Below are 72,089 nucleotides of genomic sequence, written 5' to 3'. Positions count from 1 at the left end.
TCCCATTTCTGTATTCAAATATGGTCTCAGTTATTCTCACTAACCCCTCTGTGAGCCATTTGGCCCATGAACTCTGTGTCAAACTAATTGTAGCAGGCTGATCCGACTTTGGCTCCAGGCATGCAAACGTGGGTGTGCCATGCTGCTTATTTCAAGTTTTGAGTCCTCCTGGTAAGATCTCTGGTGAAAACAGCCACTTTCTCCAGGTGTTCTGCTGTGCTTGCAGTTTCAGTGCATAGGGGGCTATTTTCTCCCCTGTAATTATCAGCATGTCCTTGAGTAATTTTTCTGCCAGCGAAGTGCCACTGGAATATCTGGAGGCCACAAGAAAAATATGTAACAAGGACAAAAAATGGCCATGAGAGCCCTCTCTAGTGCCAGAAATGTTTACACAAAGGCAGGAGCAGACAGAGTTCTGTCACTCGGATGGAGTGCATGATTGCTCCCGTTGATTTATTGTCTTGTGATTTGTATGAAAGGGAACATATTGTGAGTAACCTAAGCAATCAAGCCCACCGATTTCTCCGAAGAGTGCTCCACTTCTGGATCTTCCATGAAAAGTAACCTCAGTGTGCAGGTTCAGCAAAGTCCCAAATGGCCACAAAGGAATCTTGAGGTGCAACAAGTAGTAAGTGCAAAGAACTGAAAAGGGAAAAGACAGACTCTGTTGCAGACATCGGCTGATGAGACAAGCTAGAAACAACATATCAACAGCATGAGCTGATATTAAACAGAAGTAAATGCTGTTGAAAGAAACAGAAGAATGTGTGCATGGAAAGGTAGGGATGTCGGAGAATTTCTCCACGAATCTCCGGGAGGCCGAATGCCAACGCATTCGGCCCCCCGAAATTGGTGGGGAAATTCTCCGACACCCCCTGCCCCCCCGGGATGGGACTTACCTTGTGCAAATGTCCCTCACGGCGGCGGGTCCCGGTGGCGGTTCGGCGGCAGCCGGTCTTCCGACCGGCTGCCGCCGCCGCCATTTCCAAGTAAAGTAAAAAAAAAAAAAGTGATAGGCTAAAGATTTACGTAGCCTATCATGGCTAGATTTTCAAAGTCAGCTGTGATAGGCTACGTAAATCTTTACGTAGATTTGGGGGGGGAAGCGTGTACGCAAATGGCAGCGCTCATGGGCACCGCCATTTGCGTTCCTTATTTGGGCATGGGTAGTCTACGTAAAGATTTACGTAGACGGCGGCGAAAATAAGGGCAATGCAAATTTTGGGTGGAGAACCGGAGCGCCTCTCCCCCCCCCCCCGAAAAAAGCTGCGGGACCAGGTAAGGGACTTTCGTCCATCCCTATGGAAAGGAAGCTTCATCCTCCAATGGATGGTGCCATTGGTGTTGCTCCATTATATTGTTTGCAAGACACATTCTATCTGCAACAACATTAAGACCTGTTCCATGATCTGCAGCATAAGTGATCCTGCCCTAATTTCGCATGAATTCTTTCAGCTGGGAAAGTTTGCCATTGGAGTGATCGCTTCTTCTTCTTTCTTTCTTTTTTAAATCTATTTTTATTTTATTGTTATAAATGAGATAAACACTACCAACAACATAATCAGAATCTTCAGTTTCCAACTTCACGGGGAAAGAAAAAAAGGGAAGGTAGCAAAAGAAGGAAGAGAAAAAGAATGGTAGGGGGGGGGAAGGATTATATTAAACTTCAATAAGAACAAACCAAAAATCCAAATATAGATCCAATTGCAGATTATGCCCTAACCCCGGCGCCAGCTTGTCTGGCAGAAGGGGGGACATTGTGGGCGGGTGGGGAGAGAAGGTGTGGCTCTGTACCATTGGGTATTCCCCAGTGGCACCACCAGGCATGGGAGGGGCCGGCAGAGGCCTCTTAAGCTCTGTGCCCCTCCTAACAGAAGCTCTCTCGCTCTCATGGCTCCCTCCCACCCTCCCTTAAGCAGTGTGGGTTTATTACCAGTTGGAATTTTTGGCTCACAGTTCATTTGGCCTTCTAATGTGAGTCTTTTTGCCTACTTCACACTGCCATTGGGCTGGGGTGCATCATGTAGGTGAATGCGGTCTAATCTCTCATAGGTCACATTCCAGTTGGCAGCTAGGACGGGCAAAAGCAGAAAGAGATTAGGGATGGTGTGCATGCAGAGGCACCTTATGGTGACAGGTGACACCTGAGGCCCCCCGAACGGGTTGTACGGCTCAGCAGGAGGATATGGGTTGCCTGGGAGACCAACCCTCCTCACTCACCCAGGTGTTGTGCAGCAGCAGGAGGGGGTGACAGGGGAAGGTCTACCTCCCCCACAAGGGGCAGTCCAGAGGGATGGCGAGATCGATGCCACCCCTCAGGCTGGGTGTGTTTTCGCCCAAGAAGTGCCAGCTAGTCGCTGGCACAGTGAGCTGCCCGTCCTAGGTACCCCTTTGCAGATGTTTTCAATAAATGTGGACCAATTTTCAACCCAAGCCTTCTTGTTTGACTCTTCTTTGACCCATCTCCGCTTGCTAAAAGCTATACAGCATTCTTCCAAACATTGCAAGTATTATTAAATCTTCAATCTGCTACACCACAAATGGTAAACCTTATCTTTCGATATCATAACCTCAGTCTTATAGCAAAGGTATGGGAGCAAACAATCCATTTCCATTGGCCATATATTACCATTCAGTTAATGCATATTAATAAACATTACAGGTTTAGCCAACAAGAAATAGTAATAATAATAATCCCATAAGGCTATTAATAATAGTAATAATAATAATAATAGGGGGGAAGTTTTTTAAAAAAATAAAAAATAAAAGCAAATCATTTGTATATTTTAAGTAATGTCATATATAAAAATATATTTATATGTGTACACACACATAAATAGGCATTTTATTATGATGTTGTTGTTTATTCAGTCAGTCGCTTCCGACTCTTTGTGACTTCATGGACCAGCCCACGCCAGAGCTTCCTGTCAGCCGTCGCCACCCCCAGCTCCCCCAAGGTCGAGTCCGTCACCTCCAGAATATCATCCATCCATCTTGCCCTTGGTCGGCCCCTCTTCCTTTTGCCTTCCACTGTCCCTAGCATCAGCATCTTCTCCAGGGTATCCTGTCTTCTCATTATGTGGCCAAAGTACTTCAGTTTTGCCTTTCATATCATTCCCTCAAGTGAGCAGTCTGGCTTTATTTCCTGGAGTATGGACTGGTTTGATCTTCTTGCAGTCCAAGGCACTCTCAGAATTTTCCTCCAGTACCACAGTTCAAAAGCATCTATCTTCCTTGGCTCAGCCTTCCTTATGGTCCAGCTCTCACAGCCATAGGTTACTACGGGGAATACCATTGCTTGAACTATGCGGACCTTAGGTGTCAGTGTGATGTCTCTACTCATAACTATTTTATCAAGATTTGTCATTGCTATCCTCTCAAGAAGTAAGTGCCTTCTGATTTCCTGGCTGCAGTCAGCATCTGCAGTAATCTTTGTGCCTAGAAAGACAAAGTCTGTCACTGCCTCCATGTTTTCTCCCTCTATTTGCCAGTTATCAATCAAGCTGGTTGCCATAATCTTGGTTTTTTGAAGTTTAACTGCAACCCAGCTTTTGCACTTTCTTTTCACTTTCATCATGAGGTTCCTCAGCTCCTTCTCGCTTTCAGCCATCCAAGTGGTATCATCTGCATATTGGAGATTGTTAATGTTTCTTCCAGCAATTTTAACTCCAGCCTTGGATTCAAGTCCAGCACGTCACATGATGTGTTCTGTGTACAGGTTGAATAGGTAGGGTGAGAGTATACAACCCTGCTGTACTCCTTTCCCAATCTTAAACCAGTCCGTTGTTCCGTGATCTGTTCTTACCGTTGCTACTTGGTCGTTATACAGATTCCTCAGGAGGCAGACAAGATGACTTGGTATCCCCATCCCACCAAGAACTTGCCACAATTTCTTATGATCCACACAGTCCAAGGCTTTAGAATAGTCAATAAAACAGAAATAGATGTTTTTCTGAAACTCCCTGGCTTTCTCCATTATCCAGCGGATATTGGCAATTTGGTCTCTAGTTCCTCTGCCTTTTCTAAACCCAGCTTGTACATCTGGCAATTCTCGTTCCATGAATTGCTGGAGTCTACCTTGCAAGATCTTGAGCATTACCTTACTGGCATGTGAAATAAGTGCCACTGTTCAATAGTTGGAACATTCTTTGGTGCTTCCCTTTTTTGGTATGGGGATATAAGTTGATCTTTTCCAATCTGTTGGCCATTCTTGTATTTTCCAAATTTGCTGGCATATGGCATGCATCATCTTGACAGCATCATCTTGCAAGATTTTAAACAGTTCAGCTGGGATACCGTCATCTCCTGCTGCCTTGTTATTAGCAATGTGTCTGAAGGCCCATTCAACCTCACTCTTCAGGATGTCTGGCTCTAGCTCACTGACCACACCATCAAATCTATCCCCAATATTATTATCCTTCCTATACAGATCTTCCTATATTCTTGCTACCTTTTCTTGATCTCTTCTGCTTCTGTTAGGTCGTTGCCATCTTTGTTTTTGATCAAACCCATTTTTGCCTGGAATTTACCTCCGATGTTTCTAATTTTCTGGAAGAGGTCTCTTGTCCTTCCTATTCTTTTATCTTCTTCCACTTCCGCACATTGCTTCTTTAAAAATAATTCCTTATCTCTTCTGGCTAACTTCTGGAATTTTGCATTTAATTGGGCATATCTCCCCCCATCACTGTTGCCTTCTGCTTTCCTTCTTTCTTGGGCTGCTTCCAGTGTCTCAGCAGACAGCCATCTTGCCTTCTTGGTTTTCTTTTTCTTTGGGATGTTTTTTGTTGTCGCCTCCTGAACAATGTTGCGAACTTCTGTCCATAGTTCTTCTGGGACCCTATCTACTAAATCTAGTCCCTTAAATCTATTCTTCACCTCCACTGCATATTCATGAGGAATATGAGTGAGCTCATATCGAACTGATCTGTGGGTCTTCCCTATTCTCTTTAGTCTGATTCTAAATTGTGCAATCAGAAGTTTGTGATCTGAACTACTTCTCTAGGGTCCTACAGTCAGCTCCAGGTCTTGTTTTTACCCACTGTACAGATGGCCACCACCTTTGGCTACAAAGGATGTAGTCAATCTGATTTCGGTGTCGACCATCTGCTGAAGTCTATCTATAAAGTTGTCTCTTAGGTTGTTGGAACAGAGTGTTTGTTATGCACAGTGAGTTGTCTTGGTGAAATTCTATCAGCCTATGCCCTGCTTCATTTTGTTCTCCCAGACCATGCTTGTCTGTAATTCCAGGTGTTGTTTGACTAGCCACCTTAGCATTCCAGTCTCCTGGAATGAAAATAACATCTTTGTTTGGCATACTATCCAGTATGTGCTGCGGATCCTCATAGAACTGATCTACTTCTGCTTCTTCAGCATATGTGCTTGGGGCGTATATTTGGATCACTGTGATGTTAAATGGCTTACCCTGAATTCAAATTGAGATCATTCTGTCATTGGTTGGATTGTATCCAAGCACTGCTTTAGCCATTTTATTATGAATTATGAAGGCTACTCCATTTCTTCAGTGGTCCTCTTGTCCACAGTAGTAGATCTGTTGGTCATTTGATGTGAAGTGGTCCATTCCAGTCCATTTCAGTTCACTGACACCCAAAATGTCTATATTTAATCTTGACATCTCCCCAAAGCCACACCCAATTTGTCCTGGCTCATAGATCTAACATTCCAGGTTCCTATGATGTGTTGATCTTTAGAACATCGGATTCGTCGTTCACCACCAATACCATCGGCTGCTAGCCATCCTTTCGGCTTTGAGCTAGCTGCGTCATCACATCTGGGGCTAGTTGAACTTATCCTCTGTTCCTCCCCAGTAGCATTTTGACCATCTTCTGACCTGGGAGACCCATCTTCTGATGGTATACTGACATATCTCTGGTTGTACTTATCCATTTAGTTTTCAGGGCAAGAATACTGAGGTGGGTTGCCGTTTCCCTCCCCCGGGATCGTAATTTAGTCTGACCTCTCTGCCATGACCTTCCCATCTTGGGTGTCCCTTCACGGTTTAGCTCATGATGTCATTGAGGTGCTCAAGCTCCAGCACCAAGATAAGGTAACAATCTCCTTTGCTGAAGAGTGTTTATTATGATATAAGGTTTATAGTGTTTATTATGATATAGTGTTTGTTATGATATAACACAAAAAAAGGAGAAAGAAAACAGAAGTATGCAAACATTTACTCTGGCATACTGCCTAGACATCTTATCAGCTATAGCCCAGACAGCACTTCAAAAGAACAGTAAAGATGGCTCAGTTCCAACTCAGGAGGCTGAGAGAGTTGGTTCCCTTGTTTTAATTTTAATACCAATTAAAAATGATTCTGCAGCATCAGGATCCAAAAATCTTTTCATTTGGCCTTCAAAAAGAATGCAAAATGTAGCCTTATATTTACTATGATATTGCAGGTTAATTTGCTTTGCCAAACTTCTTGCCTTGGCGAATTGCCTTCTTCTGTCAGCGGTTTCTTTATTATAATCACAAAAGAGCATAATCTTGTCATTTGCTGGTCCCCACCAAAGCTCACCTCATTCTCTTACCAGACGCTTAAGGTAATTTTTCTAAGACTCATGAAAATTGAACAATAACAGTCCCAAAAGTCCCTTTAGTGCCACGTATTGAACCAGAAACACAATATGCATGCTCAATATCAAGTAAAAAGTCAGATGGTAAAGCAAATAGCTCATGCAAAAGTTTATCCATAAATTCCACCAAACCTATATGAATAGCCACGCCTTTAATACCAAAGATACATAGATTCGCTCTGTGTGAGACACAGACACTTTCATGGTAGGGATGGCAGAGAATTCCGCCACGGATCTCGGTGAGGCCGAATGCCAGTGCATTTGGCCCCCCGACCTCCGTGGCGGAACGGCGGCAGCTGCGGCGGCGGCGGCAGCAGCTGGTCTTCTGACCAGCTGCTGCTGCCGCCATTTACAGTCTTATAAAACAAAAACAAAAAAACCGACGTCATAGGCTACGTAAAGATTTATGTAGCCTATCATGGCTAGGGATGTACGAATGTCACTTACCTGGTCTCGCAGCTTGCTTTGCGGTGGGGGGGAGGTGCTTCGCTTCTCTCCCCAAAGTTCAGGCTGGGGGGCGGAGGCTTCCCGCCTTGCCTGGCTGAAATTCAGGCTGGGGGGGAGGCTTCCCGCATCGCCCAGCCGAAATTCAGACCGGGGAGAAGCGCCCCGTCTCCCCGGCCGTGAACTTCAAAAGAAAAAAAAAAGCCCGGTGATAGGCTACCTAACGATTTACGTAGCCTATCACGGCTAGATCTGCAAAGTCAGCCGTGATAGGCTACGTTAATCGTCACGTAGCCTATCACGGGTGACTTAAAAAAAAAAGAAAAAAGCGCGTACACAAATGGCGGCCCCCATAGGGAGCCGCCGTTCACGTTCCTTATTTGGTCCCTGTAGTCTACGTAAAGATTTACGTAGACTACAGGAACTAAATAAGGAACGTGAATGGCGGCTCCCTATGGGGGCCGCCATTAGCGTACGCGCTTTTTTTTTTTTAAGTCACCCGTGATAGGCTACGTGACGATTAACGTAGCCTATCACGGCTGACTTTGCAAATCTAGCCATGATAGGCTATGTTAATTGTTACGTAGCCTATCATAGGGGCGTGTTTGTTTTTTTTTACTTTTCTTGTAATGGCGGCGGCGGCAGCTGGTCGAAAGACCGGCTGCTGCCCCCGCCCCTGGCGAAGACCTGCCGAACCGCCGCCAGGACCCGCCGCCGGGAGCGACATTCGTAAAAGGTAAGTCCCATCCCGGGGGGGGGCGGGAGGTGGCGGGGGGGCGAAGAATTTCTCCCCGAACCTTCGGAGGACCAAATGCGTTGGCACTCGCCCCCCTGAAGTTTCAGGGAGAAATTCTCCCCCATCCCTAATCATGGCTGGGTTTAAAAAAAAAAAAAAAACGCGTACGCAAATGGCGACGGCGACGGCCGCCGCCATTTGCGTTCCTTATTTTTGGCCATCTTAGTCTATGTAAATATTTATGTAGGCTGTGATGGTGAAAATAAAGGGGAATGCAAATAGTGTAGCGGGCGCTATTTGCGTCCCTTTTTGATTCGTCGTTTTAGCCTATGTAAATATTTACATAGGCTAAAATGGTGAATCAAAAAGGGACGCAAATAGCGCCCACTACGCTATTTGCATTCCCCTTTATTTTCACCATCACAGTCTACGTAAATATTTACGTAGATTAAGATGGCCAAAAATAAGGAACACAAATGGTGGCGGCCGTAGCTGCCGCCATTTGCGTATGCGGTTTTTTGGGGTTTTTTTTTCCCAGAGCCCTCCACGGCCGGAAATTTTATTTATTTATTTATTTATTTATTGCATTTATACCCCACCTTTTTTCCCTTGCAAGGAACCGAAGGCGGCTTACATTATCCTCCTCCTATCCATTTTATCCTCACAACAACCCTGTGAGGTGGGTTGGGCTGAAAGTCTTTGACTGGCCCAAAGTCACCCAGTGAGCTTCCATGGCCGAGTGGGGACTAGAACCCAGATCTTCCAGCTCCTAGTCCAACACTCTTGCCACTACACCACACTGGCTCTGGACAGCTGTGGACAGCTGTGGGCTGGCGGGCCTGGCCGGCTGCTCCGCAGAGCTGCCGCAGAGCACAGCCGGCCGTGGAGGATTCCGGGGGGGGAGGAACGGATTGCCTCCCCCCCATCAAGGATTCCAGGGGGAGGGACGGAATGCCTCCCCCCTCACCATCAACATAATCCGCAGAAAGGTAAGTGACTTTTGTACGTCCCTATTTCATGGTCTATGTTTTTAACACAGACGCAAATGGTGTATTGGACGCCACTTGCAGCCATAAAGCCCTGAGTTTACCCTGCTTGCAGGCATTTACGGCTCTATTTATGTAAAAACCAGTGCTTTACAGCCACAAGTGGCGTCCACTACACCATTTGCGGCTGTATTAACCCAATGAATACGGTAATTTCAGATGCCATTGCCATATTGCCAGTGTCACGGAGCAGAAGTGCAGCTCCGCGAAATCCCCCAGTTGCAGAGCAGCCCAGGAGGATTCCGCGGGGGAGGTCCGGATCACATCCCCCCCTCCCGTGGACACCGTCGTGGGACAGATGGTGAGTGATCCGCCCACCCCTAATTGGTATTAAAATTAAATTAAGGGAACCAACTCTCTCAGCCCCCGGAGTTGGAACTTAGTCATTTTTACTGTTCTTTTGAAGTGTTGTTTGGGTTTTAGCTGATACGATTTTTAGGCAGTATGCCAAAATAAATGTTTGCATATTTAGTCACGGCTCTGTTTTGCGTATAAGTCTATGGGCCCATGCAATCAGCGGGATGTGCCCATAGACATATATGCAAAATAGAGCCATGAATCTTGCATATAAGCCTGTGGACACATAGACTTATACACAAGATTCATGACTCTATTGGCATATAGGTCTATGGGCACATCCTCCCAATCGCCTTCTTCTTTTTTAAAGACATGGCAATCGGCAGGGACAGGGAGGAGGAGAATAGCTCTGGCTGGCAGGAGGGAAAGTGAGCGCCCCCAAGCCGGTCGTCCACCCCGGAATCTGAGCGGAGCAGAACCGCTCTGGAAGATTCTAGGGGGGTGGAATGGATCGCCTCCCCCCCACACACAGATTCCCAACTGGAACAGACAGTGGGGAATCCGTACACCCCTAGCAGGAGCTCATCTGCTGATCTCTTTCGCAAAACAATAAAGCTGAGTTGTACCCTTTGTGCTGTGTGTTGGCTCCCTTCTTGAGAGGTGAATTGACCAGTCCTCCAGGAAGAATTATTTAGAGCGTCTCGTTTATGCAGCTACAACAGCAAGCATGAAATAGCGTTCATCTGCAACTTTCCCAGCATAGACTAACAGTGCTTGTTCAGAAGGAAAACAATCAGAACTTTCCCAGCACATTTCACAGTAGCATACTATTTCACTGTAGCATACACAATTCACCAAGATGTGAGTCTGTAGTCAAACAAGTGGGTATACAAAATGATACATGGAATTTTATCTGTGTCTGTAACACCAAACTAAGCTAAGGAGGAAGCTGGCGCCTATCGCTCTGAGCAAAGAGAGGCTGGACGCACCTGGTCACCTGCCACCTGCTGCTGCTTCCGTGTTTTGCTGTCTTTGGTGCTGCAATGATGGTGGCACATAGGAAGCGAATTTCCTCCTCTGTAATTAGCAGCATGTCTCCAACTGTCCTCCTCACTAAGCCCCGCGGGTTATCTAGATGCCTCAAGAAGAAGAATGACACTGGAAAACCTTGCATATGACATTACTGATAATTTCAAGTGTTGATAATTTTGAGGAGTGTCTACACCGCAGGGATGTCTTGGGATTTCTAGAAGAGACAAACCATTATGAGTAACCTGAGAAATCCTCAACCAGCATTGCCACTGCTTTTCCAAAGGATTGCTCCGCTTCTGGTTATTGTTTGGTGCATTAGTAGAGGAAAAGGCCTAAATCCCCAAGGGGATAGAGACATGCATGGAACAGTGGCAAAAAAAGAATGAGATCTTTAAAAATGCAGGGACTATTGCAGATGTCATCTTAGATCGATTGATCAGTTGTTCAGTAGGGTCAGCTCCCATTCAAACTAGGGGATTAATAGACTGAGGCTGAGATTAAATGCTCTCGAGGAAATCAGGGAGATGTATGTCTAGATGGGAACATTTGTCCTAAAAATGATGCTGTTCTTGGTATGGTTGCTTTGGTTGCTGTTTTATTCTGTATGCAAGTCAGATTCTGTTCATTCCAGCAAGACTCATTCCAGCAAATACAGAGTATGTGACGGCATCCACTAGTTGGCATAAGTTTTATCAATGAAGATACATTATCATCAGAGAAATTGCTTCTACATTCTCGTTCCTGTACGCTTCTACAACTTTCAGTGAAAAGCTACCTCCAATGTTCATGAGGGAACAGCACCTCCCTAGCATCCTTTTGCTTAGACTTTAATAACTGAGAGGAGTTAATTATCCAATAGAAAAGTTTTCAAAGTGTTCATTCTATAAGAAAAAATGGAATACTGTGTACTGCTCTGGTCACCGAACCTAAAAAGGACAATGTAGAGTTGAAAAAGTGCAGAGCAGAGCAACTAAGGGTGCAACCTATGCATGTTTAGACCAAAAGCTCCCACAATTCCCATCCGTGTTGCTGAGGAATGCTGGGATTTGTTGGGCTTTTCCTGTCTACATATGCATAGGATTGCACCTTAAAATGATTAAGGGGCAGGAGCAACTCCCCTATGAGGAAAGGTTACAACATCTGGGACTGTTTAGCTTAAAGAAAGGCAACCGAGGGGAGACATGATAGAGGTGAGGTGTACAGAATTATGCATGGTGTCAAGAAAATGGATGGGGAGATATTTTTCAGGACAGCACATAGTTAAACCATGGAATTCAGTACCACAAGATATAGCAATGGGCACCAATTTGGATCGAATTAAAATGGGAGTGGACAAAGACATGTAGGATAAGGCTATCCGTCTACTAATCCATTAACAAAGCAAACTAATGATGAGCAAACTGGCTCAAAGTGGGCAAGATGAAACAACTCTCAGGTGGATCCACAGCTGGCTACAGAACTGGACTCAAAGAGTGCTTATCAATGGGACCTTCTCAAACTAGGGAGAGGTAACGAGTGGGGTCCCACAGGGCTCAGTCCTGAGCCCAGTGCTCTTCAACACTTTTATTAATGACTTTGATGAGGAGGTGCAGAGAATGCTGATCAGATTTGCGGATGACACCAAATTGGGTGGGATAGCTAATACCCTGGAAGACAGAAACAATATTCTAAGTGATCCTGATAGGCTGGAGTGCTGGGTGGAAAACAACAGAATGAAATTTAATAGGGATAAATGCCAAGTTCTGCAAGTTCTAGGAAAAAGAAAACAAATGCACAGTTACACGATGGGGGATACTTGGCTCAACAATACTACAAGTGAAAAGGATCCTGGAATTGTTGAAGATCACAAGCTGAATATGAGCCAACAATGTGATGTGGCTGCAAAAAAGTCAAATGCTATTTTGGGCTGCATTAATAGAAGTATAGCTTCCAAATCCCATGAATTACTAGTTCCCCCCTACTCAGCACTGGTTAGGCCTTAACTGGAATACTGTGTCCAGTTCTGGGCAACACACTTTACGAAGGATTAGGAATGTTAGAGAATTCTGCCACGGATCCCAGGGGGGCTGAATTCCAGTGAATTCGGCCCCCTGGAACCTGTGGCGGAACAGAGCCCCCCACCCCTCCACCCCACGAAAGCCCCGCGAAACGGAGCCTACCTGGCTGCAGCTCCGGCTTTGGCTCCGGTGGTGGCAGTGGCAGTGGCAGGGGCAGCGGTGGCGGCTCCAGCCGCTGCCAGGCTGCTGTGGCCACAAATAGTGGCTGTCGAAGTGGCTGCCATTTGCTTCCCTACGCTGGCCCCGTGATAGGCTACGTATATATTTACGTAGCCTATCACTTCTTAGTTAAAAAAAAAAAAGGGCATACGCAAAAGGCGGCGGCTAAGGCGGCCGCCATTTGCATTCCTTATTTTTCGCCGTTTTAGTCTACGTAAATATTTACATAGACTATTACGGCGAAAAAAAGGGGAACACAAATAGCGTAGCAGGCGCTATTTGCGTTCCTTTTTTATTCGCCGTTTTAGCCTACGTAAATATTTATGTTATTGTATGTGTGCATTTTTGTATGTGTATAGTGTATGTGTGCATTTTTCAAAAGTGTACATTTTTTCATGTGGATTTTTCAAATGTACACATGCTGTCTAACACTTCTTTCTTCTTCTTCTGTGAATCACATTGTAAGCTCGCAAGTGTGTGGACTTTGACCACAGATTGCATCTGAATCCGTGTTTGATCCCGAAGTCGCAAACTGGGTAAATCCTGATCAGCAACAAACTGAAACCAATTTCTCATACTTCCCAAATTTGAAGTTCCAGCCTTGCAAGTGCATACTTCAGAATATCATAGAATTAAAGCTTTGGAAAGGACCTTAGAAGACATCAAGTCCAACCCTGTGTTCGATGAAGGATGCAGCTACAACATCTCTAACCCAAGTAAGTAAGCCAGTCATGCCTAGCTCTACTATGCAAGATTAACAGAACATTTAGTTGGGCTCTACAGCATCTCTAACAAAAGGCCATCTAGCATCTGCTTAAAAACCTCTAGTGCAGGAGAGCCCACCACCTCTTGAGTCAATCTGCGCCACTGTCAAATATTTCTGACTGTTAGGAAGTTCTCCTAAAGTTCAACTGAAATCTACTCCCCTACTCCACCCACTGGTTCTAATCTAGAGCAACAGGGACCAAGTCTTCTTAACCTTCAGCATGGCAACCCTTCCAGTATTTCAAGACAGTTGTCATGCAAACCTGGGAGACAAAGGATGTGCAGATGTGTTTATTTAGGTGCTGATCATGAAAGAAAGAGACAAAGAGATGGGGGGGATAAGCTGTCTGGCAGAGGAGAAAATAGTGAATTGTATGTTTGTTTGTTGGAAACTGATTTGAGGGTGATACTACTACTAATTTGGGGGGATTAATTAACTCCCCAAAATTAAGTGATTTGGAGAAATTAATTGGCTTGCCTTCTGTGTAGGGATGTACAAATGTCACTTACCTTTTCGCAGCTTTGCTTCGTGGTGGGGGGGAGGCGCTTACCTTTTCGCAGCTTTGCTTCGTGGTGGGGGGAGGCCCGCCTCGCCCGGCCGAAATTCAGGCCGGAGAGAAGCGCCCCATCTCCCCGGCCGCGAAATAAAAAGTAAAAAAAAAAACCCGTGATAGGCTACGTAATGATTTATGCAGCCTATCATGGCTAGATTTGCAAAGTCAGCCATGAAAGGCTACGTTAATCGTTACGTAGCCTATCACGGGTGACTTTGAAAAAAAAAAAAGCACGTACGCAAATGGCGGCCCCCATGGGGCGCCACCATTTGCGTTCCTTATTTGGTCCCTGTAGTCTGCATAAAGATTTACGTAGACTACAGGGACCAAATAAGGAACACAAATGGTGGTGCCCCATGGGGGCCGCCATTTGCGTACGCGCTTTTTTTTTTTCCAAAGTCACCCGTGTTAGGCTACGTACCGATTAACGTAGCCTATCACGGATGACTTTGGAGATCTAGCCGTGATAGGCTACGTTAATAGTTACGTAGCCTATCACAGGGTTTGGGGTTTTTTTACTTTAGCTGTAATGGCGGCAGTGGCAGCCGGTCGAAAGACCGGCTGCCGCCCCCTCCCCCGCCGAAAGCCCGCCAAACCGCCGCCGGGACCCGCCGCCGAGAGGGACATTCGGCCATGGTAAGTCCCATCCCGGGGGGGTGGCGGGGGGTGGCAGAGAATTTCACCGGCGATTTCGGGGGGCCGAATGCGTTGGCACTCGGCCCCCCGAAGATTCGGGGAGAAATTCTCCGCCATCCCTACTTCTGTGAAGGTAAAAGCAGCTTTTATCCTGCTATTGAGATGGCTCACTCACAGAAGTTTGCAGGCTCTTTACATGATGCGGTGAACCTCCAAGGCGTCTCCTGCACTAAATGCCCTTTGTTCCATTTTTAAATAGATCACAGATAATGAGCTATCAAATTACCCCATTGTGTTCCACTTGAGTTCCCTCCGTGAAAAGAGGAAAAGCGGCAAGAAGAGGAGCAAGACCAATAAAAGATGTGGAAGACTCAGATATGGGGAGAAGGAGGGGGGGAAGGAAGCGCATGGAAAAGGGATTCGTCGTGATCCTGCATTTAAAATGGAAGCAGAAAGCCCCATTTTAAATGCAGGATTTTAGGCTGGTGTAGAGATGCCCATAGTGTCTCTCTCTCTCTCTCTCTCTCTCTCTCTCTCTCTCTCTCTCACACACACACACACACACACACACACACACAAGCAAGAACCCCATGTACCCATAATGCATATAAACATATAGGCACCGGTGCTGCCCTTCTCCTCTTCACTGCAAGCACATGAAAAACCATCAATCTCTTTCAGGTTCCCGCCAAAATCCCCCCTCTTGGGATCATCCCTAAACTCTTTCTCTTGTTTTTTCTCACACATATGCACCTGCCACCCATTCCTATAAGCACCCAACCCTACCCAACTCCCCAGGTTGTTCAGGTTAGCTCCCCCAGCACCCTCGCTGGGTTCCTGCTGCCCTCCCAAGCCCCACTGGCTGGCTTCCCACAGATTCCCTGACCTTCCTGCAGGCGTCTCTGTGCTCCTGCAGGCTGCCCTTCCTAGCCCTCCATGGCTGTCTTTAGCACCCAGTGTGCCACATCTTACCAAACAGCAGCAACAGGGGGCCCATCTTCCTTTTCCCCCTTCCTTTTTCTTCGGGGCAGGGTGTGCTGCAGAGGAAATTGTCAGCCTGCAGCCATCCATGGTCTTCATTTCCTAAGACTGTCTCTGAGCCCCATGTGCAGCCCTAAGGCTTTCCCAGGAAATTAAAAAGGAAGTGGCAGGAGGCCCTCACTTCACTTTGAAGCCATTCCAACTGCTTGTAAGGCATTTAAAAAACATAAATGTAAAATAAAAATCAGGAGGAGTGGGATACCTTGGTGGGCACCATGGAAATTATCAGGGGACATACTGATGCCCACAGACAACATGTTGCCTGCCCCCAACCAGGCAATTTTACACCCTGGACTTAATCATTTTACACACAGGGCTTTTGACAGCCATGACAGCTGGGCTGAATCTACACATAGCAGTTATACCGTTATCATAACTATTGGTACACATGACACCAATGGGCACCAATAGTTATGATAATGGTATAACTGCTATGTGTAGATTCAGCCTTAGTCAGCACACATCTAACTTATCCCTTCTCCCCTCCTTGCCATTCCAAACTTCACAACTGGTTACACATTCCTGGTATTTTAGAGCAATCACAGCAAGACAAAAATCATATTTACCAGCCCTGATTTAAAAAAAGAAAAATACCCTGAGCTGGTACAGTTTTGCATTTGCAACTCACTTAAATCATAGCACAATCATGTCTGCAGGAATAAAATGCAGTTTGCTTCTGCCACCCTGATGCTAGACACATTTGCGTGGGAATACACTCCAGTTTGGTGTAAAAAATAATAATATATTTTAAAGGAAAAATACTAAAATGAGCATCTGCCTTGTTGTCTGCCCCCAATACTAAAATGTTGTAAAATAAGAAGGAAGGATGCTGTGCAAGTAGCATCAAACCTGCTGGGCCCCAGCATGCCCATCCCACCCCAGGTGCTGATGCAGGGCCTGTTTGCCAGTGTCCCCATCACCTGCTGCTCTCTGAATAGTCATTTCGGAGCCTTGGCACATATTATTTTTACTTTTTTATTGCATTTCTATACCACACAATAGCCAAAGCTCTCTGGGCTGTTTACAAAGATTAAAAACCTTAACATATGGTACGCAGAGGTTAAAAGTCATTTACATAAAATTCACACAAACACACAATATACACAACATAACATATATCTAAAACAACTTCAAGGAAGCAATCTCAAACAATCAACCATAACCATAAGACAAATCCAGGATCGATTAGAACTCATCATATGCTGCCAAATGCCTGGGAGGAGAGAAAGGTCTTGACCTGGCACTGAAAAGATAACAATGTTGGTGCCAGGCAGGCCTCATCAGGGAGATCATTCCATAATTGGGGGGCCACCACAGAGGCACTTAAATCCAGCCCTAGCTGCACCACTGCTCCCCAGCAACCAGAACAAGCCAAGAAGCACAGAACTCTAAACCACAAAAACCAAACTGTCAAGAATGCAGTTTTTTTTTTTCATATATTATGATATAATGACCCTAGCCACACGTTGGGAAACTGAGCATGACTTGGAGCATTCCCAAATGTTCTTAAATGTCTATCACAAGAAGTTATATTAGAGCAATAATTTTAATAAGGAATAGAAGGGATAACAATGCCAGGAATCACACATAAAGGATTTTAAAAAATCATGTTCCAATTATCTCTAGTTCCTTTTATGAAAGTCTTTACTTTTGTGAGACTAAAGGCTAGGTAGCAATATATAGACACCTTGCTTAAATTCTGTATTCATCAGCCTAAAAGAAAATATTCCATAATCCATTTTTACAAGTGGGGGGGAGCAAAAAGAAGCCTGTTTTTCTCTGAATATTTGCATTTTTTCCTAGGCATTCACATCTCTACCCCCATTGTCATGGTCTTGACGGCAAGACAGGACAGGTAAAACTGGACTGGTATGCTTCCCCTCCTTGTAAATTGTTGTTTTGGGGGGCGGGGCTGGTGAAATCTGACTGAAATTTAGCATGCACTATGCCCTGGAGGAATAGTAGAAAATTATGATGGAAAACACCATCTGCTGAACTGTTTTGCTGTTGGTCTGGTTTTTGTATATTGTATATTGATGTTCTTGGGTTTTGTCTTGTAAGTTAATGTCCCAATACATTTAGGAAAGGGCATCCTAAAAATCTTTTCAACACAGGAATAATTGAAACAGAATAATTCTATAAATGCTGCTCTATAAATAAAATTTTTAAAAATCCCTAAGCATTCTAATAGTATATCAGGGTGAAGGTTTAGACGAGCCATTTCTGTGACCACCTACACTTATGTAAAAGCTAACCTGTGGTTTATGAGTTGTAGCCCATATTTATCCATGTAGGCAATTAACACATGCAGGAATTTGCTTAAGCTGATTTTATGTGCACATACCAATCACATGCAGATTTTCTTCCATTCATAAATTTCCTCTACATTTCAGCTCAGTTGTCCATCTTTTTCCCCATCTCGAGGTGACAAATCAATTCTCCATCGTTAATACCAAATGGTCCCAAATGAGGCCTATCAATACACTGAGATTGTCCAGTTACTTGTGCATTTCAAATGGACATGGATTGGGCTCTTTACTATCGATAATATTCATGGAGAATAGCGTTAGCAAAAATTACTGTCAATGCTTTCACAGAAAGGCATCTGTGTTACCTTTGTAGAAAAAAATGTCAATTTTGGAAAAACGTGGTAGAAAGGCAAAGTTATTGCCTAGTGAACTGGAAAACAATTCAGTTTTCATAAAAAGCAAGGCCAATGTATTTCTTGCTGATTCTTCACATACATACGTATATAATTAATCATTTCTTCAGAAAGCAGTGCTAGATTCACCTATAAGTAAGGTACGGATTATGACAACATACTGAGATTTCACAGTAAGCACCATTGTAATGGGTCATATACAATCCTTCCATGGTGGTGTAGTGGCTAGAGTGTTGGTCTGGGAGCTGGGAGATCTGGGTTCTAGTCCCCACTCAGCCATGGAAGCTCACTGGGTGACTTTGGGCCAGTCACAGACTCTCAGCCCAACCTACCTCACAGGGTTGTTGTTGTGAGGATAAAATGGAGAGGAGGCGGATTATGTACACCGCCTTGGGTTTCTTAAAGAGGAAAAATGGTGGGATATAAATGTAATAAAATAAATAAATAAATAAATAAATAAATAAATGGTGTGCTATCCTTTGCAGTTCACTCAATGGAACCATTAGGATTCAGGCAATTTCTTCAGGGTGTTAATCTTTCTTGGGCAAAAGAAGATAGCTTTATCAAAGTATTATGGGAGAAGACCTTCAATTGTTCATTGAAAACCCCCAGTAAGGGTGAGGTGACAAAGAAAGACTGCCGTGGAGAGGAGAAACTGGAGAACCTTCCTGGACCTTTCTTTGAAATGAGTATCACTGGTCACAGCCACAGTATTTACAAAGCTGCTCATGCTGTGGCACATGCTCTACATTCCATGCATGTCTCAAGATCCCAACACAAATTAGGTGGTCTGGAAGAAAGCTTGAGCCCAGGAATCACCTAGCATGGCAGGTAGTGTCAATCAAAAACACATGACTTATTTATTTGTAGATGGAGGTGTCTATGTGGAGTGTAAGCTGGTACCAATGCCAACTGTATTATGTCCTCTATACATTAAAAGACACAAAAGTTACACACATAGCTCTTCCCAGTTTCTCAATGGACCCTCTCTTAATGTCATGCTATATGAGTTATTAGGGTTAAGGTTAGGATTACCAGACATTACATTGTTCATTGACTCCATATCCTTTTATATAGACCTTTTATTGGTAACTTATTTTTCACATGAAGACAGGGTCACATGAAGACAGAAGGAGTGGGAGGACATGCCTCAATCCCCAGTTACCCAAAATGATCTGCCACAAATGTCTATTTACCTAGTTAGCAACTGGGGCAGTCAACTCTTCTCATGGGAAAGATTTTGCATCGCTCCGCTACAGAATGCTAAGATAAAGCATTAGGAAGCAAGACCTCGACATATGTAAAATAATGTCAACATATCCAGGGTAGATACTAGATACTTCTCAATGTGATTGTGAAAAGCACTTTGTTGTCTCTGTGTATCTTTTCCTCTTTGAATTTAGCTCCGTCTCTTTCTAAGGGGCATCTCATTCAACAACAGCGCAGGAGAGACAGTGAAGTTTGATGAAAATGGAGAAGCAGTCACAGGTTTTGATGTTACAAACTGGGTAATTTTCCCAAATCAATCCTTTCTGAGAGTTAAAGTGGGAATGCTCAATCCAGTAGCTCCTCCTGGGAAAAAGTTAGCAGTCCATACAAGCATTGTGTGGCCTAGGACATTCAAACAGGTGAGACAGCAAGAGTCTTAATCCTTCTCCCACATGAAAAACTCTTGATGGCTTATTCAGATGAGTCTGATGAAGCACAGCTTGTGTGTTAGTTCAAAAATATTTTACACCATCTGTCATGTCCATCATACTCAGGTGGTGTACAACAACATAAAGACAATATGAATTAACAAGGCACAGGAGTGCCCCTTTAGTTAAGGCAAATCTCAGGGGGGGGGAACAGTATTCCGCCTCAAAACTCTATTACTTATAAAAATGACACCAGTTGACCTAACAAGTGGAAACAAGTGGAGCCATGTTCTACCCGTTGAGGTCTATAATTGTACAAACTTTCAAATCAATGTGATAAGTCCTGCTGGTTAAAATCTGCTGAAAATTGACACATTTACACTTTTCCGGCTATTTCAGCACAGCATATCATATATTTCTTTCATATTTTGGTGAAAACTACTGATGAACTGTATTCAGGCTTGGTGAGGAGGTGTGCCTTTCATCAGTTTGGTGATGTTCAAAGCAGGAGTAAAAGCGAGTAAGGTTTTTCTCTCCCATTATAGCCTATGGCAGCAAATGTTGGCAAAGCTATGTCATGCATGCTCAATGTCATTCTGTTGCTAGAATGCAGCCAGTACTTCAATGTGTTCAAAAGTTTTTGCAGAGGAAATGAGTGGCATTTTGTGTTCAATGCCAATTCCTTTAGTTATAGGATGTGACTTCAGAACATCAGGCTACACATTACTACACAGATTGAGATTCTAGTGTAGGAGTGCTTAGGGGGACTTTAAAACTTTCCTTCCTGCCCTGTTGTAGTCCCAATCTGGATCAGACTAAGGATGGCGGAGAATTCCGCCACGGATTTGTGAGGCCAAATGCACTGGCATTCGGCCCCCCGAAATCCATGGCGGAATGGCCTGCCACCCCCCGCCCCCCCGTGGATCCCCCCCGGGATGACACTTACCTGGGGCGGATGTTCTGGATGGTGGCGGATCCGGTGGCAGCTTCGGTGGCGGAGGTGGCGGCTGGTCTTCCTACCGGCTGCCACCGCCACCTTTTGCAGCCTGGTCTTTTTTTTTTTTACATAGACGTGATAGGCTAAGTAAAGACTTACGTAGCCTATCACATCTGGGTAAAAAACCAACAACAACGCGTACGCAAATGGCGGCGGCTACAGCAGCCGCCATTTGCGTTCCTTATTTTTCGCCGTCTTAGTCTAAATATTTACGTAGAATATTATGGTAAAAATAAAGGGGAACGCAAATAGCATAGTGGGCGCTATTTGTGTTCCTTTTTGATTCGCTGTTTTAGCCTACTTAAATATTTACATTCCTTATTTTTTGCCGTTTTAGTCTACGTAAATATTTACATAGGCTAAAATGGCGAATCAAAAAGGAACGCAAGTAGCGCCCACTACGCTATTTGCGTTCCCCTTTATTTTCACTGTAATAGTCTACGTAAATATTTACGTAGACTAAAACAGCGAAAAATAAGGAATGCAAATGGCGGTGGCCGCAGCCGCTGCCATTTGCGTACGCGTTTTTGGGGTTTTTTTTAACCCAGACATGATAGGCTACGTAAATATTTATGTAGCCTATCACGGTTGAATACAGGGACGCAAACGGCAGCGACTACGGCAGCCACCATTTGCGTCCCTGCTACCCAGCGGCCAGATGTCCGGCTGTTGGCGGAGCCGGCCGGTGGCTCCGTGGAATCCCCACAAAGTGGAGCCGGCCAGGCAGGACTCCGGGGGGAGGGACGGAGCGCCTCCCCCCCACCGCAAAGCAGATCCGGGAAACGGTAAGTGACTTTCGTACATCCCTAGATCAGACCACCCTGACTCCACTTGACATTGCCAAAATGGAATGTGCTTCAAGAGTGCTTTTCTGACCTTGGTGCTCAGTGCATCAAGGTCTAAATGGAAGCCAGACACATGGGGACACTGGGGACAGTTCTTACATATGTGCCCATGTCCCCTACCCACAGCAGCTCTACACACATTCAGGTGAATGCAGGAATAAGTCTTCAGATTCAAACAGATTGCTTCTAACTCCTGTAATATCTCCAAATAACTTTGACCCAATGCCACCCACCCACCTCTCTCTCTCTCTCAGGACATTCAGATATTTTTTCCCCTGAGGGTTCTCTCCTAGCTTGCAATGTGGATGCATATCCACACTGATGCTGCCTTACAGGATCAACTCAGGACTTCATGGCCTCCATGACCTCATGGCCTCCAGTCCATGACCACCATGAGGTTGTCTCAGTTTTTCATTGGCTCAATCCATAGGGAAGGGCACACACTTGATTTGGCTATTGCCTTGCATGAGGCAGGTGATCTGGATATTGGTTGGGGGATGGGGGAAGAAATCACCTTGTTGTCATGGACAGACCACTTTCTGGCGACATTTGGTCTTACATTGCCACTCCCTTCCTACACAGGTAGGGTACCCACTAAGATGGTCTGCCTCAGAGACTTTTAGGCTATGATGGCTTCTTGGATGTTCTGGGGGAGTTTTCAATATCCAGAGCCAAGAATTCTGTTCAGGATGTTGTAGCAATGTAGAATGGTAAAGTGCCACAGGCCATTGATACACTCCTCCTGAACACCTTCTTTGGCATTGTGGAGTGTGGATGGCTTCCTGATTTCCTGGGAAGCTTTGGACAATGAAAGAGGCAGTTAGATAATTAGAGCATGAGTTGTGTAAGACTTGTCATGAAGGTGATTAAGCATGTGGAAGAATGCATAATCATGTCTACAGGAAAGGTGGCAAAAAAGGCTTATCTGCTGCCTTCATTGTATCCTCGAGAAATCTTCCAGCTAAGCTTTTGCAACCTGGTTCAGAATGCAGGAACTAGGATGCTCAGTGCAGCATGCAGCCATATACACATTACACTTCTGTTGAAAGAACTGCACCGGATGTTTATTAGCTACCAAGCCATATTTAAGGTTCTTTTGTTGACATACAATGTTCAAAATATCTCGGAACAAGGGAACCTCACTATACTGCCTTCCACTATATATACCCCACCGACATTTAAGACCGTCAGAGAAGGCCTTTCATTCCACATCAAACACAGTGTTGCCATGTAACATCTCAAAAGCAGGCCTCCTCAATTTTGGTGCACACCCACTGAGAAACACTCCCCCATGCAACCTGGGAGGGGGAAAAAATGGGTATGTTCTAAAAGTCAACTAAAAATGTACCCTTTTACACACACTTTCCCTGGTTTGCAATTAATTATCATGATATTGCTCCACCACCATATTATTTCTTTTTATTTGTTTATTTTTGTTGTTGTATTTTACTTGTCTTGACAGTGATTTTAATACTGTTACATGTCACCTACTTTTATTACATCAAGCAGTACACAAGCATTATCAATCAATTAATAAAATCTACCCAATTTAGAACACAGTGTTTATTTATACCCATAATTGAACCCACAACTATCAGAACATCTTTTTTCTCAGTCCTAACCCTTCTCCACTGATGTTTCTGATCAGGTGCTGCCCATTTCTATGTGTAATGACAATTGCTGTCCTGGTTACATCAGGAAAAAGAAGGAAAGGGGGCCATTTCGCTGTTAGGACTGTGTTCCATGTACTCAAGGGAAGTTTTCTGATCAGAAGGGCAGGAGTCATAGTTCTTCACAGATGTCAAGCAAGCTATATATTACACCATATCCAGCAAAACCAAGATAATAAAAATTGGCATGACCTTTGGTCTGGAGAACAAGGCTTGAGATATACCTATGCTGTACTTCCTCGGTATGAATTATGGACTGCAGTTTTGCTTTCCACCTCTTGTTTCTTTCAGCTTGTTTTTCTGACTGTGTTTTTCAGCCACTGAAGCTCACGCTGTCCCATTCCTGCTTCCTTTCCCTGATACTTCTGTGCTTTGGCATCTAATGTGGATGTGCTTGCATCTTAACTGGTTCTCAGCAGTTCTGATCAGGACCCTTTCCCCTCTTGCACTGGGAAACACGTGAGGGGGGATATCTGGACAGGGCTTAAGAAACATAGGCCGTTCCATGCAGAAGAGCTTCAGGTGTCTTGTGGGGAGGGCTCAGATGTTTTGGTTGATTTTGCTGGCAATTGACTTTCTCCCTGACCTAACATTGGATGCGCTTCTGAAAGGTGTGTGACAGCAACATTCCACAGGCTTACAAAAACATTGCAGCTTTCTGCTTGCCCGGCGATGGTGCCTGCAATCAACAGGGCCACAGCTTTGCACACCATTAAGGTCACAGAGTACACAGCTTCCAAACCATAAGGGGAAGGGGAAGAAGACACTGCAATACCATGAAGGCTGGGAAAGTGCTATACACATAATACCTAGCATGCATATATTTTAAAGTGCTTCATACACAGTATTATCACAGTATACATTGCAACAAGCTTATAAGGTAGGTCAGTGTTCTCATCCCCATAGGGCATAGAGGGCCTGAGGATGGGAGAACAGGGGCTGACCCAAAGCTAGCAACTGCTGAGACAAGAATTAGGAATCTGCCTTATACCAAGACAGACCATTAGTCTCTTTTGCTCACTATTGTCTATATCACTGACTGGCAGTAGCTCTCTAGGGCTTCAGACAGGAGACTTTCTCATCTTTAGCTGGAAAAGGAAGGGATTGAACCTGGAACCTCCTGGATGCCTAGCATTAATTCTACCACTTCAACAAGGCACTCAGCCACTCATATTCAGGTGAATTGTATAGGCTGCAGTCATAGGCACACTTATTTCTGAGTAGACACAGATAGGTGTGTGTGGAATCAAATCAAGCAAGTGTAAACTGATCATATCCAGGACTTAAAATCAGGAATACATAAAGATGGAAGCAAAGTTGCCATAAGGAGATGGATTGAGAGAAATGATCAGAACTGCTGAGAACCAGTTAAGATGACAAGCAATTCCAACAAGAGGAAAAGGTGGAAGACAACAGAAGAAGCCAATGTGGCTTCACAAAAAGCTTAGGGATGACCTGAAAACAAAAAAGGACACATATAGGAAGTGGAAAGAAGGCCAAGTAACAAAGGAAGAGTACAGGCAGGTAGCACAGAATTGCAGGGATGGCGTCAGGAAGGCTAAAGCTGAGAATGAGCTGAGGTTAGCAAGGGATGTTAAAAACAACAAAAAGGCTTTCTTCAGCTACGTGCATAGTAAAAGGCAGAGGAAAGAAATGGTGGTTCAGCTATTAAATAAGGATGGCAAAACGATAACAGATGACAAAGAAAAGGCAGAGGTGCTCAATTCCTACTTTGGCTCAGTCTTCTCCCAAAAGAGGGTCTATGACCCCCCTGGCAAAGGCGAAGTACAGGCTGAAGGGGCAGGATTGCACCTTGAGATCGACAGGCATATGGTCAAGGAACACCTCATTACTTGGAATGAGTTCAAATCTCCAGGGCCAGATGAACTGCATCCTAGAGTCATAAAGGAACTGGCAGAAGAACTCTCAGAACCGCTGTCTATTCTCTTTGAGAAATCATGGAGGACCGGGGAAGTGCCAGATGACTGGAGGAGGGCTAACATTGTCCCTATCTTCAAAAAGGGTAAAAAGGAGGAACCTGGGAACTACAGACCAGTCAGTGTGACATCAATCCCTGGGAAAATTCTGGAGCAGATCATAAAGCAATCCATCTGGAAGCACCTTGACAACAATGCCGTGATTACTCGAAGCCAACATGGATTTGTCAAAAACAAGTCCTGCCAGACAAATCTGATCTCATTTTTTGATCAAGTAACCTCCCTTGTAGACCGTGGGAATGCTGTAGACATCATATACCTCGACTAAAGCAAAGCTTTCGACAAAGTGCCCCATGATATCCTGATGAGCAAACTAGCTCGAAGTGGGCTAGATGAAACAACGATCCGGTGGATCCACAGTTGGCTACAGAATCGGACTCCAAGAGCGCTTATCAATGGGACCTTCTCAAACTGGGGAGAGGTAACAAGTGGGGTACCGCAGGGCTCAGTCCTGGGCCCAGTGCTCTTCCACATTTGTATTAATGACTTGGAGGAGGAGGTGCAGGGAATGCTGATCAAATTTGCAGATGACACAAAATTGGGCGGGATAGCTAATACTTCGGAAGACAGAAACAAAATTCAAAGTGATCTGGATAGACTGGAGCACTGGGCAGAAAACAACAGAATGACATTTAATAGGGACAAATGCCAAGTTCTGCACCTAGGAAAAAGAAACCAAATGCACAGTTACAAGATGGGGGATACGTGGCTCAACCACACTACAAGCGAGAAGGATCTTGGAATTGTTGTCGATCACAAGCTGAATAGGAGCCAACAATGTGATGTGGCTGCAAAAAAGGCCAATGCTATTTTGGGCTGCATTAATCGAAGCATCGCTTCCAAATCCCTGGAAGTACTAGTTCCCCTCTACTCAGCACTGGTTAGGCCTCATCTGGAGTACTGTGTCCAGTTCTGGGCACCACACTTTAAGAAGGATGCAGACAAACTGGAGGGGGTTCAGAGGAGGGCAACAAAGATGATCATGGGACTGGAAACAAAGCCCTATGAAGAGAGACTGAAAGAACTGGGCATGTTTAGCCTTGAGAAGAGAAGGCTGAGGGGAGATAGGATAGCACTCTTCAAGTATTTGAAAGGTTGTCACAGAGAAGAAGGCCAGGATCTCTTCTCGATCATCCCAGAGTGCAGGACACAGAATAATGGGCTCAAGTTACAGGAAGCCAGATTCCGTCTGAACATCAGGAAAAACGTCCTGACTGTAAGAGCAATACGACAATGGAACCAATTACCTGGGGAGGTGGTGGGCTCTCCCACACTGGAGGCCTTCAAGACGAGGCTGGACAGCCATTTGTCAGGGATGCTCTGACTTGGATTCCTGCATTGAGCAGGGGGTTGGACTCGATGGCCTTGTAGGCCCCTTCCAACCCTACTATTCTATGATTCTATGATTCTATGAAGATGCAAGCACATCCACATTAGATGCCAAAGCACAGAAGTATCAGGGAAAGGAAGCAGGAATGGGACAGCGTGAGCTTCAGTGGCTGAAAAACACAGGCAGAAGAACACAATATGGGATTTGTAAAATACAAATGCATAAATAAACTAATTATGTGAAACTGAAATGTCCAGGTAGGGAGGAGACATGGGGGAGAGAAATGGATGAAAATGTTGACAGGCAAGTTGACAATCAAGGAATGAAAAAGCTGTCCTTACTGGCAGATGTTAAGGAACTTAGCAATATTGCCATGTCGAATGCTGGATACATAACATTACTGGAAAGGGTTAGTGTCCCCACTAAGTGATGACAGTGTCAGCCTCCTCTGGAGGACTTCTTCTTAGAGGATGACCTGAAGTTCTTTGAGCTGAACATCACAGAAGAGCTGCCTATGTTAAGGGACCTTGAGGCAGATCAGGAGGAACCTGGGCACTTGGGGAAGGCAGCCATTTAACCTTCCTCTCAAGATGTAGTTATTCTTCTCTTGGAATCTGAGCCAGATGCTGAGTGGCCACGTAGCCCCAGGCAGTGCAGGTGCCTAAAGGTTCAAGCTTGGCCAACTGCCCAGTGTAGAAGTCACCACCTGAGGATGATGGACTTCTCATGAATAAAGGTATACTCATGAGCAAGGCTTTGTTTTCTGGCTTAAAAGCCTTCAGTTGTACGCACAGAGTACTGGAACAATATCTTGTCTTTCTGCCTTGTATTTTCCTGATAACTTAGTGCTTGTCTGGAAATTCCTGTGTTTGAGCTGGTGCTATGCTGAATATTTGGATTCTTCCATTTGGGGCCTTTGAGGGTGGGGGTGAAATGAAAACTCTGGGGAAAGAGGCTTGGTAGGTGAGAATTTTGAATGACTTTCTCCTTCTCCAGGTGTTCCCAGATGGCAAAAGCTTCTCTGCAAAGCAAGAGCAATTTAGCTTTTAGAGCAAGGAAGATAGGAGTTTTTCTAAAGCTCCCAAAGTCCTTTATGTTTTTCTTTGCAATGGTCTGGGACTCTTTGCAGAGAAGCTTCTGTAGCCTGGGAGTTTGTCCTGAATGCCTAGAGGAGAGGGTGAGGTTACATGGTCCCAAAAGAGTTCAGGAAGTGCTGCCAGGCTGGAGAAGCCTGTTTGTAAAGAGCCTCATGCTTAGGGGTGAACGAAAGTCACTTACCTTTTCTCGCAGCTTTTTCGCGGTGGGGGGGAGCGCTTCGCTGCTCCCCCCGTGAAGTTCAGGCCGGGGGGGAGGCTTCCCGCCTCGCCCAGCCGAAATTCAGGCCGGGGGGGGAGGCTTCCCGCCTCGCCCGGCCGAAATTCAGGCCGGGGGGGGGAGGCTTCCCTCCTCGCCCGGCCGCGAACACGAAAGTAAAAAAAAAAAAAAAAAAAGTCCCCTGATAGGCTACGTGACGATTCACGTAGCCTATCACGGCTAGATCTGGAAAGTCAGCCGTGATAGGCTACGTGAATCGTCACGTAGCCTATCACGGGTGACTTTAAAAAAAAAAAAAAGCGCGTACGCGAATGGCGGCCCCCATAGGGAGCCGCCATTCGCGTTCCTTATTTAGTTGCTGTAGTCTACGTCAATGTTTACATAGACTACGGCGAAAATAAGGGCAACGCAAATAGCGTTGCCCTTATTTTCGCCGTAGTCTATGTAAACATTGACGTAGACTACAGCGACCAAATAAGGAAGGGGAATGGCGGCTCCCTATGGGGGCCGCCATTATCCGTACACACTTTTTTTTTTTTTTTTTAAAGTCACCCGTGATAGGCTACATGACGATTCACGTAGCCTATCACGGCTGACTTTGCAAATCTTGCCGTGATAGGCTACGTGAATCGTCACGTAGCCTATCAGGGGACGTTTTTTTTTTTTCTTTCATTGCAATGGCGGGGGCGGCAGCCGGTCAAAAGACCGGCTGCCTCTCCCGCCCCGCTCGAACACCGGACAAACCGCCAGCCGGACCCGCCGCCGGGAGGGACATTCAGGGAAGGTAAGTCCCGTCCCGGGGGGGGGGCGGGGGGCGGGGGGGAAACAGCACCAAGGGCATCATCCTTTGGAGGATGAAGCTTCCTTTCCACGCACACATTCTTCTGTTTTCTTCAACAACGTTCAGTTTCTTTGAATGCCAGCCCATGCCGTAGATATGTTGTTTCTAGCTTGTCTTCTAAGCTGATGTCTGCATCACAGTCTGTCTTTTCCCTCTACAGTTCTTTGCACTTACTCCTTCTTGCACCTCAAGATTCCTTTGTGGCTGTTTGGGACTTTGCTGAACCTGCACACTGAGGTTACTTCATGGAATATCCAGAAGTGGAGCGCTCTTCGGAGAAATCGGTGGGCTTGAGGTGCAGATTGCTTAGGTTAGTCACACACAATATGTTCCCTTTCATACAAATCACAAGACAATAAATCAATGGGAGCAATCATGCACAACGGAACCCTGTCTGCTCCTGCCCTTGTGCAACGTTTCTAGCACTACAGAAGGCTCTTATGACCATTTTTAGTCTTCGTTACTTCTTTTTCTTGTGGCTTCCAGATATTCCTTTGGCACTTCACTGGCAGAAAAATTACTCAAGGACATGCTGATAATTACAGGCGAGGAAAATAGCCCCCAAGCACTGAAACTGCAAGCACAGCAGAACACCTGGAGAAAGTGGCGGTTTTCACCAGAGATCATACCAGGATTCAAAACGGTTTTTCCTTGAAATAAGAAGCAGCATGGCACACCCACGTTTGCATGCCTAGAGCCAAAGTAAGATCAGCCTATTGTAATTAGTTTGACACAGAGTTCATGGGCCAAATGGCTCACGGAGGCGTTAGTGAGAATAACTGAGACCATGTTTGAATACAGAAATGGGAACCACATTGGAACCACAGCCTGGAGTCTCAATCTTGATCTCTTTATGGCAGGGGTGGGCAACTTGTGACCCTCCAGATATTTTGGCTGATAACTCCCATCAGCCCTCACCAGCATAGCTGATGATGAGGGATGGTGGGAGTTGCAGTCCAAGAACATCTGGGAGGGGGGCACAAGTTGCCAAGCCAGGCTTTATGGAGATTAGGGTTAATACATAACATCCCCCTCCCCTTTCTCCATACATTGGTGCCTACAGGGTAAAAATGAAGATCAAGTGCATTTGAGAATCAGAATTATGTGGGGGTTGGAGGTGCATTGGGAGTTGGCGCTACCTCTCCCTGACCTCCGGTGGTCTAATTTGGCATTTGGACTCTGTCTTTTTGACATGCCACCAGCTGTTGCATCCCCCACATGGCAAGTTGTTCAGCATTCTTTGTCCCAAAGCAGGTAAATATATAGCCCTATTCTCATCCTTAAATCGCTGTATAGGGGATCAGGATCGTATCTCTTGGCCCTGCCCTAGACCGCCATATCCTAAAGAGAAGGGGTGCATATGGCTCTACGTGGGTGTAGTCACTGTACATGTAATCAGAAACCCGTGGATGGTTGTTATCACTTAAAAAAACACAAAATTGAAGAATAACCATTTCTCAGAAAGCATGGGTTTTATTTTATTATTTATTTGTTGGCATATTAGTCATATTACCTGTTTTTGGTGGATCAATGCAGAGAGAGTAAATATGCTGGTTAATCCAAGGGATGTTTACTTAGAAATAGGAGCTGTTGCACTCACTAGGACTTTGGACTAGATTGACTCACTGTGCATCTGTCAAAAGGATGCATCCTGTTCAATCATAGAGTAGGACCATTGTCTGTTCTTGTAGATAACTTGGCCTTTACAAAATCAGAAAAAAGGAAAGTGATTCTCATAATTTTTAATTTGGGGGTTTAGTTTGTTCTCCTCATTAGTTGCTCCCTGTTGTTCAGATCAGCCCTCCGCATGAGGATGTAGCATTTCGGGAGAAAGATGCAAACCAGTAAGCCAGCACTGGAGGTTAAAATAGAGAAGATCTCCACAGCCACCATGTATTTTCCTTTGGTGCTCAGGTAGGCTGGGACAAAGGAGAGCCAAACACTGCAAAAGACCAACATGCTGAAGGTGATGAACTTGGCTTCATTGAAACTGTCAGGTAACTTCCTGGCTAAGAAAGCTACTGTGAAGCTGGCAATAGACAGAAAGAACATGTAGCCCAGGACACAGTAGAACATGGTGACAGAACCTTCATTACATCCTGCTACAATTTCCCCAGTCAGTGAATGCCTGTCCATATCTGGGAATGGAGGAAAAGTACTCAGCCAAATCACGCAAAGTCCTGTTTGAATCAAGGAGCAGGAAATGACTATCGAATTTGCCATGCTTTTCCCTACCCATTTCCTTATCTTGGATCCTGGTTTGTTAGCCATGAATGCCAGAACCACCGTGATGGTCTTTGCCAGAAGAGAAGAAAGCGCAAGTGAGAAGATGATGCCAAAAGCTGTTTGCCGGAGAAGGCAAGTCAATGCTTTTGGCTTTCCAATGAACAAGAAGGAGCAGAGGAAACAAAGAAGGAGAGAGATAAGGAGAATGTAGGTGAGTCTCCGGTTGTTGGCTTTGACTATGGGAGTGTCCTGGTGCTTCACAAAGGTTCCAAGTAGCAAAGCTGTGATCAGGGCAAGACCAAGAGCAGAGAAAGCTAAAGTGATCCCCAAAGGTTCTTCATAGGAGAGGAAGCTTATAACCTTGGGAATACATTGGACCTGCTCTACATCTGAATAATGGTCTTCTGAACATTCAGTGCAGAAATCCATATCTGGAAAGAAAAGAGAGATAGAGAGGTTATGAAATCTACAATAGCAGAGGTCTTGAAGCAACAATGTAGCATGGTTCAAACTTCATTTCCTTATTATTCAGCAATGCCCACATACATAATTCTTAGACCATATGTATAAAGCAAAATTAAAATAAAGGATGCTTCAGATATGAAAGAGAAGGCAGTGCTTTGTGGTATAGCATGGTAATGCATGAACAGTAAGGCAAGAAATCTGTGTTTAAGATCTCACCTGAGCAGTACAAAATCACCCAGAAGTCCTTCTCTCTCTCTCTCTCACACACACACACACACACACACACACTTGCCCAACCAGTGAGGATTTCCATGGGCGCAGTCAACCTCAGCCCAAGCCATGCCACTGCATGAGGTTGGCAAGCAAAGACTGCCCCCAGCCAGGCTGCCCCCATCAGTCTATCACCTGTGTGCCTGCCTCTTCTGCTTCTGCCAGTCCCATGCCCTCTTCACGCCCTTCCACTCAGCTTACCCTTTTCTGGCCATAGTAATAGCAGCAACCTATTACAAAAGCTGAGCTCCCACTTGACTCCAGAGTGCCAGATACAGCAGCAGACAACCACTTTTAAAATCCATTGATGACACCAACACAAGCAGGAACATGGTCGCAACCAGGGACTCGGCTCCAAAATAGGATAGCAGTGGCATCAGAAGCTCAGTTGGGCGGGAGGGGGGGATGTTCATCTTACTACCCCACCCAATCTGCCAACTTACTGAGTCCAGTTGTAGGGCTGGCCTTGTGGGCTGTGATTTCCTTGAGTTTGATTTCTTTTGGAAGGTAGTCTCTTGAATGCTTATGGCATGTTGTAATACTTGAGTTTATTTACAAGAAGACATGTTGAGCATAGGTGGAAGAAAACACCGTAATAGCAAACCTGCCTGTCCCTCATCAGGTATAACCCCCAAATGCTTCCAGATTTTACACCTCAGTTCTTTCTTAGTCTCATTCTCTGTCTCCCCCAAAAATATTGTATTGTTTCTCACTCACATCTTGTCCCCTCCCTCTGGCTGGAGGGGATTGTAATGGCCCCGGGCCTGTAACCAAGTCACCTGTAGTTTTAGAGGGCCCTGGAGTTCCATAATAATCTCTTTAGGTTCATTATGAGTAGCAATTCCCTTGCTACTGGGCCTCTGAGCTTGTGAGATGAGTCAAAGGTCGATATCACTGCCTCAGCACATTCCATGCTAATGAGCGCTGGTCTTATCAGGGCCTAGGATGTGCCTGAGAAGGGAGGCTATGTTCATGCCGAGCTACAGATGTCTGTACTGGGAAAGTTCTGATTGTTTTCCTTCAGACCAAGCACTGATAGTTTATGCTGGGAAAGTGGCAGCTAATGTTTGTTATTTATTATTTTATTTATTGCATTTATACCCTGCCTTTCTCCCTCTCGCAAGGAACTCAAGGCGGCTTACATTATCCTCCTCCTCACCGTTGTATCCTCACAACAACAACCCTGTGAGGTAGGTTGGGCTGAGAGTCTGTGACTGGCCCAAAGTCACCCAGTGAGCTTCCATGGCCAAGTGGGGACTAGAACCCGGATCTCCCGGCTCCCAGTCCGTCACTCTCACCACTACACTACACTGGCTCAGTATGTTGCTGTCATACTGCCTCACTGCTAACATGTATGGTATAAGACCCATTGTTCTCTGTGTTCAGAGAAGCTGTCTGATCCAACCATTGGGTACGCCTGTGTGCTTTAAATACTCGATAAAGTCTCCTTGTCAGCAAACCTGGATCTGGCTTATCATTATCTTGGCACCTCCAAACCTTAGCAGCCCACGGCCAGGGCATACTATTGGTGCAGTGAGCAGGGTGCCAAGAGAACTGATATGTTCAGATTCACAGGGAAGGAGGATGCGGTTGCTGGCGTGCAAAACCGACTCCCAGGCTGTCCACAGTTGGAGCTGTGGGGTCTGGTCGCAAAGCAATTGGCAGTCCTGAGCAGACCGGGTGCATGCCCAGAGGTCCAGAAGGACTGCATGCCAGTGGCTCTGGAAACTGCGTTGGAACCTCTACAACTGGGAAAGTGGTCAGCTGAGGAGGCGCAGAGTGCAGGAACTCTGGCATGGCTTTTGCTGACAGCACTGCAAACTGTCGGGCAGAAAGAGTTAGAGTGGAGAGAGAAAGCAGAACAGCTCAAGGACGAGCTGGGAAAAGAACAAGCTCTGAGGCTGTTAACCAGAGAAACGTTGCAAGACAGCCTGGCCTCCAACGAGGTGTGGGAGCGTAAGGCTGAAGAAGTAGCCATTAGGCTGATATGCCGAGCTTGGAAGAATTGTCCAAAGAGTGCCAGAATGCGTAACATCATCACCTCGCCTGATTGGGATGAAAACCCTAGGAATTTGAAACTGAAGATGTAGACCCAGAAGGTGAAGATGAGGAATGGAGTAAAGTGAAGAATCAGCACCCAGAGCATGGGCTAGACCCCTCTTAGAGTGGAAAGTGTCCAGAAGACAGTCCCAAGGAAAAATGAAGTGGAGTAACCATGCTGAAGATCTCAGTCACAGCAATAGTGTTTAGCTTTGGACTGTTCTTCACTTACAAACGCTACTGACCATCAGCTATATGATTTCTGAAGAGTGTCACCATTAAGCTTTTGCCGTGGGAGTCCCTGAAATAAAGAAATCTCACTGATTTGAGTGTCTAGTGTTGGACTGCCTGAGCGTGTGTGCTGAAGAGATCGAGAAACCTAACAGCGTGTTCCTAGCTAAGCCCAAAACACTACTACCATGCTCCTGCAAACTGCAACAAACCTTGTAAGCTGGGAGACCCAACCTGATTGAGAAAAAGAAGATAACGTAGCTGTCTTCAAAAACAGCAAGACCTGCATAACTGGCTGGTACTGTAAATTATGTTATAACTGCAAACTAAGACTGTTTTTGTGTTTGAGACCCCAGCAGAAAAAGACTGACCTGAGTCATTTGTCGCCCCTGACAAAGCAAAGATTCAGTTACCCTTTACCTCATTGTGTCTTGTTTCGAACCTGGGATTTACAAATACAAACAAACTGTGAAGCTTTATTTTCAAGCCCTACAAATCACCCCACCCACCTCCCAAAGAATGATGACTGTGTACAGAATGCAAGTACAAAGCAACCGCCATCTCCCTGTGGCGTCCTGAGTTTCAGCACTCTGCTTAAAGTTTGTGTGCCAAGTGAGGGAGAAGAAGGGGGGGGTCATGTTGTGAATCCCTGGCTTGTGAATCCATATTTAGTGACCGATAGCCCCAAGGGTTTTTCCCCTCACTTAAGCCTCAGTTTCCTTGGTCCTCGTTTGAGAAGCATTTAAAAGTACAATGGTTGTTCCCTTGCTGTTAAGAGCCGTGCAGTTCAAAACTGCCCTGTAACTGTACGTTTACTTTTGCAAAGGGGGGGGAGTAAATTTTTAGAATGAGGAGGCATTATGGGAGCAGGGATAATGCAAAAGCCCAGCTTCAGTTATGCAGTAGGCCTTGTAAGTTATAGCCAAGGTTAGATTAGAAGTAGCATAGAAGGGCTTGGGCCTATTCAGTTTTAGAATGCCAGAGCTTATCTCTGTCAGTGTTCTCAGAGCAGAGCCAGGGGGAGTCACTGAACTCCCTGTCTGCCGCTGGCCTAGCCTTGGTGGGCAGGGAGGCTGGAAGATGTCTGTGGGAACCTGACAGAGGTGGAGTGGGATCTGCAGAAAAGTTGCCCAGGTTGAAGCTAGGGGTGGACGAAAGTCACTTACCTGTCGTCGAAGGCCGTTCGCGGTGGGGGGGAGGCGCTTCGCTGCTCCCCCCGTGAAGTTCAGGCCGGGGGGGGAGGCTTCCCGCCTCGCCCGGCCGAAATTCAGGCCGGGGAGGAGGCTTCCCGCCTCGCCCGGCCGAAATTCAGGCCAGGGAGGAGGCGCCTCGCCTCGCCCGGCCGCGAACGCGAAAGTAAAAAAAAAACACGCCCCCTGATAGGCTACGTGACGATTCATGTAGCCTATCACGGCTAGATTTGCAAAGTCAGCCGTGATAGGCTATGTGAATCGTCACGTAGCCTATCACGGGTGACTTAAAAAAAAAAAAAAGAGTGTACGGATAATGGCGGCCCCCATAGGGAGCCGCCATTCCCGTTCCTTATTTGGTCGCTGTAGTCTACGTAAATGTTTACGTAGACTACGGCGAAAATAAGGGCAACGCAAATAGCATTGCCCTTATTTTCGCCGTAGTCTACGTAAACATTTACGTAGACTACAGCGACCAAATAAGGAACGGGAATGGCGGCTCCCTATGGGGGCCGCCATTATCCGTACACTCTTTTTTTTTTTTTTTAAATCACCCGTGATAGGCTACGTGACGATTCACATAGCCTATCACGGCTGACTTTGCAAATCTAGCCGTGATAGGCTACGTGAATCGTCACGTAGCCTATCAGGGGAAGTTTTTTTTTTTTTCCTTTCATTGCAATGGCGGCGGCAGCAGCTGGTCGAAAGACCGGCTGCCGCTCCCGCCTCGCTCGAACACCCGCCGAACCGCCGGCCGGACCAGCCACCAGGAGGGACATTCGGTAAAGGTAAGTCCCGTCCCGGGGGGGGGGGTGCGGGGGGCGGGGGGGGTGCAGAGGATTTCTCCCCGAAACTTGTTCGGGGGGCCGAACACGTTGGCGCTCGGCCCCCCGAAGTTTCGGGGAGAAATTCTCCGCCATCCCTAGTTGAAGCGTCACTGCTAGAGAGCTGAGCAGTGCTGCTCTGTTTAGATAGAAGCTTTGCAGAAAGGCTAAAGGCCCTTGTCTGTCCGTCGGGGATCTGGAAAGGGTGTATAGTCACATCTTCCCTTTTGAGCTGATGCAGAGGCAGGAAGCCTTTGCTAGGAACATCTCGTCTTCATTGCCCGAAGCCTTCTCTGTTTGGATCCATCAGAGTTTGGGCTTTTGGAGGCATTCTGCACATGGACTGGAACTTGGGATTCTTAAGGACTTGCCATGAAAACTACTGTGAGGCTTTTCATAGACTTGAACTCTCATTGCTGTGGATTGAGTGTCTGTGTTTGTAGTCAGCTCAGTGTACAGCAGGCTAGGTTTGATCTACGACTTGTGGTCTTCCCTCTGCCAGAACTCATGAAGTGTGGAGTTGCTGATGCAAAAGCGGTGGCCAGAACTCTTTGCATGTGTGAGTATGCCCTTCCCTTGATCTTGATGGGCTCTGACCATACAGCCTGGAGGAGCAGTGTGATCGCTGGATCTGCTCCATCATGACTCACCACGCAAGAGGTTTTCCGCTCATGGCATTAGGTTTCAGTGAAAGTCTGTTGTGTGCATTTTATGATTTTTTTAAATACTACGTGATATCTGCAAACGTTTTTGATGTCAGTTACAATTCTGAACAATATTGTGTGCGGTTATCAGTGGTTTGATGTCCATGCCACCCAGGACACAGCCTTCAGAGTAAACACGCAGAAGGCAAACAAATCCATGCAAATCAAGGAAAGATTTGAGCAATTACATGATGGGATGGGATGGCTTACCCCGTTAAAAGTGTATGCCCCACCACGGCCATTCGTGTGTTGGGAACAAGTGAGACAAAATAGGGTAGCACCACGCTTTCAACGATGCACAAATTGGAAAGAGTGCCCTGGCATTAACTGAGCTGCCCCAATGGTAGTTATTAGATTTGTAGAGAAAAGGCATGGCTGTGGTTGCCCAAAGGAGGAATTGAAAGGGGCTCCCTGGGACTGTTATGGGGTCCCCACAAGTTTGTGAATAACTTAGACAGCCCTGCAGTAGGTAATGACAAGGCCAAGAAGGTGAGATGGCAATGAGACATCTTTAGTTCAGCTGATTACGCTTGGAGCATGTTCCCCGGGGCTAGGTGGTTATCATAATGTACACGGTAAATGTTTTTAGAAGAGCAATGGACATGGCATTGAACAACACTACTGAAGCATTCGGAGCTATTGGAATAGAATTGACAAGCATGAGAACTGCCATTTTGCAGAACTGCCTGGCCTTGGATATGATTACAGCTAGGGTTGTCAGAGAATTCCGCCATGGACTCCAGTGAGGCCGGATTCTTTAGATTCTTTCTAAAGAATCCAGCCCCCGGAATCCGTGGCAGAACGGCCTCCCCCCCTGCCACCCCATGGAATCCCCCTGGGACGGAGCTTACCTGGCAGCGGATGCAGCAGCGGATGCACTGGCTCCAGCTGATCTCCTGGCCACTGCCGGGCTGCTGCAGCCGCAAATGGCGGCCGTTGTAGCAAAAGGCAGACACGCAAATGGCGGCCGGCGTAGCAGCTGCCATTTGCGGCTGCAGCAGCCTGGCAGCGGCCAGAATTCCGGCGGCGGCTGGCCCTAGACGGTGGCTCCACAGAATCGCCGCAGAGCAAAGCCGGATGGGGAGGATTCCGGGGGGAGGGACCCAGACCGTGGAATGCCTCAGAATGGACGGGTGAGTGGGATTCGTACATCCCTAATTACAGCGACCCAGGATGGTATTTGTGCCATGTTGCAGAAGGAATGCTGCATGTACATTTCTGACAAGCAGAGGGTGATAAATCACAGTGTAAGGGCTTTGTATGCGCAAGCCGAAAAAACACATCACTTAGACGAGGACTCCCTCTTCAGGTGGTTTTCAGACAGGTTTCAAGGAATCAGGTAGGGATGTACAAATCCCTTACCTGGCTCTGCAGCGGGGGATCCGCAGTGGGGGGGAGGTGCTCCATCCCTCCCCTCGGAATCCTCCCTGGCCGGCTCCGTGGAGCCGCCGGCCAGGGCTGTCCGCAGCCAGAGTTCTGGCCGCGGCCAGGCTGCTGCAGCCGCAAATGGCAGCCGTCGTAGCGGCCGCCATTTGCGTCCTGCCAGGCTGCCGTTATAGTCTAAGTAAGTATTTATGTAGCCTATGACGGCAAAGAGGAGCAGCGCAAACGGAGGCCGCTACACCGTTTGCGCCGCTGCTCTTTCTGTGATAGGCTACGTAAATACTTAGGTAGCCTATCACTGTAAAGGCAGCCACGCAAATGGCATAGTGGCCGCCAATTGCATGGGTGCCTTTACCGTAATAGGCTACGTAAATACTTAGTAGCCTATCACAGAAAGAGCAGCGGCTCAAACGGCATAGTGGCTGCTGTTTGCGTCCCTGCTCTTTGCCATGATAGGCTATGTAAATACTTATGTAGCCTATCATGGCAGCCTGGCAGGACACAAATGGCGGCCTCTACAACGGCCTCCATTTGTGGCCGCAGCAGCCAGCTGAGAGACCAGCCGCCGGCGGAGCCACTGCCGCCAGAGCATCCGCCCTAGGTAAGCTTCATCCCAGGGGGATTCCATGGGGTGGCGGGGGGTTAGAGGCCGTTCCGCCAGGGGTTTCGGGGGGCTGAATGCCAGTGCATTCGGCCTCACTGAAATTCGTGGCAGAATCCTCCGCCATCCCTAGAATAGGGTGGTGGTGGAAGCAAGTGGTTGCCATAACCGTGACTATTGAAAGTAGTTTTATGGCTTTGTGTCCTTGCTCATATGGCTGTTGTATTTTAAAATATACAGTAAAATAGTTATCAATCCCTTGGTGATTAAATGACAGGGCAGAAGAGATTGTGACGCGCAGACTCATATTGTCCACTGATAATCTGGGGGTGGAGTGTAATGGCCCCAGGCCTGTAACCAAGTCACCTGTTGTTTTAGAGGGCCCTGGAGTTCCATAATGCTCTTTTTAGGTTCATTATAAGTGCAATTCCCTTGCTATTGGGCCTCTGAGCTAGGGATGTATGAAAGTCACTTACCTTTCTGCAGATTATGTTGATGGTGGGGGGGAGGCATTCCATCCCTCCTCCCGGAATCCTCAACGGGGGTGGAGGTGCTCCGTTCCTCCCCCCCCCCGGAATCCTCGAATGGCCGGCTGTGCTCTGCGGCAGCTCCACGGAGCAGCCGGCAAGGCCCAGCCAGGCCAGAGCCATCCACAGCCAGATTTCCGGCCGCAGAGGGCTCTGGGGAAAAAAGAAAAAAAAAACCCACGTATGCTGCCATTTGCATTCCTTATTTTTGGACATCTTAATCTACGTAAATATTTACATAGACTATGACAGCAAAAAGAAAGGGGAACGCAAATAGCGTAGCGGGCGCTATTTGAGTCCCTTTTTGATTCACCGTTTTAGCCTACGTAAATATTTATGTAGGGTAAAACGGCGAATCAAAAAGGGATGCAAATAGCGCCCACTATGCTATTTGCGTTCCCCTTTCTTTTTGCCATCATAGTCTACATAAATATTTATGTAGACTAAGACGGCCCAAAATAAGGAACACAAATGGCGGCGGCAGTAGCTGCCACCATTTGCATACACGGTTTTGTTTTTTAAAAAAAAACCTAACCCAGCCATGATAGGCTACGTAAATCTTTATTACGTTGATAAACATAATCTTTACGTAATTCCAGATAAATGTAAATCTTTATGTAGCCTATCACGTCTTTTTTTTTTTAACCCAGCCATGATAGGCTACGTAAAGATTTACGTAGCCTATCACGTCATTTTTGTTTTTGTTTTTTACAAGAGACTGCAAATGGCGGTGGCAGCAGCTGGTCGGAAGATCCGCCCCAGGTAAGTCTCATCCCGGGGGGGGATCCACGGGGGGGTGGGGGGGCAGGCCGTTCTGCCATGGAGTTCAGGGGGCCGAATGCACTGGCATTCAGCCTCACCGAGATCCGTGGCAGAATTCTCTGACATCCATACTCTGAGCTTGTGAGATGAGTCAAGGGTTGATATCACTACCTCAGCACATTCCATGTATTGAGCACTGGTCTTATCAGGGCCTAGGATGTGCCTGAGAAGGGAGGCTATGTTCATGCTGAGCACAGTTGTCTGTGCTGGGAAAGTTCTGAGTGTTTTCCTTCTGACCAAGCACTGTTAGTCTGTGCTGGAAAAGTTGCACATGAATGCTAATTAATGTTTTTTGCTGTCATGCTGCCTCACTGCTAACATGTATGGTACAAGACCCATTGTACCCCTTGGCTCTGTGTTCAGAGAAGCTGTTTGATCCAACAACCATTGGGTACACCTGTGTGCTGTAAGTACTCAATAAAGTCTCCTTATCAGCAAACCTGGATCTAGCTTATCATTATTTCAGCACCTCCAAACCTTAGAAGCCCACAGCTGGGGCGTACAGGGATAAACAAGGATAAATCACCTTTTCCAACTGGCTCCTAGCCTCCCAGGGGCATTTTCCTCTAATTTCCATAACAGAAGATGTGCCTGGAAACTTGCTGCTGAGTATTAAGGAGGATTTGTGGTCATTCTGGCCCAATTAACTTTTCCCTGCCCAATCCCCCACAAACATAAAACGTATCTATCAACTATCCCCCCTCTCTCCAACTATAACTGTATTCAATTATCAAAAGACCTGCTGGTTTAAAAGACTGGAGTTAAGGCTATCTCATTTTGGGCCAAATTCCAAAAAGCCAGGAAACTGGAAGCTGAGGCTGATGCCTTAAGTGACATGCCCTGTGATCAGTAATGGCATTGTGCAATGTCACAAATCGTGCTTGCTTACAATTTTCCCTCCAAGCACCCACACTTTTCCTTCTTTTTGTTTTATTGGTGTTGTAAAATGCTATTGTGAATGGATACACTTTTTCTTTTGCTGTTGTTTCCCCCCCCCCTCATTTTTTGTTTCTGTTATTAGGTGAAATAATAAAGAAAACACAAACTGGGAGGTGAGGGAAGACACACACAGATACAGACTGAGGAGTGGGGGTGGGGACACACCGACACACACACTGTGGGCAGGGAGCAGACATACATACACGCACACTGGGGACTGGGGAGAGAGACAGACACTTGCACACACTGGGGACTGGGGAGACACAGATAGAGACACACTAGGGGGTGGGGAGACACAGACCAGAACATGCACACACACTGGAGAATGAGGAGAAAGGCAGGCACACGGATGCACACTGGGGTAGGGAGAGACATATACACACCAGGGGATTGGGGAGAGATCCAAACATATACAGAAGAGTGGGGAGAGATCCAAACATATACAGAAGGGTGGGGAGAGACACAGACCAACAAACTCACACACTGGGGAGTGGGGGTGGAGATACACTCATCCACACACATACTATTGGGTGGGGAGACACAGAGCACACAAACACACAAACCTACTGGTGGGACAACCCACACTGTCTCAGCATTGGGGGAATCCAGGCTGTATGGGCATGGAGACAGGGCAATCTGGGTTGTTGTTGTAGGGTGCGTGATCTGTGTTATCTATGGGGGGATGGGAAATTCAGGGCTCTCCTAGGGTGGTGGGCGATTCAGGTTGTTGCAAGAAGTGGGCAATCCAGGTTTTCAGTTTGGAGGACAAAATTAGAATTTCTCTTCTAAAAAGAGAAATTTGATTTAAATAGTATTCCACCAACTCCAGTACAAGAGGAATATCTTTTATGTGAGAACGCTTTCACTTCTTCAGAAATCTTGACTAAAATAATGGTCACCAACCTGTTCCTAAAGCCACCCTTACACTAAAGAAAATCCTGGCAGCCCTCCTATTCTGGAGCCTTTCCACGTTTATCACATGCTCCCAGATGGTGACCACATGACTGCTGAGAAGGGAAGCATTTTATTTTCAAGGTTCCATTGAACACAAGGAAACACCGCCATCTAGTGTCTCTTTTAATAGTGTAACAATCCGACTTTAAAAGATGGTTCAGTCGTTCCCAGTCTTTCTGGAGCGAAATAACCAGGAAATTCCTCTGGATGTGCACTAGAGGTTAACATGAAAAGGACCCACAAATTTCTGTGAGTGAGCACTCTCAATAGCAGGATAAAAGCTCCATGTTAAGGAGCCCTAAAAGTCACTTTTGACAAATAGAGGGGCTTTTTTCACTTTTTGTCTTTAAACTGCTCTTTCTCCCTCAAACTTTCACCAATATTCCTCATATTTTCAGGATATGTACAATGAACACTTATTTCTGGCATCTGAAAGTTTCAGAGAGATTGGTGAAATTATTCCAATTTTATAAAAGTTAGAACAATGCAATTCCTGATCAACATTTAACATGGTGGAATGCTAAAAAAAAAAAACTCACAGGACTTACGAATATAATAAAGTGTGAATAAACACCATAATTCTTCTCAGTGGCATCTACCTTGCTGTATGCAGTGATTTCTTTCTTTTGGGGTATGGAGAGGAGAGATATTTAATTACATGACTAACATAGAGTCAGACATAGAGTTATCATGATCCAAAACACGCATCGTTTTTATGAGATGAGATGACATGCCAATGCATTCTTTGTTGGTAGCTACCTACATATACCTTTCTTCTTTCATTTTCATATGAAGCATATTATTAACTAAATCAAACCACACATCCAATGTTTGGAGTGTTGAAAGGCATGACCAATCACCACTAGGCCTGTATGTAAAAAAGGAGATTTATGTTCTTCTATAACAAGGTCTCTAGCTATAGCCTGATATTGAATGATAACTAACATATTCCTACTCCCTCCAGATCAGGGGCCATGCTAATTTTGATATATTAGTTTTGCTTGATATAGTATGCTACGTAGTGGACTTGACATCTGTGAAGACTATGCCTCCTACCTTTTTCATAAGAAACCTTCCCTCGTGCACATGGAACACAATCGTAACAGCAAAATGCCTCCCCTTCCTTCTTTTTCCTGCTGTAACCAGGATGGCAGTTGTCATTACACAGGGAACGGGGCAGCACCTAATCAGAAATATCAGTGGAGAAGGGTTAGGACTGAGGAAGATATGGTCTGATAGTTGTGGATTCATTTGCAGGTTTAAAGAAACGTGGTGCTCTAAACGTGGTGGATTTCCTATGAATTTGTTTGTTAATAATACTTCTTTGCCACTTCATATAGCAAAGTCTCTAAGCAGTTGACATACTAACGTATTAAAATTACTGTTAGAAATATACTGTTAGTAAAAACAATTACATCTAGTATGACAAAAAAGAGACAACTCTACACATGGACATCACCAGATGGTCAATATCGAAATCAGATGGATTATGTCCTTTGCAGCCAAAGATGGAGAAGCTCTATACAGTCAGTAAAAACAAGACCTGGAGCTGACTGTGGCTCAGATCATGAGCTTCTTGTTGCAAAATTTCAGCTTAAATTGAAGAACGTAGGGAAAACCACTAAACCATTCAGGTATGACCTAAATCATATCCCTTATGAATATACAGTGGAGGTGAGGAATAGATTTCAGGGATTAGACCTGATAGACAGAGTGCCTGAGGAACTATGGATGGAGGTCCGTAACATTGTTCAGGAGGTAGAAACTCAATCCATCCCAAAGAAAAAGAAATGCAAGAAAGCCAAGTGGCTGTCTGATGAGGCTTTACAAGTAGCTGATGAAAGAAGGGAAGTGAAAAGCAAGGGAGAAAGGGGAAGATATATCCAACTGAATGCAGAGTTCCAGAGAATAGCAAGGAGAGACAAGAAGGCCTTCTTAAATGAACAATGCAAAGAAATCGAGGAAAACAATAGAATGGGAAAGACTAGAGATCTCTTCAAGAAAATTGGAGATCTCAAGGGAACGTTTTGTGCAAAGACGGGCATGATAAAGGACAAAGAAGGCAGGGACCTAACAGAAGCAGATGAGATTAAGAAGAGGTGGAAAGAATACACAGAAGAACTATGCAGGAAAGATCTGAATGTCCCTGATAGCCATGATAGTGTGGTCACTGAACTTGAGCCGGACATCCTAGAGAGTGAAGTCAAGTGGGCCTTAGGAAGCATTACTAACAACAAAGCTAGCGGAGATGACAGTATTCCAGCAGAGCTATTTAAAATCCTAAAAGATGATGCTGTTAAAGTGCTGCATTCAATATGACAACAAATTTGGAACACTCAACAATGGCCGCAAGACTGGAAAAGGTCAATTTACATTCCAATTCCAAAGAAGGGCAACGCCAAAGAGTGTTCAAACTACCGCACAATTGTGCTCATTTCACATGCCAGTAAGGTGTTGCTCAAAATCCTACAAGCTAGGCTTCAGCAGTATGTGAACTGAGAACTACCGGAAGTACAAGCTGGGTTTCGAAGAGGCAAAGGAACTAGAGATCAAATTGCCAACATTCGCTGCATCATGGAGAAAGCAAGAGAATTCCAGAAAAACATCTATTTCTGCTTCATTGACTATGCTAAAGCCTTTGATTGTGTGGATCACAACAAACTGTGGCAAATTCTTAAAGTGATGGGAGTACCAGACCACCTTACCTGTCTCCTGAGAAACCTGTACGAGGGTCAAGAAGCAACAGTAAGAACCGGACATGGAACAACCGAGTGGTTCAAAATTGGGAAAGGAGTATGACAAGGCTGCATATTGTCACCCTGCTTATTTATCTTATATGCAGAGTACATCATGAGAAATGCCAGGTTGGATGAATCAGAGGTCGGAATTAAGATTGCTGGGAGAATTATCAACAACCTCAGATACGCAGACGATACCACCCTAATGGCAGAAAGCGAAGAGGATCTAAAGAGCCTCTTGTTGAGGGTGAAAGAGGAGAGTGCAAAAGCTGGTTTGAAACTCAACATTAAAAAAAACTAAGATCATGGCATCTGGCCCCATCATTTCCTGGCATATAGACGGGGAAGAAATGGAAGCAGTGACAGATTTTAGTTTCTTGGGCTCCAAGATCACCGCAGACGGTGACTGTAGCCATGAAATGAAAAGACACTTGCTCCTTGGGAGGAAAGCTATGGCCAACCTAGACAGCATAGTAAGAAGCAGAGACATCACCTTGCCGACAAAGGCCTGTCTAATCAAAGCTATGTTTTTCCCTGTAGTAATGTATGGCTGTGAGAGCTGGACTATAAGGAAGGCTGAGCGCCGAAGAATTGATGCTTTCGAACTGTGGTGCTGGAGAAGACTCTTACGAGTCCCCTGGACTGCAAGGAGGTCAAATCATTCCATACTAAAGGAAATCAACCCTGAGTGCTCATTGGAAGGACAGATACTGAAGCTGAAGCTCAAATATTTTGGCCACCTAATGCGAAGAGAAAACTCTCTGGAAAAGACCCTGATGCTGGGAAAGGCTGAAGGCAAAAGGAGAAGGGGACGGCAGAGAATGAGATGGCTAGATAGCATCACCGATGCAATGAATATGAACTTGAGCACACTCCGGGAGAGAGCGCAGGACAGGAAGGCCTGGCGTACTATGGTCCATGAAGTCACGAAGAGTTGGACACGACTGAACGACTGAACAACAACAACAATGACAAAAATATTATTAAAAGAATAAAATGGACCAGCGTGACAACTATTAAGTACAAGGCAGGGGAATCTTGAGTAAACAGGTACATTTTCAGGAGACGATTAAACACATCCTGTTTTCCTCCTCCTGGACTACATGGGGGAGAGTGTTCCAGAGGGTGGGCATCACATCACTACTGAGAAGGCCCTCTTTTGAGATTTCAGATCAGTCCATTGAGACATTTTCTCAGTATAACATATAGAACGTAATCCCCGCTGATTTCTGGTTATACTGATGGAATGAGATTCACCCAACTCACCCTTAACATAGATTCACCCTATTATATTTAGATATTGTTTTTATTGTTGTCTACCACCTGGATACATGACAGATGTTATAAAATTATTTTTTAAAGAACTAACAAAAAATAGGTCGTGCTAAATCAGACTCATATGAATTAGCCATCTACTTCATCTAAAAAATCGTTAGCTTCTTTCTGTCTCACCTGGTTAAACATCCTAGGCCACACAATGCTTTTATCTTCGATTGTTAACTGCTTTCCACGAGGAGCCTGTGGACTGAACCTTCCAACCTGAACTCTCAGAAAAGACTGATTTGGGAAAATTACCCAGTTGGTAACGTCAAATCCTGTGACTCCTTCTCCATTTTCATCAAACTGTATTGTCTCTCCTGCACTGTTGTTGAATGAGATGCCCCTTAGAAAAGGATGGAGCTAAATGCAAAGAGGAAAAGATACAATGGGACAGCAAAGTATTTTCACGATCACATTGACAAGTACCTATCCTAGATTTGTTGAGAGTATTTCACATTTGTCTGGGTCTAGCCCTCTAAGGGCTTTCCCTGAGAGTTCTGTGGCTGGAGGGATGCAAAGTCTGTCTCCCAAGAAGAGTTGTCTGTCCCCAGTTGCAAACAGAAATTTGTGACAGAACGATTTGGTGAATTAGGTATTGAGTCATTACACCCCCATCCTGTCTTAATGTGACCCCCAAAAAAACTAAGTTACTGATCAGGAGTCTATTGAAGAGGAGATGGAGACAACGAGCAAACTGATAGTACTTAACCCTAATCTAACTCAAATAACTCATGTATCATGGCCCCATTCAGGCATTCTTGTTACCATGTTTACACAACAAATGAGGGGAGAGTGTGCTTCAGCCCCACCCTGCTCTGTTGCCACATCCATCGCCCTGTACATGTGGAGGGTGACAGCTGGAAGACAAGAGCTTCCTGTATCCATGGAGGCCCCATTAAAAACCCTGTTTAAGAACCCACGGATACAGGGGTCGCTCCTCTTCAGACCATCACCCTCCATGTACACAGAGTGACAGATTTGACAGCAGAGAGGGGTGGGGCTGAAGCGTTCCCTCTCCTTGTTCATTGATTGAACATGGTAACATGAAGACCGGAATAGGGCTCATGCCTTCAAGCAGTGCTCCATTGAGAAGCTGGGAAGTACTTTGTGGTAACCTCACCCTTCTCTGGACAGTGAAAGCCTAGCTATACTTATCCATGCTCTGATAACCTCTCATCTGGATTACTGTAATGCATTATAGGCAGGGCTGCCTTTGAAAATGGTCCAGAAGCTTTAGCTAGCCCAAAATAGGGCAGCAAGACTGTTAGCAGGGACTGGCCAATGAGATCACATTACACCAGCACTTTCCTAGCTGCACTGGCTGCCAGTCCATTTCTGGGCCCAATTCAAAGTGCTGGTATTGACATTCAAAGCCCTTAATGGCTTGGGGCCAAGTTATGTGAAGGATTCCCTCCTTCCATATGTGCCTGCCTGGACCCTAAGATTATGCTCAGTAATTGATCTCTGTGATCCCCTGTCAAAGGAAATGAGGTGGGTGGCTACTAGTGATGTACGAACCCCCCACTTTCCAGTCAGGGGGGTCTGTAGAGGAGCCATCCATGCTGCTCCGGGCCCCTCGAAATCCTCCAGAGCTGCTCCACATCTGGGGTAGGTTGTGGAGCAGTTCTCCCGCTCCCAATACAAGGCAATACGCTAAAGGCAGCTGCCATTAGCCTATCACTGGGAAAAATACAGACGTACGTGGCATATTGTATGCCACTTGCAGCCGTAAAGCACTGATTTTGACCTAAATACAGCTGTGAATGGCTGCAATTAGGTCAAAGTCAGGGCTTTATGGCCACAAGTGGCATCCAATATGCTATTTACATCCAAATAAATATTTTCCCGCAATAGGCTAGTGTATCATGGGAATTTCTGTGAACTGCCCAGAGAGCTTCGGCTATTGCGTGCTATAGAAATGAAAGGAAGGCTACCAGGAAGAGGGCCTTTACTGCTGTGGCACCCTGGCTGTGGAATGAGCTCCCTAGAGAGGTTTGCCTGGCACCTATGTCGTACTCCTTCTGGCACCAGGTGAACACCTTTTTATTCTCCCAGTATTTTAGCATGTAAGCCTCCTAGTCTTTTATCTTTGGTGTTTTAGATCTGTATTTTCAATCTCTGCAATGCTGCTTGGTTTTATTCTGGTTGTACTGTTCTATGGTGGTTTTAAGCATTCATATTTTACATAGTTCTATGCTGTGTTTTGTGGTTTTAGTTTTTGTGAACCACCCAGAGAGCTTTGGCTATTGCGTCGTGGTATAGAAATGAAAGAAGTAAAATAAATGAAATTAATTAATTAATGTAGAGTGGACCTAATAAAGCTGAAAAGGTTTTACATGGATTTTGATGGCATTGGAATCAGCTTACACTTCCCATGGCCACCACCCAATCCAAACAAAGAAGAGATGAGCTTTTGAGTGAAAATACCTGCCATGCCTGCAGATTCAAGGGCTCCAGCTTTCTTCCAGCCACCCATGACCTGTGTTTGGATCTGGATTCATGCATTGACTGTAGAGCATGCGCCACAGCATGGGCAGCAGTGTAAACACTGTAGCTGTGACCAGTCATACTCATCTCAAAGAAAGTTCCAGGGAGGCTCTCCAGTTCCTCCTCCCCACTGCAGCCTTGATTTATCACCTCACCCTTATCTGATTTTTTCAATGAACACTTGAAAACCTTCTCCCAGAAATCATGGATGAATCCGTCTTGTTTTGCCCAGGAAGGATTTATGCTCTGGAGAAATTGCCTGAATCCTACTGGTTCCTTTGAGTGAACTGCAAAGGATAGCATGCCATGGAAGGACTGTATATCATGGTCCCTTAGACTAGTGCTTGATGTGAAATCCCAAGATGTTGTCATAATCCATACCTTAGTTGTAGGGGAATCCAGCACTGCCCTCTGAAGAAATGAGCTTATTTTAATTATTAATATATTTGCATTATCAGCAAAAAATATATTGGCTTTCGTTTCCATGAAGGCTGAATTGTATTCCAGTTCACCCTGCAATGACCCTGCCTTTCCAGCACATTTTTGGAATGGTGACAATTTTTCTACGAAAGCAACACAGATGCCCCCCTGTGAAAGCATTGGCAGTAATTTTTGCAAACGCCCTTCTCCATGAATATTATCCATAGTAAAGAGCCCAATCCATGTCCATTTGAAATGCACAAGCAACTGGACAATCCCAATGTACTGCTGAGCTTCATTTGGGACCATCTGGTATAAAGGACGGGAGAGTGATTTGTCACCCCAAGCTGGGAGAAATGCTCCACAAGTGAGCTGAAATAGAATGTAAAGATATTTCATGAAGGGAATACATTTTTGTGTGCAATAAGTGTACACATCTAATCATTTCTACCGAATACCGGATGGGGTAAACATTGCCTGCAAGGATAAATGAGGTCTAGATATCATAATGTATCTCTTGTATCACTTTATGCTTCCGTTGAAGTCTCAGTTGATGGAACCCTGTCTCAATGATCCACACACACACACACACACACACACACACACACACACACAGAAAAGTGGGATGTTTCAGAAATGGCTCATCTAAAGCTTTATCCTTGATATGCTAGTAGTATGTTCAAGGATTTAAAATGTATTATACAAAATATGTATAGAATCATATTTTCATAGAATCAATTACGTATAACGGGCCATTGAGTCCAACCCCCTGCTCACTGCAGGAATCCAGTTTAAAGTACCCCCGAGAGACAGCTGTCCAGTCTCTGCTTGAATACCTCCAGTGACTAGGGATGTCAGAGAATTCCGCCATGGATTTCAATGAGGCCAAATGCCAATGCATTCGGCCCCCCAAAATCTGTGGCGGAACAAAGCCCCCGCCCCCCACCCCACAAAAGGCATGCGAAACGGAGCACTTACCTGCTGCCGTCCATGCTGACTTGCGAATGGCAGCCGCGCTGCCTATAGCCTATCATGGCTAAATTATGTAGCCTATCATGGCTAACGCAAGGATGCCATTTGCGTCCCTGCGGAAGCTGTGATAGGCTACATAAGTATTTACGTAGCCTATCACGGCAAGCTAAAAAAAAAAACAGCGTATGCAAATGGTGGCGGCTACGGCAGCCACCATTTGCATTCCCTTTTTTTCGCTGTTTTAGCCTACATAAATATTTACGAAAGCTATTACGGCGAAAAAAAGGGGAACGCAAATAGCGTAGTGGGTGTTATTTGTGTTCCTTTTTTTTTTTCACCGTAATAGCTTATGTAAATATTACGTAGGCTAAAATGGCAGGGGGGAAAAGGAACACAAATAGCGCCCACTACACTATTTGCCTCCCCTGTTTTTCGCCGTAATAGCTTACATAAATATTTATGTAGGCTAAAACAGTGGAAAAAAAGGGAATGCAAATGGCGGTGCCGTAGCCGCTGCCATTTGCGTACGCTGTTTTTTTTTTCCTGTAGGCTGCCCAGAGCTCCACAGAGTTGAGCCGGCCAGATTAGGATTTCGGGGGGAGGTGCTACACGCCTCCCCCCCACTGCGAATCACCCCATTGAAAAGGTAAGTGACTTTCATACATCCCTACCAGTGACAGAAAACTGACCACCTCCCTCAGCATTTGGACCCATTGTCTGAGAGCCGATCTACACTTATGGGGTTTTTCACTTCCAATGAGGTTTCACTGCCCGTCTTTCACACTACACAGTACTTGCCTTGAATTGGAACTGGAATTTCCTGGTTCCATGCTCCAGCTTTCAATACCCTGATATAGGGGTGTACCAAACACTTACCTTGCTCTGTTCCAGGGCATCCACAGTGCAGGGGAAGAGCTCCGTCCCTCCCCTCAGAATCCTCCCCGGCCGGCTCCACTCCATGGTGACTCTGTGGAGCCGCAGGCCGGGGCCAGCCACAGCAGGAATTCCAGCTGCTGCTGGGCTGCTGCGGCTGCAAATGGCGGCAGCTACACTGGCTGCCATTTGTGTGGCTGCCAAGCCATGATAGGCTACGTAAGTATTTACATAGCCTATCACAACAAACGTCAGCCACGCAAATGGCAGCTGCTATGCAATTTGCGTGGCTGCCTTTTGCTGTGATAGGTTATGTAAATACTTACGTAGCCTATTACAGCAAAGAGCACAGGCGCAAATTGTGTAGCGGCCGCCATTTGCGCCCCTGCTCTTTGCCGTGATAGGCTACATAAGTATTTACATAGCCTATCGTGAATAAAGGCAGCCATACAAATGGCGGCCAGTACGACAGCCGCCATTTGCGGCCACAGCAGCCCAGCAGTGGTCGGGAGCCACCGCATCTGCCTCCAGGTATGCTCCATCCCGGGGGTATTCCGCGGGGTGGGGGGGGAGGCTGTTCCGCCACGGATTCTGGGGGACTGGACTCTAAAGAATCCATCCTCACTGGAGTCTGTGGTGGAATTCTCTGACATCCCTACCCTAATATCTTGGTATTTCCCCTTAATGTGCTCTGATTTTCCACCTTCATTACCATACCTAGTCATAGACCCCTCCCCTGCCTGTCCATATACGGCAGTGTTTGTATTTCCATCCTGTCCAATCACAGCTCTTGACAGCCCCATGTTGATCACATAGCTTCCTCAGCACTCAATGTTTCCTCAGCAACAAGCAAAGGGCTGGATGTGCATGCGCTTGTCTGATCTCAGAAGCTAAGCAGGGTCAGCCCCGGTCAGTAATTGGATGGGCGACCACCTGGGAATAAGGATGTCAGAGAATTCCATGATGGATCTTGGTCAGGCCGAATGCCAGTGAATTTGGCCCCCTGAAATCCATTGCGGAATGGCCTGCCACCCCCCCTGCCCACCACGGATCCCCCCAGGACGAGACTTACCTGGGCGGATGTTTCGGAAGGTGGAGGCTTCGGCAGTGGCGGCGGCGGCTGGTCTTCCGACTGGCTGCCACCGCCGCCATTTGCAGTCTGTGTTTTTTTCTCTTTTTTTTCCCCATAGACATGATAGGCTATGTAAAGACTTACATAGCCTATCAAGTCTGGGTAAAAAAAAAAAAAAATCGCGTACGCAAATAGCGGCAGCTACAGCTGCCGCCATTTTCATTCCTTATTTTTTGCCATCTTAGTCTACGTAAATATTTACGTAGACTAAGACGAAGACAAGAAAGGGGAATGCAAATAGCGCCCATATATGCTATTTGTGTTCCCCTTTCTTTTCTTCGTCTTAGTCTACATAAATTTTTACATAGACTAAGATGGCGAAAAATAAGGAACGCAAATGGTGGCAGCTGTAGCCACCACCATTTGCGTACGCTTTTTTTTTTTTACCCAGAGCCCTCCGCTGCTGGAAATCCAGCTGCAGACAGCCCTGGCCTGGGCCTGGCCGACTGCTCCACAGAGCCGCCGCGAAGCACAGCTGGCCATAGAGGATTCTGGGGGGGAGGACCAGATCGCTTCCCCCCCATCGAGGATTCTGGGGGGAGGGATGGAACACCTCCCCCCCCCACCATGAACAGAATCCGCGAAAAGGTAAGTGACTTTCGTACATCCCTACCTGGGAATCAGGCTTCTTGCACTGAGCAGAGGGTTTTTCTCTCCCTTCCAATGAGACTAAATTTACCCTCTTCTATCCCCCGCTTTGGGTTTTTTTTAAAAAAAATTAAGGCGTTATCTTCGAAGAATTGTAGCTTCTCCGCAATTTTCTTTTTCTAATTCAGGCATGATCTTTGAAGATTCAAAAATTCACAGATTTGAAGCTACAAGTCTTCGAATTTTTGACTCTTCAAAGATTTGAAGCTTCAAATCTTCGAATTTTCGAATCTTCTGAAGATCATGCCTGAATTAAACCCCCTGCTCAGTGCAGGAAGCCTGATTCCCAGGCAGTCGCCATCCAACTACTGACCAGGGCCGACCCTGCTTAGCTTTCGAGATCAGACAAGCGTGTGCACATCCAGCCCTTTGCTTGTTGCTGAAGAAACATTGAGTGCTGAGGAAGCTATGCGATCTGTAGCAGGGAGATGACATGGGGCCATCGAGACCAGTGAGCATGGTGGGCATGGAATCAGCAGAAACAGGAAGAGTTTCTGATCCTCCAATGAGCACCTCCATCTTTAAGAGCAGGAAAACAGCACAGTGCTTGAGTGTGAACTGAGCTCACGCATTCGATGAAGCGCCGCAATGGGGAAAATGGGTGAGTGTGGATAATCACGTTTTAATGTGAGTGCATTTAACCCAACAGGACACCAAATTCATTGTGATGGTGGGTGCAAAGTAGATCAGCCCTGAGTGCTTTGATATTCAACTAAAATCCACCTTCATGTACCTTAAGCCTGTTTGATTTTTAAAAAAACATTGGTATATCATTAAGATTTCAGGGTGCCTTACAAAGAAAATCAATTTAAACAGTATAAAACAATAAAGAATTTAAACAGCTAAAAGCACATTAAACCATTCAACAAGCTATGTTATTTTATGTCCTACAGCCTTGGATGCTAGAGACAAGGTTGTGGCCTTCTCCTTCAGGTCCTTGAAAAGTGCTATGCTATCTCCTCTTGGTCTACTATTCTAAAGGCTAAACATACCTTGATCGTCTCTGTTGCCCAACTCGTTACAATTTATCTGAATCCTTCTTAAAGTGTGGTGTCCAGAACTGAACTTAGTATTCGAGGTGAGGTCTGACCAGCACAGTGTTGGGTGCAATGACTACTTCCCATGATTTTGAAACTATACTTCTATTGATGCCACTTGAAAATGCATTCACCTTCTTTACAAGCACATCGCACTGCTGACTCATATTCAGCTGGTGGTAGACTACAAGCCCAAGATTCTTGTCATATATACCAGCCAGGCATTCCCCATCTTACACCTGTCCATTTGATCTCCCCCACCAACTGAAGAACTGTGCCCTTGCCTCTGTGAAATTTCATTCTGTTCCTTTCTGCCCCATTTTCTAACCTGTCAAGATAATTTTGGATTTTGTTGCTGTCTTGAAGGTAATAGCTACCACACCACTTTTGGGTCATCTGCACATTTGATAAGCATTTCCCCAACTCTTCCTCCAAGTTAGGGATGGCGGAGAATTCTGCCAAGGATTTCCCTGAAATCTGTGATGGAATGGCCTGCCACCCCTTGCCCCCCCCCACACATTCCCCCCGGGACAAGGCTCACCTGGGGCGGATGTTCCAGACAGCGGCAGCTCCAGTGGTGGCGTCTTGTCTTTCGACTGGCTGCCGCTGTCGCCATTTGCATCTTGGTCTTTGCCATGATAGGCTACGTAAGTATTTACATAGCCTATCATGGCAAGCCAATAATAATAATTAAAAAACAGCGTATGCAAATGGCAGCGGCTACGGTGGCCGCCATTTGCGTTCCCTATTTTTCGCTGTTTTAGTCTATGTAAATATTTATGTAGGCTATTTTGGCGAAAAAAAAGGGGAACGCAAATAGCGTAGTGGGCGCTATTTGCATTCCTTTTTTTACGCCGTTTTAGCCTACGTAAATATTTACGTAAGCTTTTACGGCGAAAAAAAGAATGCAAATGGTACCACCTATGCTATTTGCATTCCCTTTTTTTTCTCCGTAATAGCCTATGTAAATATTTACATAGGCTAAAATGGCGATAAATAGGGAACGCAAATGGTGGCCGCCGTAGCCACCGCCATTTGCATACGCTGTTGTTTTTTTTTGGTTTTTTTGGGTTGCCATGATAGGTGTCAGGGTGGACACTGAGCCCATAGAATCCCAGAGTAGTTCTGATTCGGAGGAAGAGCAGTCGCTCCTGGGAGAGGAGCGCGCCCCTTTTTCCCAGGGCCCGCAGCTGACAGAGATTCCTCCCACCAACATTCCTAGATTAGAAAGCAGTCCAGGGAGTGACCCAGCACCGATAGCAGACTGGTTGGATGCGCGGCGCAGACGCAGACAGCGGTGCCAAATGGAGAGCGCGGAAAGGAGGCGTAGCGCCCAGTTGGCGCTCAAAGAACGGTTGCGCCCAGAGGATTCAAGGGAAAAGGGGAGGGATTCTCCCTAGTCCTTATATTCAGAGGTCTGCCAGTAATTGCCTTTCAAACGGGGACCAACTGTTCCAACTTAGGGCATAGGGATGCTGCTGCTCAGATCTAGTTGCTACCTGTAGAGTTGTAAGTTGTAAAAGAAGAATAAAGCTTTGAAAAGAATCCCTTTGTCTGCGTCTGGACTTGGCTACTGGATTAGACTGAGACAGCCCTCCAAGGAGCCCTTGACAATAGGCTACATAAATACTTATGTAGCCTATCATGGCAGCCTGGCTGGACGCAAATGGCGGCTGCTACGGCGGCCGCCATTTGCGTCTGCAGCAGCCCGTCCGCGGCCGGAAATCCAGCTGCAGACAGCCCTGGGCAGCTGCTCCACGGAGCTGCCGCAGAGCGGAGCCGGCCAGGCAGGATTCCGGGGGGGAGGACCGGATCGCCTCCCCCCCGTCAAGGATTCCGGTGGGAGGGAGAGAGCACCTCCCCCCCACTGCGAAAAATATCATGAAAAGGTGAGTTTCGTACAGCCCTACTCCAAGTCATTACTAAAAATTTAGATGAGTGTGTACAGGGCCCAGGACCAAGCTCCTCAGTACCCAATGCAATATCTCCAACCAGTTTGATTAGGAACCACTGATGATGGTTCATTGAGCATGCCTCTTTGGCAATGAGCCGTATCACATCAGGCTTTTTATTTCACAATTCACCAGGGTTCCTTTTTTCTGCATTCTAGGTGAGATAAAGATCAGCACTGTACAGTTATACAGGCATGATCTCTGCAGCCTTGGGGCAGAGAGCGAGCCGTGGAACAAGTATCTATAACTTGCATTCTCTCTCTCTCAATCTCTGCTAAGCAGCACGGGGGGGGGTGGCTTCATTGCTGTCAGCTGTTTACATGGGGGGGTCACCATCTTCTTCTTCCTCACCGGCCAGCTCCGCACTCAGTTTGAGCCTCTCCTGACCCAGCCAAGAAAATTCTTCTCCCAGCCCAAGTAGACAGGCAGGCATGCAGGGGGGTGGGTGGAATTGTGATTTTCCTACTAGGCCAATGGCTTCTTTTTCCCAGGCTGTGGTTATCGCAGAACTGCATGCACTTACAGCCATTAAAGCGGGTTTACATCTCAATAATGGATTATCTCCATTTTAGTAGGGACGTACGAAAGTCACTTACCTGGTCTCGCAGCTTGCTTCATGGTGGGGGGGAGGCGCTTCGCTTCTCCCCCCGAAGTTCAGGTGAGGGGGGGGAGGCGCCCCGCCTCGCCTGGCCGAAATTCAGGCCGGGGGGAGGCGCCCCGTCTCCCCTGCCGCGAACAACGTAAGTAAAAAAAAAAAAGACCCCGTGATAGGCTACGTAACGATTTACGCAGCCTATCACGGCTGACTTTGGAGATCTAGCCATGATAGGCTACATTAATCACTACGTAGCCTATCACGGGGTGTGTTTTTTTTTACTTCAGCTGTAATGGAGGCGGCGGCAGCCGGTCAAAAGACCGGCTGCCACCCCCGCCCCCACCGAAAGCCCGCCAAACCGCCTCCGGGACCAGCCGCCAGGAGGGACATTCGGCTACGGTAAGTCCCATCCCAGGGGGGGCAGGGGGGAGAATTTCACCACCGATTTCGGGGGGCTGAATGCGTTGGCGCTCGGCCCCCCGAAGATTCGGGGAGAAATTCTCCGCCATCCCTACATTTTAGTTAGTTAGTTAGTTAGTTGGATGACGATTAGAAAAACAGCTGGATGTGCTCTGGAGGTTGATAGCATTATGTGAATGACCCGCAAACTTCCATGAGTGGCCATGTTGTCAAGAGCACATGACAAATGCCTTGTGTAAAGACAGCCTATGGTTCTCCAGCCAGCTGTGGAACCACAGAGATGCTGCATTTTCTACTAACTGACATTCCCAAGAAGTCTTCAAAGGCAGCCCCAAATACAATGCATTGCAGTTCTCCAGTCTACAGGGTAATAGTGCATGGATAAAACAATGGGCAGGCAATCACTGTCTCAGAGATGATGTAGCTTGCTCACTAACATAAGCTGGTGAACATCGTTGTATGCCACAAAATAGAAGTGTGCATTCATTTAAAAAAGAAATGAAACATGAAATCAATGCATTCTCATTTGTCCTACATTTGTCTAATGTAAAGAGAATGCAAAAAAGACAAAAAGAAGACAAGAATGTGAAGAATAAAATAAGATTGCAGACCTCTTGAAGAGATGCTGTAGCAGTCAATGAATTTAGTTCTAAAACCTGCCTGTGAAAGAAACACCGTATGTTATCTCATTACTGCCAGTATATGCGATAGAACAACATGTAGGTTATCCATGTATGTTTCTTTTTCAGATATTTGAGAGCTATGGAACTCATTGCAACAGTTTCTAATGAAGTTCCTAATTAGACTCACCATTAGGGATGCTTCCATCAGCTATAAAATCTTTCATTTCTGCCATCAAAATAAACCCTTTATACTGAAACAAAACACAGTAACCTGAATCCCATGGTGTAGGCATGGGATTGACACCATCACTAGAACCAGTCTTTCAAAAAGAACGAAAATTAAGATGTGTATTAAGGGGACTGCTTTATAAAACAATGGGCTGAGATTGCTTGAAGTTTCTTAAATAAAATATGCTCGGTTACCATTCCTATTAGCTCAGAGAGTGTCTAGATGGAGGTGTTGGGGGACGTGCAAGCATGAAGACTCCTTTCTGGATCCTTCACATGTGGGGGTGATGGGGAATTGCCAGAATCAAAGGGCTCCCAGATTCTGCCTGCCTTAGGTCTTTCTCCAGCTCTGAGGCCGGGAGTCGATTGCCGGCTAAACATTCAGTTTCACTCTCTCTTCCCCGCCAACTCAATGGGATGCAGCTGAAACAGCCTCAACCTCCCCCTCTCTCTTCCCTATCATTCCAAATAGATAAGAGAGTCTTCCCCTGCTAGATTTCCCTTCAGTCCAGATTTCCCTGAACTCCACCCCAACCAATTCCTCACACACAGGAACAGATGCTGTACAGCAGTCATCCTCTGCCTCCAGCTCTTACTACTTCTGTTTTTTAGGATAGTTCAGATGTTTTAGGAAGTACTTGCTGAAGTTCCTAAAATATATAATGTATAACTCAGTTTGTTCATAAAATTATAGTGTTTGGTATATTAAATTTAAAAGTATACTTTATTCAGAGAAGAATTACGAATTTCCTGCATTAACTTTTAAACATTATCTGGGGTGTGATAGGGGAATTGCCAGAATTGAATGTCTGCTAAACTCTGTCTGCCTGCCTGGTTATAACTTCGCTGAAAACATAGTTTTATTCTTCCAGAAACCCAAAGCATTTCAGATGAATTATTAGTAATGTCCTTCACTGGGACCATAAAAACAGAAAATATCTTAGCTTGGTATATCATCAATAACGAATAAGATAAAATCATACACATGGCAAAAATGGTATATGTATACTTACAATTCTTTAAAAGGCCTTCAGAGACCTCTGTCAGGACTGTCTCATACATTTGAAGAGAGGCAGGTGAAAAGATGATGGGAGGTGATACGATTTATACCATACAACCAAAGTTATCAATCTGCTACACAGGTGTTAGTCATAAGTCATGATTAAATGTCAGGGACAAACTGGTTGTATTCCTACTCCAAGGAGAAGTGTCTCTAGCTATAAGGTCTGAATTACATGAGAGGAAAGCAAATCAAAAATCCACTTCATTGCCTTTCTGCGCAACAACTTCTCATTCTCTGGGTTTATCATTGTTCTGATGGCCTTTTAAAGAATTGTAAGTATACATGGGCAATTTTTGAAATATGTTTTATCTTGCAAGTTGTAAACACCAGATGAAACTTGCATGTATGGGACTCACAATGGATAAATGCCAGCACCTTTCTGCTCACTTTTTTTTGCCTTGGGTTCCCTCTCACCTTTGGAACAAAATACCAATCAAAGAACCACTTTGCAGAAACAATGACTGCCCACTCTGTCAGCCTGTGCCTCTTAACTGATGTGAGGAAGGAGCTAAAATTCAACTGTAAAAGCCTGCTCTTTCTGCTAATATGGGGGAAGAAGCCAGCTCATGCCTACAAACCTACCTGTGGAATCTTGTAAGTCTCTGAGATTGTGGCAATCTCAAGAGAGATGAGAGGGTACATAACTCCAACGATGGCTATCAAATTGTTCTGCAGATCACACTTGTAGTTGGGGTGGAATCTATGCAGTGTAGAAAGCATGCCAAGGGTGGCCATATAAGTAATCTGTGGATTGTAGTAGCTCTCATAGATGCGGAACCCCAAAGTGACATTAGGTAAGAGTGAGGGATTTTCATTGATCTCCTTGATAGCAAATACTAAGGCTAGGATATGCTGGTAATTCTTTGGCATCACACTGCAATAGAAGATACATACCATGTACTGAAACAATAACAATAGCTGAAGCATCTTAGAGAAATAGAGTTTCTTATGGACTTGATTTTCTGTGATGGGACTTTGGTTGCTCTTCTGCATTATGTGTAGCATCAGGATTCTACATTGCATGAAATTATTCCAGCTCTGTGTTGCTCCTGGAATGCTTCCTGTAATAATATTGTCCCAGGCATAATGCCACATAAAAGGTCAAAAACTGATCTAGTTTCCACTTGCACCATAGAGAGACCATGTGAAAGAACAGGGAAAAAAAACTTTTTGCCTTTATTTCCTTAATTTTCATTTCATGTTAGAAAAAAGTGATGGAAAAAATAAATTAATTCTTACCAATTACAATCAATTACCAATAACAAACAAAACCACTGAAAAACCAAAAGTGGCCCATGCACATTTTTTCTTATTGAATGGAAACCATTTTTAAGCTTTCAGTTGGATAATAATCTGCTCCAAGTTATTATGGGCTGAGCAAAAAGATGCTATGGGTGTGGAGGAGAAGTCCTTACATGAGTTCCTTCATGAACACTGGAGATGGCTTTGCACTGAACTTTGTAGAGGGGTACAGGAAAGAGAAGGTAGAAGCAATCTCTCCGATGACAACGTCTTCTGGTTGATAAAACTCATGCCAACTCGCGATGTGGTCACTTACTCTGCATTTACTGGAAGGAGTCTTCATGCTAGGATGAAGAGAATCTCTCTTGCACACAACATGTGGCAGCAGCACAAGCAACCACACCAAGAAAACCACCATTTGGAGAAGAAACGTTCCCATCTAGACACACATTCCACTGTTTTCCTCCAGAGCAGTTAATGTCTCATCATCAGCCTGTTGACAACCTGCTTTGAATGGGAGCCGATCCTACTGAAAATATGGTCAACTTATATCAGATATGACTTCCCCAATTCCCCCATCCTTTATTTCAAAACGTTTAGGAGGGCTTGGTACTGCTTCATGCACAGCTATATCCCCATGGAGATTTAGACCCTTTCCTGTCCTAATGCAACAAACAAGAGCCAGATATATTGAGCAATCCTTTGCCAGAGAGATGGCCCCAATAGTTGCCGATTTCTCAAGCTACTCATATTAGTTTTTCCCTGAGAGAAATCCCGGGACAGTTGTGCAGTGCAGACATCCCTGAAAATGATCAACACCCCCACGGACAGAGCCTCTGGCCCTTCTGCACTGCTCTGAGCATCGTGGATGTCTTTTACAGGATAATTTTCCAGTATTATTGTTAATTTTTCTTGAGGCCTCTAGATCTCCCTTGGGGCTTAGTGAGGAGCACAGTTAATCAGGGATGTGCCGATAATTGCAGGGGAGAAAACTCCCTTCCCCTGTGCTGCCATACTGTGGCACAGAAAGGAGTCAAACAACAGCTGCAGTGGCAGGCGGCAGGTGACCTGGTGCGTCCGGCCTCCCTTAGCCCAAGCAAGGGGAATGCCAGCCGGCTTCCTGCTCAGGCTGTTTAGGTTTGAGAGACACAGAAGTAATCCTCATCTCATTTAGCATCTGCACCCACTTCACCACAGCCCCACAACTTGCGGAACTGGGTGTGCTGCTCTGAAACCTGTCTGCAGCCTTTTTAATCTCAACCTATATTAAACACACACACACCACTTTAAACCAGTTTAAGCCACTGAGGAGGAGAGCCAGCTCATGGATTCCCTGTACCTGGGCTGACTGGCATAGATGCCGTGCCACAAAATGGTCCCCAAGATCTCAGATAAGTCCTTAGTGACTATTGTGGGCAGCTCTGCCTCACAATGCATGTGGGCAGCGTGATATCCAGGCAGCCCCAGCCTGGATCACTACCACCTGTGCACCAACCAGGTTCACCGGGGGGAGATTTGAGACCCCCTTGCTCGATCTGTAGCCTGACCAATTGACGTTTGTGCTGCGCCTCCCCCAGATGGTATTGACTGGCTCCCCTCCCATCACAGGCCGACCCACCCTGATGCAAAGCCCGAGTTAGCTTGGCACCCTTCTGTTCAACCTGTTATGATGTGCCTATTTACATATACGGCATGCATGCTTACATACATGTCAACTGAAGCAGAACTCTGGGTGCAAAGGAAAACCTGATACACCAAAAGCTAAGGAAGTCAGAGTCCACAAAGTCCTTGAAAGCAGTTATTTGAAAGAAGAACAGAAGTGAATCACCAGATGAATTGGAATCATGAATTCAAAAGGCATTAAACAGAGACAGTGAGGGCACCACCCTATCGAGAGAGGCACCAGCCTCCGACCTCGGAGGTTACTGACTATCCTTTGCAGGATGGCCGCAGCACAGGATAGAGGGTCTAGCATCTAGCTGCAGCTTCAGGGAAGAGGACAGAGGGGGACTGGAGACTGGATAGGGAACTGTCCAAAATAGCTTCTGCAGTCTCCTCCTGTCCCCATGTCCAGAAATTCCCCCATTTTCACCCTCACCGTGCTCCATTTACAAGCATGGTGATATCAGCAGGTTGGAAAGAGCTGTGCCAGCTATGAGGGGGCAGGGAAGGTGGCGAGGAGCACAGTTTCTGGGAACTGAAGTCAGATGTCCTTGTTTCCCAGAGACCAAAAAAAATCCTAGGCTGCCTAGATAATGTCTAGTGGCATGGGACTGCTCTTTTAAAAGAAAACAGGAATTTAAATATCAATGATATACCTAGATACAGCAATATATATAGAAAGTGAGTGAGTGAGTGAGCGAGTGAGTGTGTGTGTGTGTGAGAGAGAGAGAGAGAGAGAGAGAGAGGGAGGGAGGGAGGGAGGGAGAGGGAGGGGGGGAGGAGGCCGACCCTACCATTACGCAGAGTCATGCACCTGCCTCAGGCATCAGATTTTGGGAATCAAGGGAAGGACACCCAATGCTAGTTGTTTAGTTTGTCATTCTTGTATTTTTAAGGTCCACGATGAGGAGGGGGGATAGCAGGATTTTCTGCCTCATGTGCCAGAGTAGCCTGGCTTGACTTGGGTGGGTGAGGAGTGCCAGTTGTTGATCCTCCCAAGGCAACCAATTGTCTGGGGCGAGCCCTGATGTCTGAGTGAGAAGAGGGGTAGTGGTGGGAGTGGGACCTTGAAGATAATTTCATATTAACATATTAAATTTAAGCCCTGAGCATTAAACAGCATTATATGAACTGTATCCTCAACTCCTGTCCATCTTGACTTGTTACACTGAATGGGGGGGGGGAGGTGGCTGGCTGGGTCCAGGAGGATGTAAATTACTCTTTGAGAGAGGGGGGTGGCACCAGCCTTCTTAAAAACAGCACTAAATCAGGCTGTTCCTGCAAAAAAAAAAACTTAGCTTGACCCAGAAATGGGAGAGAACAAGGAATTTCCCTGGTCACCCTCTGGGATGACCTTTGCTGAGAGAAAGACAGGAGTGCAACCGTGTTGGTTCTGTTGGACCCCACAGTGGCTTTTGACACCATTGACCATGGTATCTTTCTGGATCAGCTCTCTGGCCTGGGAAACTGGGGCACTGTTTTACAGTAGTTCCATTGCTACTTGGATAGTCAGTTCCAGAAGAGGAAATCAGAAGACAAAAGGCCAAATCCCTTGTGCATCCAGAACACAGTTCCACAGCTAGGGCTCACCGTGCTGAAGTCCCCATTAGAACAAATGACCGCTGAACCAGCCAGCAACATCAGAGCAGAACTTCAGCTTCACAGTGAGGCACATGGGATCCTGCTGGAAAGGCATTCCAGTCTAGGAAAAATAATAATAGTTTTAAGTATATGTTGTTGTATATATTGTCCATACAAGTTTAGGTAAACGGTTTTTAAACTTTGTCTATTGTATTTTAATGTTTTAACTTTTGTATACCGCCCAGAGAGCTTCGGCTATAGGGCGGTATAGAAATATAATAAATAATAAATAATAAAAATAGGATTCCCAAAAGACATCCTAAACAGAGAGATCCTTCCTAATCTCATGGATGGATAACCTTAATTAAATTCTGTAGGGCCATTTCCTGTTCTGTGGCCTTAAAGATTATAGAATGGAGGTACAACTGGGGACCACCTATCTAAATGTAAAGTTGTGGTGCCTGGCCAGTACCTGAAATTCTCTGAAGGTGGCCTTCCTGTGTTTGCTAAGGCAGGGCTGGATCAGTGGTTGGTCAGGATCTGCTTGTAGATCTCCTGGTGATTTGCAGCAGCTCCGTAAGAGTTTTTGATTCCCAATGGTTTAAAAATAGCAACAATCAAAAGACTTTGCCACATCCTAAAATAGGTAAGAAAACCTATGGAACAGCAGGAGTGGATTGGTGTGTGAGCTCAAGTTTGGGAATTAAAAACAAATTCCTGGGCTGAGCATGTGCTCTGACAAACCTTGTTCTGCAAATCTGTGTCCACCTTCTTCAGCATCTATACTGTAACTGACTCTAGTTAGGATCATAGTGAAAACTGAAAAGCTTAGGATCGTAGTGAAAAATGAAGTAGATCCCAGAAGCCTAAATTCTGCTCACTGCTTCCTTAAGCAGTCCCTTAAGCAGTCTCTGGGTCCCTCATTAAATCCAATTTCCCTTGGGGCAGTTTAGAGTTGTGGTAATCTAGAGATACCCATCCTAGAATCTAATTCCACACCCAGAAATACCAGCCTAGAATCAGGACCATCTATTTTCTCTGTGGCATATTGGACCCTGACCTGCCATATCACATATTGAAGGGTACCCAGTAAGGCCTGCAGATATCAGATTATGCCAGACTTGGAAATAAAAAACTTGCAAATACTGAACTAGTGAATCTTAATTTGACCTGCTTCTCCAACGGGATTCCAAACGGGTATTAGGATGCTGAAAAGCTGCACATAAAATAGGAGAGCCTACGGGCAAAGCTTTCTCAACAAGGAAACCCAACACGTTCAGGTCAGCTGGGTGCACTGAATGATAAAAGCCTAAAAGTGTACTCAGTACCACACTTTGCCATTGAAGCTCTAGGACTGTATAGGCATTTTTGGAGGATATGATAGATACTTGACCTAATTCTCTAGGGTGGCTTCTTTGGCAACACATTGTGAATTATATCAGATATTTGATAAGAGTGCAATCCTCTGCATGTTTAGACAGGCAACAGTCCTACAACTCCCAGCATGCCCCAGCCAGCATGCCCCAGCCAGCATGCAGAGGATTGCCTTATAAGAGAGGGAGCTTTTAAAATCTAGGTATGTACTGATATGAACACATATGGATTGGATTGATGACTAAGTCAGAGTAGGTATACCTGACTCCCCATGCAGCCTGAAAGAAGAATGTGCAACAGGTTTGTAGCCAAGATTTATGTGAAATTCATTGCATTCAATTCTTTCTTCCATTTTTTGAGGTTTCCCTCATGAAGTATAGGCTTGAAATGTGCAGTATTATCTCATTGAATTCAAATTGATGAGAACATGATTTGTGATAGCAAACTTTTAAATAAAACACACACCAAAATGTGTGCATGCTTTTTGATATATATATATATTGAACACACACACACACACAGATATAGATATAGATAGATATAGATATAGATATAGATATAGATATAGATATAGATATATTTGCATGCTTTTACTTTGAACTGCACATCAGGGAAAACACCGATCACAATCCTGATTATTCTTTCCTTTTTTAATCTGGCATACTTTTTTTGGAAAACAATTGTGTGGTTTTGCTTTGAACACCGGCAAAGATGCAGTGAGAAACAACTAAACAGAAGATACTTCTTGCAAAAAGCTTTATTTGCATTATCAAATGCCTTATGATTTCTTAATTACCATATATGAAACTGAAGACATTTAATTTATAGAAACATGAGAGAAAATACAGAGATCAGAACTTAGTTAATGGATGTAGCAATGTAGCTTGTAATGAAAAATTAATACTGGAGGGGAAGTTGATGGGATTGGGTGTGGATCAGGATGGGGAGGTCGACATTCAGAATTTTGGTGATGGATTGTACGTGAAAAGTTATTTAAGCTGAAGCGATTTCAATTATAATAAATCTGAGTCATCTCCAAAGTATTTAGAGCCGCCCCATAATATGAGGCCCTGAGCCATGGCTCACTTGGTTTGTTCCTAAATCTGGCACTGAGTGACAGGAGTATCAGGCCCACCACAGCATGATCATTTGGACTCCTCCCACCACCTGGCGTGCAGCAGGCATGCCAGCCCCTGAGCTAGACTGATGCCTTTTAGATAGGGGTGTACGAAACCCCACTTACGTGGGTCCTCCAGAGTAGGAGTGCACGAAAGCCACTTACCTGGTCTCGCAGCTTTTCGCGGTGGGGGGGAGGCGCTTCGCTGCTCTCCCCCCAAAGTTCAGGCCGGGGGGGGAGGCTTCCCGCCTCGCCCAGCTGAAATTCAGGGCGGGGAGGAGGTGCCTCGCCTCGCCCGGCCGCGAAATAAAAGGTTCAAAAAAAAGATTACGTAGACTACGGCAAAAATAAGGGCAATGCTATTTGCATTGCCCTTATTTTTGCCGTAGTCTACGTAAAGATTTACGTAGACTACAGCGACCAAATAAGGAACGCGAATGGCGGCTCCCTATGGGGGCCGCCATTTGCGTACACGCTTTTTTTTTTTTTAAGTCACCCGTGATAGGCTACGTGATGATTTACGTAGCCTATCATGGCTGACTTTGCAGATCTAGCCGTGATAGGCTACGTTAATCGTCACGTAGCCTATCACAGGGGCGTTGTTTTTTTTTTTAACTTTTAATTTCGCGGCCGGGCAAGGCGAGGCGCCTCCTCCCCAGCCTCAATTTCGGCCGGGCGAGGCGGGAAGCCTCCCCCGCGGCCTGAATTTCAGCCGGGCGAGGTGGGAAGCCTCCCCCCCCGGCCTGAATTTCAGCCGGGCGAGGCGGGAAGCCTCCCCCCCCCGGCCTGAACTTCACGGGGGGAGCAGCGAAGCGCCTCCCCCCCACCGCGAAAAGCTGCGAGACCAGGTAAGTGATTTTCGTGCACCCCTACATGTAGCCTATCATGGGGGCGTTGTTTTTTTTTTAGTTTTATTGGAATGGCGGCGGCGGCAGCCGGTCGAAAGATCGGCTGCCGCCCCCGCCCCTGACGAAGACCCGACGAACCGCCGCCAGGACCTGCCGCCAGGAGGGACATTCGGGAAAGGTAAGTCCCATCCCGGGGGGGGGCGGAGAATTTCTCCCCGAAACTTCTTCGGGGGGCCGAACACGTTGGCGCTCGGCCCCCCGAAGTTTCGGGGAGAAATTCTCCGCCAACCCTACTCCGGAGGTCCACCGGGGGTGGGAGGCAATCCATTCCTCCCCCCAGAATCCTCTATGGGGGGGAGGTGATCCGTTCCTCCCCCCAGAATCCTGCCTGGCCGGCTCCACTCCGCAGCGAAGCCATGGAGCCACGGGCCGGGCCAATCCGCAGCCGGGCCTCCGTCTGCTGCCTGGCTGCTGCAGACACAAGTGGCGTCCTGCATAGGGGACGCCATTTGCATCCCTGCTTGGGCCATGATAGGCTATGTAAGACATTTGCGGCCACACACTGGATGGAGGACAGCAGCGTCCAGATCTGGACCCTCTGGGGGCAGGTAGGATCCGGTCCGCGCAGGCTTCGTGGGGTAGTGGTAGGGATTGCTCCATTCCGCCACGGACTCCAGGGGGGGCGGTTTCTTAAGAATCCAGCCTCACTGGTGTCCGTGGCGGAATTCTCCGCCATCCCTACTTGTAGCACCTTCCCAGCATGCCTTCTGGGGATTCCCATTGGAGAAGTGGGGTTCCAAGTTCAGGTCAGGGAAATCAAGAAGGCAAAAAAAAAAATCTGTTCAGCCTGTTAACTAGTTATAAGTGAGGAAACCTAACTGAAACACTGTACAAGGGGTCACCGAATGTCAACTTGATGTGCTCAGGCCGATTCTTGCTCAGAAGCTTTCTTCTGAGTCTGGGAGAGATTTCTGCAGATCATTCCTTTGTCCAGAGAGGGGTGCACAGATGATACACAGACTGAATCCTTGCCTGACAAGCCCCGGATCCAAGATCTGCTGTGTATGTGAATCTTACTAAAATATTTGAACATAAATGCTAGTGATGCAGGACAAAATAAGATTAGAAAACCTTGGTTTCTCTATGTCAGCCTTCCCCAACCAGCCTGCCCTCCAGATGTTTTGAACTGCAACACTCATCAGCCCAAGCAAGCATGGCCAATGGTCACGATTGCTGGAGATTGTAGTCCAAAATATCTGATGGGCACCCGGTTGGGAAAAACTACATTAAAGTATTTCCAACGGAGGCAATCCTATGTCACATAGACAGTGTCTGTGGGGCATAGGATTCTTTGGTTTCCTGGCTCTGAGCTCATAGTCAGGACTCCAACCTCAGAGCCAGGATACTGCTCTCTGTCCCTCCCCCTTGTAGCTGACACGGAGAGAATTGCATCTCTCTGTGCTCAGAAAATAGAGCACAGAGATGGGGAAAATGTGGTGTTCCATGGGGCAGGGAGGAAGAAGACTGGGGATGTGGGGCTATGAGGTATCCCCCAGCTAATCACAGCTGGGGTATTCCCCCAGATATTCCCCCTCCCCTGTTTAAAGAAAGGAGCAGGAAATGACTATCGAATTTGCCACGCTTTTCCCTACCCATTTCCTTATCTTGGATCCTGATTTGGTAGCCATGAAAGCCAGAACCACAGTGACGGTTTTTGCCAAAAGAGAAGAAAGGGCGACTGAGAAGACAATGCCAAAAGCTGTCTGCCGGAGAAGGCAGGTGATCTTCTTTGGCTTTCCAATGAACAACAAGGTACAGAGGAAGCAAAGAAGGAGGGAGATGAGGAGGATGTAGGCGAGGCTCCGGTTGTCGGCTTTAACAGTGGGAGTCTCTTGGTGCGTCACAAAGGTTCCAAGTACCAAAGTTGTGATCACAGCAAAAGTAGCAGCAGACAAATTTTATTATTATTATTATTATTATTATTATTATTATTATTTATTTCATTTCTATACCGCCTAATAGCTGAAGCTCTCTGGGTGGTTCACAAAAATTAAAACCAAACACACAATAAAGCAATTTAAAATATATAGAACATTAAAACCGCAATATAACAATACAACCACAATAAAATCTAGCAGCAGTGCAGGAGTTTAAAATACAGATTTAAAACAGCAAAGATAAAAATTTAGAAAGCTAAAATGCCTGGGAAAATAAAAAGGTCTTCACCTGGCGCTGAAAGGAATCAATGTAGGCGCCAGGTGAACTTCACTAGGGAGCTCATTCCAGAGCCGGGGTGCCACAGCAGAAAAAGCCCTCCTCCTAGTAGCCACCCGCCTCACTTCCTTTGGCAGGGGCTCACGGAGAAGGGCCGCTGATGATGATCTTAAAGTCTGGGCAGGCACATATGGGAGGAGGCGATCCTTCAGGTAACCTGGCCCCAAGCCGTTAAGGGCTTTAAATGTTAACACCAGCACTTGGAATCGGGCCTGGAAATGGACTGGCAGCCAGTGCAGCTGGAAAAGTACTGGCGTAATATGAGCTCACAGGCCAGTCCCTGTTAACAATCTTGCTGCCCTATTTTGGACCAGCTGAAGTTTCTGGACCATTTTCAAAGGCAGCCCCACATCTAACGCATTGCAGTAATCCAGACGAGAAGTTATCAGAGCATGGATAACTGTAGCTAGGCTATCTCTGTCCAGAGAAGGGCGTAGTTGGTATACCAGCCTACGTTGACAAAGCCAACATGATCCCCAAAGGTTCTTCATATGAGAGATAGTGTATAACCTTGGGAATGCATTGATTCTGTTCTAAGTTTGAGTAATGATCTCCTGAACATTCATTGCAGGAATCCATATCTGGAAAGAAAAAGCAGTGCTTTGTATATGAGAGATAGAGAGCTAATGCAATCTAAAAAGATAGTTGAGGCCTTGAAGCAATAGGGTAGCATGGTTTAGATAGCTTATAATCAGACAGCACTGCTCTAATCCATGTCTGGAAAAACAAAGAAACAAAGAAAAATAGAATAAAAGATAACTCAAATACAAAAGGGAACATGGTGCTTTGAGGTTTAGCATGATAACGCATGAACTGTGAACCAAGACATCTGGGTCTAAATCTCACCTGACCACCACAAGCTCACTGAGAAGCCTCTCTCTCTCTCTCTCTCTCTCAGAGAATTTCTAGGGGCACTGTCAGCCTCAGCCCACACCATGCCACTGCCTAAGGTAGGCAAACAAAGATTCCCCCCTCCCACACACACACACACACCAAAACTGCCCCCCCATTAGGCTGCTTCCCGTGGACCTGCCCCTGTAGCTGGTGCCAGCCACTCATGACTAGTATTGCCAGACTCCTGGGCCTGCCCAGAGTATCTGGGCCCCACCCTTGACCTCGGGCAGGAGGGGAGGGATAGAATATCTGATCGGATGAGAGCTCTCTGCCCCCTCCCTCCCTCCCTCCCTCCCTCCCTCACCTGCCTCCCCCTTCCAACGCAAGCTTTCAGAAGCATGCCAGCTCCTCCAGCCCACCCTGTGAGTGCCACCAACTTCCCAGACAACTTTGCAGCTCCCCACATTTCTCTCTTCGGCATGAAGAAGATCCACCAAGATCATCTCCACTGGGAGAGATGCTCTTGCCTTATCCAAGTCGAGATCAGGATGAGACCTCTCCTCTCTCTCTCACTCTCTCTCTCTCCCACCCCCAGCCCAGAGATGAGGGAGAAAGCAAGTAAGCAAGCACAGGATAGGGTTCCCAGTAGGGCTGTGCATGGACTCCCCACTTTTCTTTGGATGCCGACTCAGACCTTCTGAAGTAGCCCTGCTTCACTTTGGACTGAATCAGACCCTATCCGCTTTGACTCAGATCCGAATCCAAAGCAAGGTTTGCACATCCAAATCACTCATTTTGACGTTTTCCCATTGACTTGCATGGGGAAACACAAATGGCCATAACCTTTTCAAATTTCATGATAAGTACATGAAATTCGGTGAACTCTCAGCACCCATGGAGGGGAGTCCAGATCCCAAATTTCAGACAGTTTGACCAAGTAGTTTTTGTGCTAGACCCAGGTGAAATTTGTTTGTTTTTTTCAACTGAAATTCCCAAAGCAAAGAGCTATTTTGTCATTTTAAAACAGTAGTAATAACTTTTGGGGCACATGACAGTTGCATAGGGGATGCCATTTGTGTTGCTGCTGTAGCCATGGTAGGCATTTGCGTCCCTGCTTTAGCCGTGATAGGCTACATAAATATTTACGTAGCCGATCACGAGTACAGCAGGGATGCAAATGGTGTCCCATATGCAACTATAATGGTATACAACAACATGTGCCCCAACAATTATTACTACTGTTTTTCGTTGGCACCATCTGCTTTCCATGTGCTGCTGCATCGTTGCACGAAAGGCAGCAAAACATGGAAATAGCAGCAGGTGGCTGGTGACCAGGTGTGTCCAGCCTCTCTGTGCTCAGAGCAATAGACGCCAGCTTCTTGCTCAGATTAGTTTGGTGTTAGGTTACAAACACAGATAAAATTGTGTGTGTCATTTTGTATACCCACTTGTTTGACTGCAGGCTCACATCTTGGTGAACTGTGTATGCTACTGTGAAATAGTCCACAGTTTTATTAACCTCAGCCCGTCTTACACAACGTTTTAAACCATTCTAGGCCAATGAGGAGGAGAGGCAGATCATGGATTCCCTCTTCCTGGGCAGATTAGCCAGGATGTCCCCCTGCAAAATGGCCGCCAAGGCCCTCAGCTCAGTCCTGAGCTGAGTACTCTGGGCAGGGCTGCCTCTCAATGCATGTGGGGAGTGTGATGTCCAGGCAGCCCAGAACACTGCCAGTTGTGCAGCACTCAGAGGATCAGGCAACAGCAGGAGCAGTCACAATAACAAGCACAAGGGCAGGCACGGTAAATCAGTCAGGTATGCTACACAGTCCAGAAGCCGGTCATCATCAGGCAGTCCAGAAGGGCATGGTTCGGGAGGGAAGGTACACCGCTGAGGCTGGATGGACCAAATTTTTCCAACTCTGGCTATGTTTCTAGTGAAGGCTTTTGAGCCCAAAGCCTACTGGACCCCACACAGAGCTCTGCTGCAGTGATCAAGCCTCCCTTTCCAGAACCTTATGCCTGAGGAGGCCTTTTTCAGGAGGCAAACACTCCTTCACAAAGGAGCCCTACTAGCCTGTTGCTTAAGGGGGCCGGAGGAGGCTCAGCTTCTGCCTCAGAGGCAGAGGCCCTTTCTCCTGACAGGGATGGTCCTGCAACCATCTCCCCAAGGGCTCAGAGTCCTTGGCTCTGGTGGAAGGCCATGGTCTGGGGTGCCCTGGGCTTCTGGGGCCTCTAGCTCTTCCTCTGAGGAGGACTTTGCAAGTGGGGGCACAATATGTGCAATCGCTGCTCACGCTGAAGGAATGGGAAACCTGCACAAATCAAGCAGCAATCGAATATGAAATTTGTGCAACTCTCCCCCATTCCATTTGTGCAAATTTCCTAAATTTCTGCAAATTTCCTCTATAGGCTAGATTTCCTCTATAGCAGATCCCATTTACAGGACAAATTTGCACAAATTGAGCCTCCAAACACAAAACAACTCCTTTGAACCCACAGGCTTCTGTTCCAATGGTATACCTATTTCACACAAGGCAAGCCAATTAATTTCTCCAAATCATTTCATTTGGGGGAATTAATCATTCCCCCAAATTAATAGGAGGATCACCCTCAAATCAATTTCCCACAAATACAGAAACACACAATTCACTCTTTTCTCCTCTGCCAGACAGCTCACACACACACATACACACACACACACACCTCTTTGTCTCTTTCTTTCATGACCAGCACCTAAATAAACACATGTGCACACTCTTTCTCTGCCAGGATTGAATGACAACTATCTTCAAATACTGGAAGGGTTGCAATGCTAAA

General features: G+C 46.0%; 1 protein-coding gene across 1 annotated transcript; it reads right to left on the bottom strand.

Annotated features, from left to right (window-relative positions):
- Positions 1-30,408: 30,408 nt before the first annotated feature.
- Positions 30,409-59,922, bottom strand: LOC146341731 (vomeronasal type-2 receptor 26-like). Its single transcript, XM_084807633.1, has 5 exons — positions 59,753-59,922; positions 58,920-59,211; positions 46,020-46,124; positions 42,886-43,012; positions 30,409-31,310 (listed from the first exon to the last, which is right to left on the bottom strand). The coding sequence occupies exons 1-5, from the start codon at positions 59,920-59,922 to the stop codon at positions 30,409-30,411; spliced, it is 1,596 nt and encodes a 531-aa protein (XP_084663759.1).
- Positions 59,923-72,089: the final 12,167 nt, after the last annotated feature.

The sequence above is a fragment of the Heloderma suspectum genome, chromosome 6 (genome assembly GCF_057233095.1).
Source record: "Heloderma suspectum isolate Gila_16-S chromosome 6, 16-S_ref, whole genome shotgun sequence".
In the NCBI taxonomy this organism is placed as follows: domain Eukaryota; kingdom Metazoa; phylum Chordata; class Lepidosauria; order Squamata; family Helodermatidae; genus Heloderma; species Heloderma suspectum.
Note: the sequence above shows the minus strand (reverse complement) of the source record. Positions and strands in the feature narration are given on the sequence as shown.

Coding starts and splice junctions, on each gene's coding strand:
- LOC146341731 (XM_084807633.1), bottom strand. CDS start 59,922: ATGAAGACTCCTTCCAGTAAATGCAGAGTAAGTGACCACATCGCGAGT. Junction 46,125..58,919: donor AGACTTACAAGATTCCACAG/GTAGGTTTGTAG, acceptor TTCCCAAATCAG/TCTTTTCTGAGAGTTCAGGT. Junction 31,311..42,885: donor GAAGGTTTCTTATGAAAAAG/GTAGGAGGCATA, acceptor TTTTCTTTCCAG/ATATGGATTTCTGCACTGAA.